Source organism: Mixophyes fleayi, chromosome 3, assembly GCF_038048845.1.
Source record: "Mixophyes fleayi isolate aMixFle1 chromosome 3, aMixFle1.hap1, whole genome shotgun sequence".
Lineage (NCBI taxonomy): Eukaryota > Metazoa > Chordata > Amphibia > Anura > Limnodynastidae > Mixophyes > Mixophyes fleayi.
In genome coordinates this window covers 69,856,216-69,928,304 of record NC_134404.1, presented here as the reverse complement: position 1 = coordinate 69,928,304, position 72,089 = coordinate 69,856,216, and the positions used below count along the sequence as shown (strand labels likewise).

General features: G+C 42.4%; 1 protein-coding gene across 1 annotated transcript; it reads left to right on the top strand.

Annotated features, from left to right (window-relative positions):
- The first annotated feature begins 19,560 nt into the window (after positions 1–19,560).
- Positions 19,561–36,068, top strand: LOC142143665 (beta-galactoside alpha-2,6-sialyltransferase 1-like). The gene is made up of 6 exons (XM_075201688.1): positions 19,561–19,806; positions 22,091–22,773; positions 23,866–23,963; positions 30,772–30,873; positions 34,186–34,357; positions 35,455–36,068. Exons 2-6 carry the CDS (start codon positions 22,131–22,133, stop codon positions 35,694–35,696), a joined length of 1,257 nt encoding a protein of 418 aa, XP_075057789.1. The 5' UTR covers positions 19,561–19,806; positions 22,091–22,130; the 3' UTR covers positions 35,697–36,068.
- Positions 36,069–72,089: the final 36,021 nt, after the last annotated feature.

Genomic DNA, 72,089 nt, shown 5'->3' with positions numbered 1-72,089 from the left:
TCAAGTCAATAATCCTGTAAACCACATTTCACTCAAGTCAATAATCCTGTAAACCACATTTCACTCAAGTCAATAATCCTGTAAACCACATTTCACTCAAGTCAATAATCCTGTAAACCACATTAGAACTGTTGGGTTTTGGTTTACTCATGTAACCCTTTTAAAGAAAGAAGACTGGCTGTCCCTCTAAAATGAATGTAAAGGTAACACATTAATCAATTGCACTTAATATTTTTGAAAATAATTTAATTCATGTAGCCTAGTTTTCAATGTTCTAGAAATCTTCTGGGTGGTTTTATCATTCGGTTAACTCTTGATCTATTTTCTGGACTATCTGTCTGGCTAGCTACCATACATACAGATCCAGTAGCCACACTGGATCCTTCTATATCACTTTTGTGGTAGGGGGTAGCAGTAACTGATTTTGTTTCTGATATCGCAGAACTTCGAGCCATTTATGGTGTGTCTTGAGCTTATACTGTTGAGTATTGTTGACTTCTGTAAATGTTGCTGCCAATAGTTCAAATGAAGAAGCTATGTGATTGTTGGATAGTTGTTGATTGGTTTTTAAATCTTCTATCAAATGTATAATAGTTTGCAGATGGTTCTGAATACCACCCACCTCGACCTGAAAAAAGTCACGTACTAAACACAAGTTACACACATAACTTTTTTCCTTCTATCACTGATAGTGGAATTTCAACTTCTAACAGAGGAAAGACAACAGTTGCACAAATTCGATTGTTCCTGTGGAATAGATACAATTACAGCCCCAACATATTCAAAATAGTTAATCATGTATTTACCAGAACACCAACATATTTATGTTTATGGTTCAAACTATAATGTAGCTTAAATAAATTTATTTCGTTATTGTGGGCAGTTTAATTACTCTTAAAATGAACAATATCTAACATAAGTATACATAGTACTTAGAAACAAAGAAGAAGGAATATGTTTTAGACAGGATGCTCTGGGTTGTCTAAAGTTGTTAAAATATTTCAATCTTTATTATTAACTCATTAAAATATATGATTACTTGGACAGTAGCGAAACATTAAAACATCAATCAATTAATGTGTAATTATGCTGTAACTGCAAAAAAGTGAGTTAAAAGTTGCAGTAAAAAACTAAAAACTGCTACGCTTTACTGTTGAGTCAATATTTATATTAAATGAGAATTGACATTTGTGTGTATTTATTAGGCTCTTTGTAGTATATCACTACTGGGTTGATTGGACTGGTTTTAGATAATAATTACTCTCTCAGATCTAAAGTCTGTTTAATAATCTATCTGTCTAATTACCTTAGGCTATTTACACACTAGAGGTTTTTCAGTCAATCATCAGGACAACCACATGATAAATGACCTTTTAGCCCGATATCGCATTAGTGTGTATACTTACATGATGTCGTTACAAAGTATCAATAGATGTTTCATTTAATTGCTCGTTCTGTTTAAAAATCTTTTTCCAACCACCTTCCGATCCTGCCGTATATGCACTGACATGACTGTTGGCCAAGAGACAGAGTAGAAACCTGTGTCTGTGTTGTTAAATGTAGAGAGTTCTGAGACTGAATATTTTCGTTCAGATTCACAGAAGCTAATGAAATTTATAATGACATTGTATAAAAGTCAAAGTTTGTTTCATGTGTTATATAATCAGTGTGACAAGAATGACCGACTACACTGCTCATGGACCAGATGAAGAGCACATATCTGAAGGTAAATCGTGTATAGTGTGTACACATGAACCGTCAGACTGATTGTAACTTCAGTCGTTTGTAAAGTCGTTAGTGATAACAAATTTGGTTGAAAGTTTTTGCAGTGTGTATCTAGCCTTAGACAGTAATAATATAGCCTGCTATTATATCCTTAAGATATTATGAAGTGAATGTTGATTATGTTGTAATATACTACTTAGAGACAGTCAGACAGCATGTGTACATACTGATATCCTAGGTGATTCTTACTCTTTAAAGTCCACATTTTCATTAATTGCTGTGTATGTCTTTAAATTACATTAAAATTACCTCTTGCCTAAGTAATATAATTACTCTCTGAAAACAAACTCTGTACAATAATCTATCTGCCTGATTAACTAGGCGGGTAAGAGTAATAATAAAATCTGCTATTATATCCTAAAGGTATCATAAGAAGGATAGTAATCGTATTGTATTTTAAGGCTAGGTGCACACTTGCCCGATGATTGCATGTAAAATATCCAATCAGCTGACATACGACTGTACTGTCAGATATCATGTTAGTGTGTATACTTACACAATGATCGAAAGTCGTCCCAAAGTGCCGATCGTCGTTTCATCAATTCCTGACCATGGCCTTATCTGTGAGGAGTTTGTATGTTCTCCCCGTGTTTGCGTGGGTTTCCTCCGGGTGCTCCGGTTTCCTCCCACACTCCAAAAAACATACTGGTAGGTTAATTGGCTGCTAACAAATTGACCCTAGTCTGTGTGTGCCTCTCTCTGTCTGTCTGTCTGTCTGTCTGTCTGTGTGTGTGTATGTTAGGGAATTTAGACTGTAAGCTCCAATGGGGCAGGGACTGATGTGAGTGAGTTCTCTGTACAGCTCTGCGGAATTAGTGGCGCTATATAAATAAATGATGATGATGATGATGATGATTTGGTTGGTCGTACTGTTTGATGTTGTCTTCCAATCACCTTACGATGCTGCAGTGTGTATGCACTCATCCGACTGTCGGACTATAGTGGATCTCAATGTGACAGGTCTCATTAGAACAGCAAATCTCAATGTGACAGGTCTTGTTACAACAGCGGATCCCAATGTGACAGGTCTTGTTACAACAGCGGATCCCAGTGTGACAGGTCTCATTACAACAGTGGATCCCAGTGCCACAGGTCTCATTACTATAGCAGATCTCAGTGTGACAGGTCTCATTACAACAGCGGATCGCAGAGAGACAGGTCTCATTACAACATGTGTCTGCTGTCATCTCCCTGCAGCTGTTACGTCTGTCTGCACTGTTCCTACCCTAGACTCACGTTACAATCTTTTCATCATCAGTGCCAGGCTTTAGGTTATTGAGACATATACAAGCAGTCTAGCAATACATTGTAATCTCTGGTGGTCAGGCATACATGAACTGTACATAGTATATTTATGTGCCTATTGTGACAAGTGTCTTCAACAGCAAAGTGACAGTAGCTACACTGCCTCATACATAACCAAGTTGAAGCAAGTGGGGGGAGTTCTTATTGCAGGGACAAGAAATAAGAGTAGGATTAATTACCAGATTTAGTTTCCTAGAAAGCAGGGATTGCATTATGTTGGGACACAACGCTATGCTGGAAAGCGTTTGAGAGAGGTTGTTACAGCTATGAAACATTAAAGTCAGAGGAGAGCATTAGCACAGTGAGGGCACACCTGTGCTGTCTGTTACTGCAGTAAGACATTAAACCTAAGCACTACTCACAGGTGCAGCATAATTATTAGCATCAGTGGTTAAAACAAATATATGAGTACAGAGCTGGTGTCTGTGCAGTCAACCTTTGCTGAAACACTGTTATCTTATGTAGCAGTGTGGAAATTAACATCTTAGCTTCTGAAGTCTACAATATAATGTTCATTGAGCATTTTGATTTAGCCACTGTCACCCAAGACCCAGGACAGCTGTCACTAGCAGGTGATGGCCATGACACATGAAGAGCACAGATCTGAAGGTAACTGGGTATAGTGTATAGTGAATTGGCATATATGGGGTCTTCAGACGTTAATAAACTCGTTCAACATATCAAGTTGGGCTAAAGCTTTTCTGGTGTGTACCCAGCCTAATACTTATACATTGCAGACAGCCGGGGTACATACTGAGATCCTAAGTAACTATTATTAGTTGAGGTGCAGATTCTGGTGTAGGTACATGAATTAGACTAACCTTTCGGTCTGCTAACAGCAAATATTGTAATATTCATCTACTTTGCTTTCTGGATAACTGAATGGTTAACAGTAATAATAAATTATAATTTGTTTAACTTAGATGGATTCAACGGAAATATACATTCACAATGTAATTTGAACTTGTATGTTTCACAACAATGTGTGAGACATATTAAGCGGTTTGAATAATTTTTTGTAACCATAGTTTGCCAGTCCTACACATTCAGCCGTTTCTAAGCGCATTTATAAAAAAATGTCTCTTTAACTAAAACTCAACTTCTAAATGGATGGTTATAGCATTTACGTTACATCCACATGAAGATGCAGTAGGAATCACAATGGATGTAATATAAAGTAACAGTTATGGGGCTTGTGTAAAGTTGGACGCAAAAATTGCTTTTGGTTACTGCGCATGTGCCTAGAGAGACGGAACTGACGAGCCTAGCAGTGTAAAGGATGAGTTGGAAGCGGACGCACAATTTTTAGAAGCTGTATATATTGCTGGTGCTCTATCCTGGTGCAAAATCTGTGCTGATGATGAGGAGTATCTAGCAGAGACTTAGGTGTATTAAAAATGAAGAAAATAAATATTTATTTTTTTTAAAAAAAACGGCATGCCCCCCACCCAGACAGCTTAACCAACCCTAGTGCTTTTAGCATAATTAGCGGGACAAAAAGCAAAAATTACTATTAACAGCACTAGGCTTTGCCATCTGGGGCTAGTGGTAGGGAAACCTGCAGCATGGGGCCCCCCTACCATAATGCCATAACTGCCCCAAGCCGGTCAGCGTGGGGCAGAATTCACTAGAGAAATCGAGTCTGCCAAAAAATGCACGCCCTCCAGGTTTACCACACCCCGGGCTGTTAGCATTAGGGCTCTTCCCACACGCCTGAGGCGGTGGTATAAACATAACTAATTACATGTTAAAAACAATTTTGTCAATTTTGGTGCACTCAAGGTCCCAGCATGCCCAGGCTGCCATTAAGTGTTTGGGCATGCTGGTGCTTGCAGTACTATAAGCATCTGGATACCCGTGGCTGCCAGGGCGCGCTGGAACTTAGGGAACAACAAGTGGTTATCTTGCAATTACATACATATACCGCTCTCCGACACCTGCCAAAAGATGTCACCTCATTCGCATTCCTCCATATTGTCTCCTTTGCTTTGGTTCCATAACTATATCAGGTAGATCATCCATATAAGGCAGCGTAATGTCTCAATATTTTTGTGAACTACTTTCTTGGACAACAGTCATTTCCTAGATGGGACTAAACCCCCCTCACCACTACTGGTGTATGAAGGCATATCTTAAAAATTTTTTTAAAAAAAAAGCCTTTTTTTTAATACATTTTTAATAATGAACGATAATTTTAATAAAACTATTACAAAACTACAAAAGAAGATGCAAATAAATGTAATATAAGTATGTAATTGGACTACAAACACATTGTATATTAATTAAAAAATACTACAATTATATGGTATTTAAAAAATAATGATACACATGGTTATAAATGATTATTTGTTTTTAAAATAAAGGACATTTACTTGTTCAGAATTTTAAATACCTCACTGTTAGTTGAATGAAATACTAAAACTGCAAAAAAATACAACATTTTTTTTCAGTTAACAATGCTTGGTCGTATATTTAGCAGTTGCTGTTAAGTAATAAACAGTACGTTTATCAAAGACCATCTTCAAAACCAATAAAGCACTTTTTTCAGTTCAATGACAATATAATCACAAAACAGGGAATTCAACAGAACAATAGTGAGATTATCTTTTGTTTACATTTGGAATTCGGGTGTAATATCTGAGTTTTCAATACAAGGTCCCACTGATAACATTACATCCCCCCACTGACAACATTAACGTCTAAACTAAAACTAATTCATTTCAAATGTGTGTTTAGTTTGTATAAAATGTGCTACACAATATGTGTTAAGAGGCGTCTGCTAACTTATTTCTATATGTTGGAACTATTATAAAAATGTTCAAATGTCAATTAACATTATCATTGACTTAACTCTTACGGTAAATAAAAAAATGGAAATTCAGACAAAGCTTTTGTGGTGAAACGCATATGTTGGGTCACTGTGCTCAGCAGCCAAAAAATGATAAAATAGAAATACTTATTATATTATTTCAAGCTACAAATACTATAATATGTACTTACTGTCTTATAGGCATACTATTATGTTTTACAGATAACTTTCTATATATTAAAGATATAAATACTGAATTCATGATTGTTTTTCAATACATGCTAAACATACTGGCTCTAATAGTTATTATGCTATTTTAAGTCATCTTTTACTTACATCACAAATTTCACAATCTGGTGAAAATGGGGGGTTGGTGAAAACGGGGGAGAGGGGCTGGAGAAAAGATGCTGGGGGAGCTGGGAAAACAGGAGGAGAGGGGCTGGGGAAATGGTGCTGGGGGAGCTGGGAAAAACAGGAGGAGAGGGGTACGATTTGAATTTCTCATGAGTTCCATACACTACTAATTTTAAGGAACCACAGGGTTGAGCAACGATTTTTTTTTCTCCAGTATTTGGCTCTCCTCTGTGGCTGTCTAATAGTTGTTAATTTAGATCTGCTAACAACTTTAACACATGCAGATAAATATAGAAAGATCATCTAAATGACATAGATGGAGCATTAAGCAACAGGGCATGTGAGAAAAAAGCTGGTTGACAAGGGAGTATGTTTGAGAAAAGCAGGTGGGCAGGTGTGCAGGTGTGAAAAAAGCTGACTAAGGTACCTAGGGTGGGCAGTTGCATGTGTGACAAAAGCTAATGGGCAGGGGGTAACATATGTAAGAATAGCTGGTGAACAACAGTGGCGGATCCAGAAGGTGCGATCGGGGTGTTCTCCCCCTCTAGCAGGGGCTTGCTGTCGGCGGCTGCACACTATGTGCAGGTCCGTTCGGCAGAGAGAGTTAGGGAGAGAGTCCTGCCCGGCTGCTCTTATTGACACAATCAGAGCAGCCGGGTAGGACTCTCTCCCTAACGCTCTCTGCTGAACGGACCTGCACATAGTGTGCAGCCGCCGGCAGCCTTAGGTGGCAAAAAGGGGGCGGGGCTAAATCCACCCCCCCCTAAATCGCCCCTGGTATAATTAAGTTCTGGATCCGCCCTGGTGAACAACGGGGGACATGTTAGTGTATAACAAGTTTTTTTGCTTTGTTCTGAAATCTAACATTTGGAGCCTCTCCTGTTGAAATCATGTGTTTGCTTCTGGTCAGCAGTGGAGCCTGAACAGTATTTTGCATCAGTGCATCTGGACTGCAGCCTTGCCCACCAGCCAGCCAGAAGGAGGTAAGAGTTATTATTTTATTTACAAATGTCTAGTGTGTGAGGGGCTATAAAGTGGGCATTGGGGGAGGGGGAGGTAAGTTGAAGCTTTGCCTAAGGCGCTGAGCAGCCTTGCACCGGCCCTGGATAGGTGACGATAAGGAATGATAATAATCAGGCAAAAATGTGGATATTAATAAATAGGGTCCATAGTCTCATTGTACCAAATAATGAAAGGACAACAAACTAAATAACGGAAATGATATCAGAGTACACATGGAGGTCTATAGTCTGTCGAAAAACACTTTACAACTGGCAAGAACCAGCAAATTGATGTGTTACGTGCACACTTATTATACCTCTATGTGTATTTAATTTTCTTAACATAATGGCAGACTAGAATGTATTCAGTACACCTGTGCCCACTACACCTGTGTCCATCCTGTGTATGTATATGCAAAACTGGTTTTGCCTTTATTTCAGGCCTACTTGTCTAGTATGCACACCAGAAATGGGTCTCATACCCCTCCTGCCTTTAGGCCCAAACCAGCACTTTCACTGCATGCTGGCATACAGCGGAAGCGCATGTTTGCCCTCAGTTCATGTAAATATTCATCTCACTTTGCAATCTTTCCTGCCATACATGGGAAAATATGTCCCATACCCCTCCAAGCAGCACTTTTACTGTATGCTGGCATATAGTGCTTACTACTTGTAATATATATATATTTTATTTCTGTTGTTTTTAATATGTTAATATGTTCAGTTTCTATTTAAATATAAAAAGTTTGTTTAAAATCAAAGTTTTTTTTTCACCAACCTTCATACATTGTCCATCTAGAACACGTACGATAGCCTCACAGGTCTCAGGTATGTGAGGAGAGTGATGGTGGTCATGAGAGATAAGAGGAGGCAGGAAGAAAGTGATGGTGGAAGGAAGAGATGAGAGGAGGCAAGAGGAGAGTAATGGTGGTCAGAAGAGATGAGAGGAGACATGAGGAGATTGATGGTGATCAGAAGAGATAAGAGGAGGCAGAAGGAGAGTGATGTGGACAGAAAAGATAAGAGGAGGCAGAAGGAGAGTGATGGTGGTCAGAAGAGATGAGAGGAGACATGAGGAGAGTGATGGTGGTCAGAAGAGATAAGAGGAGGCAGAAGGAGAGTGATGGTGATCAGAAGAGATAAGAGGAGGCAGAAGGAGAGTGATGGTGGTCAGAAGAGATAAGAGGAGGCAGAAGGAGAGTGATGGTGATCAGAAGAGATAAGAGGAGGCAAAAGGAGAGTGATGTTGGTCAAAAGAGATTAGAGGAGGCAGGAGGAAAGTAATCGCGGTAAGAAGAGATGAGAGGAGACAGGAGGAGAGTGATGGTGGTCAGAAGGGATGAGAAGAGGCAGAAGGAGAGTGATGGTGGTAAGAAGAGATGGGAGGAGGCAGGAGAAGAGTGATGATGGTCAAAAGCGATGAGAGGAGGCAGGAGGAGAGTAATCACGGTAAGAAGAGATGAGAGGAGGCAGGAAGAGAGTGATGGTGGTCAAAAGAGATGAGAATAGGCAAGAAGAGAGTCATGGTGGTCAGAAGGGATGAGAGGAGACAGGAGGAGAGTCATTTTGGTCAGAAGAGATGAGAGGAGTCAGGAGGAGAGTGATGGTGGTGATAAGAGATGAGAGGAGTCAGGAGGAAAGTAATGGTGGTCAGAAGGGAAAAGAGGAGGCAGGAGGAGAGTGATGGTGGTCAGAAGGGATAAGAGGAGGCAGGAGGAGAGTGATGGTTTTGAGAAGAGATGAGAGGAGTCAGGAGGAGAGTGATGGTGGTCAGAAGAGATAAGAGGAGGCAGAAGGAGAGTGATGGTGGTCAGAAGAGATAAGAGGAGGCAGAAGGAGAGTGATGGTGGTCAGAAGAGATAAGAGAAGGCAGAAGGAGAGTGATGGTGATCAGAAGGGATGAGAAGAGGCAGAAGGAGAGTGATGGTGGTCAGAAGAGATAAGAGGAGGCAGAAGGAGAGTGATGGTGGTCAGAAGAGATAAGAGAAGGCAGAAGGAGAGTGATGGTGATCAGAAGGGATGAGAAGAGGCAGAAGGAGAGTGATGGTGGTCAGAAGAGATAAGAGGAGGCAGAAGGAGAGTGATGGTTCTCAGAAGAGATAAGAGGAGGCAGAAGGAGAGTGATGGTGATCAGAAGGGATGAGAAGAGGCAGAAGGAGAGTGATGGTGATCAGAAGAGATAAGAGGAGGCAGAAGGAGAGTGATAGTGGTCAGAAGAGATAAGAGGAGGCAGAAGGAGAGTGATGGTGGTCAGAAGAGATAAGAGGAGGCAGAAGGAGAGTGATGGTGGTCAGAAGAGATAAGAGGAGGCAGAAGGAGAGTGATGGTGATCAGAAGAGATGAGAGGAGACAGGAGGAGAGTGATGGTGGTCAGAAGGGATGAGAAGAGGCAGAAGGAGAGTGATGGTGGTAAGAAGAGATGGGAGGAGGCAGGAGAAGAGTGATGATGGTCAAAAGCGATGAGAGGAGGCAGGAGGAGAGTAATCACGGTAAGAAGAGATGAGAGGAGGCAGGAAGAGAGTGATGGTGGTCAAAAGAAATGAGAATAGGCAAGAAGAGAGTCATGGTGGTCAGAAGAGATGAGAGGAGGCAGGAAGAGAGTGATGGTGGTCAAAAGAAATGAGAATAGGCAAGAAGAGAGTCATGGTGGTCAGAAGAGATGAGAGGAGTCAGGAGGAAAGTAATGGTGGTCAGAAGGGAAAAGAGGAGGCAGGAGGAGAGTGATGGTGGTCAGAAGGGAAAAGAGGAGGCAGGAGGAGAGTGATGGTGGTCAGAAGGGATAAGAGGAGGCAGGAGGAGAGTGATGGTTTTGAGAAGAGATGAGAGGAGTCAGGAGGAGAGTGATGGTGGTCAGAAGGGATAAGAGGAGGCAGGAGAAGGGTGATGGTGTTCAGAATAGATGAGAGGAGGCAAGAGGAGAGTAATGGTGGTCACAAGAGATGAGAGGCAGCAGGAGGAGATGGATGGTGGTCAGAAGAGATCACAAGAGGCAGAAGGAGAGTGGTGGTCAGAAGAGTTGAGAAGAGGCAGGAGAAGAGTGATGGTGGTCAGAATAGATGAGAGGAGGCAGGAGGAGAGTAGTGGTGGTCACAGGAGATGAGAGGAGGCAGGAGGAGAGTGATGGTGGTCAGAAAGGATCAGAGGCAGCAGAAGGAAAGTGGTGGTGGTCAGAAGGGATGAGAGGAGAGAGGCGGAGAGAGATGGTGGTCAGAAGAGATGAAAAAAGGTAGGAGGACAGAGCTAGTGGTCAAAAGGCATGACATGAAGCAGGAGGAAAGAGATCGTGGTAAGAAGTTGAGAACAGGCAGGAGTAGAGTTAGAGGTTGGGGAACTAAGCATGGAGATCGGTGAGAGAGGGAGAGACAAATAACTGGTTACAAGAAAAGAGACCAGGGACTTATGATGAAAACAGCAGCTTACGAGGGTAGCACTGATGAGTAATTACTGAGGGAAATAATTACTGATGACAAGGGAGCACATTGGTGACAAATAAGTAAATCCAGTGGCAAACACAGGTCATCTATACAGGAATGTGTGACATACTTACATAAACATTTGAATAGATAAACTTCCTCCAGGTTTTGTAAAGAATAAATTCATGAGGCGGAGTAATATAAATTTGCCGAATAAAAAGTATATATGTTACAAAATAGAGTCAGTATATCAACAGCTAGAGAGACAATATTTGTTGAAATATTTATATGACTAATATATCAGTTCCCCTCTCACTAAGATAATAACCAAGCTGAAACATTAACATTATTCAAGGAACCATATATTTTGTTCATCGATTTCAGACATATTTAAGTGAAAGAGTAAATTCGAAAGAATTTACATATTATAGATTGCGTTGGACCATAGGTACAGAATTGAACACAGCTAGTGATAGCTGCAGAGGTTTCTTTGAAAAGGAAACTGTCATTTATTGACACCTCAGTAACTACAGCAGTCTGCTGGCGATGGAAAATACTGGCTGTTTTTTCATGTAGTACACAAATACTTTATATACTTTACTTTATTTGTAGACTAAAATTTAAAGTTGATCTAGGACATCCCCTGCCCCAAATATAAATCTGTTCCCGCATTTTAAATTTACCTCCCCTCCAATGCAACATGGTTTTGCCCAAGTGCTAAGTTACTCCTTTTCTTGGCTTTCCTTTCCTGAATGAATCAGGCCCGATATATGCACCACTGCAAGAATGAATTACAACTGTAAATAATATATTTTTTGTTGGGTAGCAGTGTTCTTAAACCTAAATGATAGATAAATTAGTAGAAAAGTGATCCAGGAACAAATGAACATGTTTATTCGCTGTTTTAAAATTGATAACTATTTTGAAATTTAGTAACATGTGATTTATTTGTGCCATTAGCAAAAACTTATATTAAGTTACTATAGGAATACATGACTAGTCATTTTTTACTTATAATAGATGGTTTTTGTATAGCGTTAAGTAACACAGTACACTGAGTAAATGTTCTATTAGTTGATCTCCGGTAAATTGTAAAAAACAAGGGGGGGAATTATAACTGTGTTAGTTTGTAGAAAGAAACATCCTTACACTGGGGCATTTAAACATAGCATAAAAGAAAATATAGTCCGGCGCTCTAAAACAAACAATATATAAATCACTGTGTCAGCATATACATAAATAGGAGAATTTTGTGCACAATATTATTATTATTATTGTTTATTTATGAGGCGCCACAAAGTGTCCGCAGCGCCGTACATAGAGCATGGGGAAAACAGAAACAAAAACAGGACACAGCCTACAGAGCATGACTATAACAAAGTGCATTAAAATATCAACCCAGTAGAGCATAGGACAAAACAGGACATGGCATATAGGGCAGTAGAAATAAAGTACAGTAAGTAATCAATCTACTAGTACTAAGGAGGCCTAATTAGATGGCAGGATACTAAGAAACTAGAGAGTGGAAGGGGGACAGAACTAAAGCAACCAAGAGAGGGGGAGAGAGGATTAATGTAAGATTTACCTGTGCCCTAGAGTGAGGGCGCAACTAACAGGATTAATGCCATTGAGGTGAAAAGACAAGGGAGAAGATGAGACCCTTAGATTGTACGCTCCTCTGAGCAGGGCCATCTCTCCTCCTGTTTCCACCACTTCTAACTCTGCTCTCCAGCTACTTCTCCTCAAAGGTCCTCCACCCCACGTCCACTTTCGCTCCCTCCTCCCCCCTGGGGGTCTCCCTGTCTTCCGCGCCCCCCTTCTTGGGCCCCGTCGTTTTCGGATCCTCCCTCCCCTTTCCCCACCCTCTCTAGCTGTGCATTGAGCGTACTGAGTTTCTGTGTTTACTGTACTGTGCTGTCTCCCATTGTATTGTGATTTTGTTTGTCTCTGTACGGCGCTGCGGATGCCTTGTAGCGCCTTATAAATAAATATTAATAATAATAATAATAATCAAGGGTAGGGGCTTAGAGATGAGGAAATCGAGTACGGTAGCCGAGGGGAAAGGAACAAAAGGAGGAGGACACAGGGATAAGAGGGCCCTACTCGTAAGAGCTAACAATATAGAGGGGAGGGGCAGACAAACAAGAGACACAAAGCAGGAAGTGGCGGTGGAGGAAGTGGAGGACTGGAGGATGAAAATGAGCAGGTGGACAGATGATCAGAGGGGGAAAGAGAAGGAGGGTGAGGAGTATTAAGATTGGTGAAGAGGAATCATGACGGGCAAGGGATAGGATAGACAGAGGAAGGGTAAGCTTCCCTGGACAGATAGATTTTAAGGAAGCGTTTGAAGGTGTGCAGGCTAGGAGATAGCCTGATAGAGCGAGGGAGATCATTCCAGAGAAGGGGGACAGAACGGAAGAAGTCTTGAATGTGAGTATGACATGAGGTATCCAGATGAGAGGTCAGGCAGTGGTCGTTAGCTGACCAAAGGGGTCGAGATGGAGCATGAATGGAGAGGATATCGGAGACATAAAAAGCAGTGTTGTTAGAGAGGGCTTTGTAGGTGAGAGTGAGGAGTTTCAAGAGGATCCTGCGGTGGAGGGGGAGCCAGTGCAGTACTTGCAGTAATCGAGGCAGGAAATAATCAAGGAGTGGATGAGAGTTTTGGTGGCATCGATGGAGAGGAAGGGTCTGATACAAGCTATATTGTGGAGGTGAAATCGGCAGGATTATAGTTAGATTGGGATAAGCTCACTTGCCAACGTCAAGGCATCTCCTGTAGGTGAGTCCCTAGTGGCCCTAGCATGTGTAAGAAATGTATATTCATGGTGTCACAATTAAAACTTTTCCTGAGCCTCCAATTTTAAAGCTTGCAGCACCTGATTGGAGTGGTCTGACTCCCAAAAAAGAAACTAGAAATTAATGAAAACAAGGTGCGCTTCTTTAAATGAATGAAATGTGTACAAATTAAAGAAATAATTTGAAAAGTTCAGGCAGGACAATTAAGACCGCTGTGAATCTTTTCCGGGATGCAATTTTCAAATGATTTTATTCACTTGTACACATTTAAACAGAAAATCCTTGTGCTCTCTTGGTGAGCTGATTAATTAACTGCTGCCATATATTACATTAAATTGCGCATTGGTCTTCAGTCAGTTTTTATTCAGCTTGGGGAACCACTGCCAACCTGCCCTGGGGGAGTACTTCATAGTAGATCCACAGAATGAGAGGTCTCTTTTCACATTGAAGGTTATATTGGTCTCAAGCTCAAGATACATACCTGTTAGACACCCCCCCCCCCCCCCCCCCACACACACACACACAACACCTGCTCGGGTATCACACAAATATCAGCAATTAAAGTTTTTTTAATGAATGCAATTTGCACCTACGATTTTGCGGCCAACACTGAAGCAGCCCCAGTTTCTTTAGAGTGAACTAAAAATTATTGTCATTATAAGACAATTGATTATTTCAGTGTGCAAAGTGACAATACTGAGCTGGCTACTAACATATAATATGCCTTTGGTCATCAAGGGGTTCACTAAAACTCATGCTCTTAGTTTAAACAGGTGATTTTTGGACAAAGTGGTCAAAGGTAAGGTTACATGATAATATGATAAAAATATTTTTTATTAACTCAGCACTTATCCTGCTATTTCCAATGTCATTCATTTACAGTATAGGATAGGATTGTCATTGTAAATTGTCATACCAGGACAATATACATTCAGTATATAAGTGCAATGCTATGAGCAGCTATTATTTGTTCAACTAAAGATCAGTGAATGATCCAATCCATAAACTTCAAAATCTGTCAAAGTGTTCAGCTATGGACATCATTTGTTCAGCTGGGGATGACTGTGGCTTTTGGCCCAGGGCAACCGGAACTATGGTTCCTATACACTGTATCACCCTACTTATTCTCCTGTGGTTGTCTTGCAATACCTTAGATTTTGCATAGGCCATTCAGTACTTCTTGTCCAGACACCTGTCCAAAGCAATTGCCTATGCTTTACTAGGTAATATAAACCCTCCTTGAGTGCTCGCAGTACATGTGGAGAAGGACACAGTAAGCAATACTATTTTGAAAAAAAATCCTTTTAGGTATGTAAAATGAAGAAATTCCCATATATAGCTTTTAAATGAACAGTTTATCAAAACAGTGGAATTAAACCTTACATATATATATATATATATATATATATATATATATATATATATATAAATAACATATTTCTTTTTTAGGAGTCTATTTAAGACCCTTTGCAAATTTTACCCACTACCTAAGATCTCTAATCGGTGCTATTTGCATATGTAGTAACAGGCAATTTATTAAGTGACTGAAGCTCGATAAGCAGCTGCCCCAGCGAATGGTAAAAAGCTACTTTCTAGCCACTGATCGCAGCTGCGAAAAATTGTATTTCCGGGTTCCAGATTTTCTCTCTGGCCATAAGGCTGCTCATACACACAAATGTTGGACTTGGGGGTGTGGTCAGAGGGCAAGGGAGGGCTGGCAAATATTAGCCCGGTGGACAAGTCCCAACTCAGCAGCCCATTAGGAACATTTTAAAGGAATAAAAATGTAGGTGGCTCAGTGACTCAGCCCAAGGTAGCCCACTATGGGACCGGTCTGGAAAGCAGATGCCCCCCTACCCCCCAGCCCAGCTTGCCCCTGTCAGAGGGGCAGGATCAGAAGATCCCTCTACAGCAAGGCTTCCATTATAGTGTGAGAGATAGCGTTAACAAAGCTAAGCTTTTCAGAGCTTGTTAAATTGGTTCCCATAGAGGATATGGAGAAAGACAATTCAGTGAATTCTGGAGATATCTGTGATATCTCCGGTGCTACACTATTGTTAGCTGGCCTATATACTAAAAAGTGCCTTAATCCTGTGGAAACAGACATTTCTGCAGGCTTTAAGGCACATACATATTTGGTAAATAGGAGCCTGATTCATTAAGGATCTTAACTTGAGAAACTTAAGTTAAATACTGACTGTTTTTTTCAGGTAGCACACAAATATCAACTTTAAATTTCACTGTACAAATAAGCTATCAGGTATTGGTGTGCTACATGAAAAAACAGTCAGTATTTAACTTATGTGCAAAACAGAATACTAATCAGGCCCTAGATCAGGCATGCGGCCCAGCACGCCTGTAAATGTGGCCCAGAAGGAGTTTTGGTTGTGGCAAGGGGGCAGCACTGTTAATGGAAAAAAAAATCCTGCAAAAAAAAAGAAAAGAAAATACTTACCTTGCGGTCACGCGGTCACGTCAGCTGGTACTCCGGCTCCCTCCCTTGTCTCCTCCTCCGTGCGGTGCTCGCAGTGAATGTTGAGCGTGATGTCATCGCGCCCAACATCCAGTGCGGAGCGCAGCACAGAGGAGACACCCGCGCGAGAAGAACAATCAGCAGCACAGAATTGGAGTAAAAAAGAGAAGAGGACAGGAGAACAAACCGATTAAAAGGTAAGTTAAGGGGGATTTTTTTTTATTATTTCAAGGGTCGCTGACCAGTGAATAAAAGTCACCTGGTCCTGGAGCATCATGGACCTTATCTCCCTGCTACATACTTCTACTTGTAATACTAATGGGGCATTATATATTATTCTCTTTGGCCCATTATTATAAGTTGTTATCCCTTAACTAACATAGTGGTGTAATTAGCAAAACAGGTCATAATTTGGGGTCACAGTGATGTATATGTCAGGTACCGCAGGCCTGGTCAGGGCACCCTGATATACAATGCCTGGCTTAAATGCACTTTATTGATATTGCATCGAAACAATACAAAAAGTGATTATAGTATAATAACTAGAGAGGATTTTTTGAACAGGGCGATTGAAATGTAAGTATAGGGGGATTTGAAAAAAAAAGTGATATATATATATATATATATATATATATATATATGTGTATATATATATATATATATATATATATATCACTTTTTTTCTCATATATATATATATGTTAACTATGTTTTCTATGGATTTTTGGATGATCAGCTATCGTTATTGTTAGTGTATCTTATGTGCAGCCCAAACCAACTCGTCGTCTTCCAATTAGGGAAGCTAAAAGGTTGGACACCCCTGCCCTAGATCCTTTAAACAGTTCCATTTTATTGAATGTTCAGTACTCATCCTGTAATAAGTAGACCCCTAATATGGCAGGCACCGAGTCACATGGTACATTAGATGCCTAAAGCAATGGACATGTATATTGGAAGAATACAGACACTGTACTGCAAGGCATAAAGTATGGCATTGTACACATTTTATTGCACTGTTTGTGTCTCTGCATCATGTGAATAAAACTAATCATAGATGGACACGTTACTGAAATGCAGACTGAAAGAGGAAGAAACCAGTTTTATTTTTAAATTGCACCACAGACAAAAAAAAACTATGCATGATGCATATTGCTCAGGATTCTCTATTTCCCTCTATTCTTATTATAGTTCATATACACAGCGCAGGACAGTGAGGTTAAGAGGACGCACATATAACAGGGACATAAAATGTACACAATAAAAGCAGATGTGAAAACATGCATAGTACTTTCAAAAAGGTGCTAATGGTCCAAATGCTGACTAAGCTGCATTGACAATTTAAAACAAGTGAGTAGATGCAGAATTTCTCTGCCACTGCTGCATATACCTAATAAAGGTCAAAATTGCAAATACAAGGCTCACAGTGCAAATTAGTGTCATGTCCACAAAACCTTTGTTATATACTGTAGGTGCACACATGTATTAACATGTCAACATGTCATCAACTGCAAACAATTTGATCTTTCTAATTCAACGTTCTGGGTGGTTCTTTCCATTGAGGAATGTGGGCTAGCTGCAGTAATGCACCTCGTATTGCATTCACATGCAAAAACAAGATTTTGTGTTGCTGAACAACGTATTTAAATATGCTTCAGATGTTTGCAGACATTATTTATAATGCTGTTATATGTTTTAGACAATTCCTATACTATTTTGTTATTTAAATAATGAAACAAAGTGAATGAATGTACTTCAGTCATATCTTCCCTATTTCCCTGCTCTCTCTCTTCCCCATCTTCCATATGTTAACCACTTCATCCTTCTCCTTTATCAATCACCCCTCTTCCTCATTCCTCCCCCTTCATCATTCCTACCCCTTTATCATTCCTCCTCCTTAAACATTGCTACCCCTTCATCATTCCTCCTTCAGCATGCTCCCACCTTTATCATTCCTCCTTCAGCATACTCCCACTTTCATCATTCCTCCCCCTTAAGCATTCTCCCACCTTCATCATTCCCCCCCCCCCCCCTTTAGCATACTCCCCCTCTTCATAATTTCTCACCCCTTCAGCATACTTCCCCCTTCATCATTCCTCTCCCTTCAGCATACGCCTTCCTTAATTATTCCTTCTCCCTTCAGCATACTCATCATCTATTTATATAGCGCCACTAATTCCGCAGTGCAGCACAGAGAACTCATACACATCAATCCCTGCCCCTCTGGAGTTTACAATCTAACATACACACTCACAGACCAAGAAGAGACTAAGGGCAATTTAATAGGAGCCAATTAACCTACCAGTATGTTTTTGGAGTGTGGGAGGCAACATACTCCCCCCTTTGTCATTCCTCCCCGTCAGCATACTAACCCCTTCATCATTTCTTCCCCTTCAGCATACTTCCCCCTTCATCATTCCTCCCCCTTCAGCATACTTCCCCCTTCATCATTCCTCCCCCTTCAGCATACTCCCCCCTTCATCATTTCTCCCCCTTCAGCATACTTCCCCTTCATCATTCCTCCCCCTTCAGCATACTCCCCCCTTCATCATTACTCCCCCCTTCAGTATACTTCCCCATTTATCATTCCTCCCCCCTCCACATACTCCCCCTTCATCATTCCCCCCCCCCCCTTCAGCATACTCCCCCCTTCATCATTCCCCCCCCCCCCTCAGCATACTTCCCCCTTCATCATTCTTCCCCCTTCAGCATTCTCCCCTCTTCATCACCCCCCCCCCCCCCCCTTTAGTATTCCTTCCCTTACACTCTCCTGTAGTCATAGGGCAGCACAGTGGGCTAGTGGTTAGCATGTCTGCCTCACAGCACTGGTTTCATGAGTTAGATTCCTGACCATGGCCTTATCTGTGTGGAGTTTGTATGTTCTCCCTGTGTTTGTGTGGGTTTCCTCCGGGTGCTCTGGTTTCCTCCCACACTCCAAAAACATACTGGTAGGTTAATTGGCTGCAATCAAAAATTGACAGTAGTCTCTCCCTGTGTGTGTGTGTCTATAGTAGGGAATTTAGACTGCAAGCTCCAATGGGGCAGGGACTGATGTGAATGAGTTCTCTGTACAGCGCTGCGGAATTAGTGGCGCTATATAAATAAATGATGATGATGATGATGATTTATCGTTCCCCCAATATACAGAGTGCAGCACAGTATGACATCGTGTACAGTCAATGGGCAGGATGTATTCACTGCAAAGCGGAGCTGAGCTCAGTATTGAAAGCGGCTGCTGATCACACATCTATCCCCTGTAAGTGCAGAGCTCAGCTCAGCGGAGCAGGACCAGCAACACAGTTCTCAGAAGGGAATTTACCAAACTTCACTTGTAATTTTCACAAGATGTACACTATGAAATCCTCATTCTGTATGCGTGATTCGCAGATGTCTTTATAGCAAGACAGAAGCAGATCTCTAACCCAGGCGTCAACTTGAAATAAAATCAGTAAGAACGTATAAAAAAAACTCCTCTATTCTCCTTTCATTTCTTTTTTTTTTAGCAAAGTAAATAGTTTTTAAATCGAAGTGAGAGTTTGGTTGTTCCTCTCAGTTCCTTCCTGCACCGGATCTATTTTTACACCCCCACCTGACTGTTTATCTGTCACAGGTTTTATAGGTCATTCCCACCAATGTACAAAGTTTCACACCAAACTTTAAATACACTGCTCGCTCTCAATTGATTAGAAACAGAGATTGTCCTTTTGGTACGGGCACAGTTTGATCTTCTCTAATGATAGCTGCTGGTTATAGCACGTAAATGAGAGGTGTGCTAATGTGACTGGATCTGAAGGGGGAGCAGATATGTCCAAGTTTTAGGATTTAAACATCACTTCATCAATTAAGACGTGGTGACTAGGCGGATCTCTGGTGAGTCCACTTGTGTTCACGTTGTCATTTCTTTTTTTTTATCAAGCTAATGTTACACGTGGAATTTGGTACAAAACAGATTCTGATTCTGTCAGCGCTATAACAGGAGAAAATCTAGAACACGTGAAAGCAACCAAATGTTTTCATTAATTTGAATTAATTTTTTTATAATGATTTAATGGCACACGTGTTGTAATGTATACATTTGTACAGATATAGTAATAAACAGGTTTTATTAGTTTTTGTGGTGGTGTCGAATATCTGATTTATATTATAGCACATTTTGAACTGTTTGGATAAGTACAAGCATCCAAGAAATATTGCACATCTTCACCTGCATGAAAGCAACATATCAATTGCATCAGCCTATTAGCAATTACCAAAAATGTTTTAAAACTCTTATAATGTTCATTGTTCATCCTGCGTTACTATTTTTTTACGGCAAGGGGAGATCTACTGTCCTAGCCATAGGGAAATTTCTAATGATGTCACTTTTATGATGTGTTGTGGACAGCAATCCGGTGGCCAGTAACTGTAAGGCTGAGTACACACTATACAAAATTTCTCCCAATGCAATATCTTTAATGGCTAAAAAAAAAGTCCTGATCAGCATGCCGATTCATGCGTAAACACTAAACACATTTACATTCAGATCGATTTACATTCAGATCTGTGCTCTTCATCTGTTATAGCCATAGGGTGAAAAGATGGTGACTTTTCACACTCCATAGAGATCTATGGACACTGCCAGTCACACACTGCAGAATTGGAACGGCATTGTTCCAGCGTTGAACGACATCTTAGTCCTGGTTTAAAAATCAAAAGAAATAATATGATGTGCTTTAGAACGATAATCGTTCATCATTGGCATGTACACACTAATGAGATATCGGCCCGAACGATCTTTTATCGTTTGATTGCACGATAATCTGCTGAAAAGACTGTAGTGTGTGCCCAGCTTTAGTAATAGTCTTTGCCACTTTACTGGAACCTGGAGTAGTCATTTATAGCTGCAGTAATTTGCAGCATGAACATAAAGGTACCAGTGGTGCACACAAAGTGGCTGATGTATGGACTATTCATTAGGCCAGTGGATTCCAAATTTTTGCAGTTCAAGGCACCCTTAGGGTCTCCAAAAAATTTTCAAGGCACCCCTAAGCCAAAATATTTACCAAGTAGTCCCCCACCTTGCTTACCACTGGCCCTGGCACCTTCCCTATTGCAATAGCACACTATATAAATTCTTTAGTACATGTCATTAATGTTTACACAATGTCATTAATGTTTACACACAGCAAAACTTTCTGTAGTTTACAATATTACTCCATTTGAAGATGATTTATAAAGTGAAATATAAAATTGCCATAAGGGGGGATCACTATTGTACATTTCCTAGGCAAAAAATGCACACTATGTAGCATCCCACAAATCTCAGTTTTACCAGGACAATCTTGCTTTTTTACAAGTATTAAATTGCTAATCTTCAACTCACAGTGCTTATTTGGCTAGAATTCAGATACCTAATGCCCCCTGAATATAAGGATTAGTACAAACAAGACTTTTTTTATGAATTTTTACAGCTTTTGACATAACATGCATTATATCATACTGTTGGCCCTTTTTGTGCTTACTTTAAAATGATGGGACCCACAGCAATAGGACTCAATTAGATACCATAGACAAATACAAATGGAGCACATTTTCACACAGTGAATGGAGCGCTCTAGATAAGGATTAAGTGGAGAATCTACAATATCTTTAGTGCTGGTGTAAACTACAGTATAACGGGAGAACATCTTGGAGCACCTGGTTTTATGGGGATCCATAATAGGGTCTGTGACCTCTTGCATTTGTAGTGTGCTACACTTCTGCAATGTTGCATGCTTAACAGAGTGAATTAAAAAGCAATATACTTGTTAAACATTCCCTTGTGGTGTCATGTGAGTTATTTGTCTAACAACATGTCTGTGGTGCAGAAGTGAGAGAGTGCAAGTGACAAGTGATGACGATTGAAGAGGCTGTGTGTAGTAGTAGTGAGGTTGAATTTAACCAGAGAGGGGAGGGTACATTGACATTAGCCTGAAAGACATCTAGGTGAACTCCAGTTTAACAGCCTCACAGAACACAGCTAGGACCTGTTACCACATGTGAACAAAGTGAGTACAGCTTCCAGGGCAAACGATCCATATGGTAGTCTGGAATTATTTCCAATAATGCTTCTGATTGATTAATATAATGACTACATTTCATTTCTGATATTACTCTTTGGTTGTTTTTTTTCTAGGTCTTATACAACAATATATTCCCTCTCCTCCTGTGTGATTATGATTCGCTGCAATGGTAAAATACGTTTGATCACCACTGTAATGTTTTTCCTTTTATGGTTACTCATCCTGAACATGTTCATACATTTAAAAAATGTTGACATAAAGGGTGGACTCAAAGTTGTCTCAGACTGGAACTATGAGGTCTACTCACAAAGGGATACAATTGAGAGGTTGAAGACTTCATTGGATAGAAATATTACAGAGAAGGAGGCAATTGTGCCAAGAATACTGCAGAAAATCAAGCCGCCAGCAGTCACCATGAAAAACATATTGAACCGAATTGAGAACAATATCTTACATAGGAGAAATGGGGCCAAGTTCTGGCCTAAGCAGATGACATCCAAGGACCTTATCTTGCGACTACAGAAGGTGCGGAGAAATTTCCAAGCATTTAACAACTATAGTGTGAGCTTCAAGGGGAAAATTAATCTGGATCTCAGTCCACATGAACTTATGTGTCAGCTTAAATTCAAAGTAAACATGACAACCATTATGAGCTCTGACTTTCCTGCCAGTGCCAAGTCTTGGAGCCAATATTTACCCAAGAAGAGGATTGAGGAGGTAGTGGGCAAACTTGGACGATGTGCTGTAGTAAGTTCAGCAGGATCCATGACAGCCTCAGGACTTGGACAGGAGATCGGTGAGTAAAAATGTGTAAATAATCCCTGTATACCCATAACAGGACACACTTGAAGTGCCTGTATTTACAGAGTTTGATTAAGTTTTTCTAACAAAAGTACTACTTTTACAATACTACAGTTTGCATGCAATCTACCAACTTTCTAATGTAATATATTAAATGTTGAAAGAAAGTTGATAAAGTTTCACTTGTTCTGGAGATCTTCAATTGTTACGCAGACACAGTGGCTAAGTGGTTAGCAGTTCTGCCTCACAGCACTGGGGCTATGAGTTCAATTCCTGACCATGGCCTGTGACCATCTGTGTGGAGATTGTATGCTCTCCCTGTGTTTGCGTGGGTTCCTCCCACACTCCAAAAACATACTGGTAGGTTAATTGGCTGCTATCAAATTGACCCTAGTCTTTCTGTGTGTGTGTTAGGGAATTTAGACTGTATGCTCCAATGGGGCAGGGACTAATGTGAGTGAGTTCTCTGTGATGATGACATAAGTATTTCTATGATATGCTGTAGTTTTATAACACAATCCATTTTTCAAAGTGCTCTTCCAAGATTTATTTTTGCTGTCCTTGGATTTGATATGTGCATAGAATGCAGTTGAATCTACACAGCAAACCTGTTGTCTTGTCTTAGGCTGGTTACCCACTGGTTTTAGAAAAAAGCCAGTGACACAACATATGGAGGTTACCAGTGCTTGCAGTTGTGGAAGGATACAAGTAAATAGAACAAGCTCACAAATATTGCATATTTGCACCATGTGCAGCCAGAAGAGCAAGTGCTATGGGTTCTTTGGAACCAATAGGTTCCATTTTTAAACCTTTTACAAGCTTTTACTAACAATAGCAGATTTTGATGCCAATGAGTAAGGGGCTGTAGGCTAAGGACAAGACACATGAGCCAGTCCTACTGTTTGTGGGAGCTGAACTGTACAAGTTTCAGCTATTAAGTGTTTGGGCTAGTAGGAGTTAAGCTTAAGTATAGAGGTACAAACCTACATTTAAAAATGCATAATATTAATCATGCAATTGAAAAAAACATCCCTCCAAAGTACAAACACAAATTATGGATTCAGATCTTATCTTTTTATGTCTGAAGACTCCCATGATGCTGTTCTAAGATTCAACGCAGCTCCTACTGATGGATTTCAGACTGATGTGGGATCAAAAACAACATTTCGTGTGTTAAATTCCCAGGTAAGAATGAAAGTAACCTCCACGGCATGTACACATAGGACCTAATTTACGATACACAAAATGGTGAATTCATAGAACAAAATTCTTAATAGAGATGCTTCCTGCCTCAATTTACGCAAGTGCGTCTAGATTTGTACCAAACTACATAACTGTATGGAGCAATATGGCAGCAAGAGAGAGGCAATGGGAGGGGTTGGGTGGAATGATGGTGTTCCGTGAAAAGAACAGAGTAGGCGAGGTTTCATTTTAAAATGAGATCTTGAGGCATATATATGATAAATGGTTGGTAAAGTCACATTTTAGAGACTTGACTTGCAGTGTGGGGGGGAGGGGGGGGTGACCATTTCCACTACACAAAATGATTTTTTTCACAAGATTTTTCCTTACAATGTTGTTTTTCTTGTACAATGTGTGGCAATAATCTGTCATTGGAAAATGATAAGGAAACCTTGGAGTGATTGGGAACATGAATGCAAATTCAACATTTGGTTTAGATAAAGTTTTGATTGAAATTGCAACATAGCATCCATAAAGCTATTGAGAGCACAAACATGAATAGTATCTGATAAGATTACCAGAAGAAAGCAAATATACAAGACTCATGGTTGTCCTCTTAATGCATCTTGTTTTCCTAAAATCAATGTGGCTTAGGTGGGGATGAGAGAAATGGCGTAATTATGTCCCACTCTGTCCAGGTGACCTACAGCACTATGCTTGGATGTTTCTCACCTTTTTACCAGCGCATTTTAGATCCCAAGTATTGGCAGCAGTTGGGGCCATAATACTTTACTCTCCAGGAACAAGTCTTATCTGGGTGAAGGGTGTTGGTCCCTTTCGATATTATGTGTAGATCTAGGGTTACTCTTTAGAGTCTAGAGTTTAGAGTTAGAATTCTGCCCCAGCTCTAGAAAAGACTTTCTTTTGATGTAGTTTGTTAGACTCATTTTTTAGGTCTATGGAATGATATGGTTGATCATGTTCCTTCACGGATCTGAGAGTTAAAGGTTTGACACATTTTAATTAAGGACTTACAACATCCCAGAATAAATTAATCAGTCTGTTGCAGGCCAAGTTAATCAGTCTGTTGCAGGTACTCATGCTCATTAACACTATAGGTAATATATCAGGGCAGTTAACTCTGTTTCTGAATTTATTTTATAAACTTTATTTACTCTTTACATTTAGTCTTTCTACTTGTGAAATGTCTTCATAGTTTCATAATCAGGTATTTATAAGAGACAGATCTCTTATAAATACCTCTATTTAAATGTATCCTTTACAGTATTCCAAAGATAGGTATACACAATTAAGTGATTTATTTATTTATTTTACTTACTGTATTAGAGTCTACATTGGCACATGGGTACAATTTGAATATATATACATAATTATAAAAACATAGTTATTATTATTATTATTATATTTTATTTATAAGCCACCACAAAAGGTCCACTCTGCCTTACACGACATATGGAGAACGTAATGATCCATAACACATTACATGATACATGGAAAACAAAATACAAAGTCTAGACATAATGAATAAAGAAATAATATACAGATAACATGATAATGCAGATCAAATTTTTTACAGGACAGTGGGTGAGAGTGATGCCAATGACCAGAGTGAAGTAGGCTTGAGTTCAAGAAAACAGAGGTACAGAGAGTGATGGAATAGTAGAAGGAGAACAGAAAGAATGAGGGCCCTGCTCGTGAGAACTTACATCCTAAAGGAAAGGGGAAGACACAAATAGGGTGGCATCCACTGGATGAGTGGGGGTGAAGGTCGAGACAAGGGAGTTAGGGGGAAGGCTGATAGGCTTGAATAAAGAAATAAGTCTTAAGGGCATGCTTGAAGCCTTTGAGAGTAGAAACGAACCTAATAAGCCATGGGAGATCATTCCACACCTAGGGAGCAGGCTGTGCCAGGTCCTGGAGGTGGACTTGGGAAGAGGTAATCAGTAAAGTAGTGAAGCGCTGGTCATTGGCAGAGAAGAGTGGATGGCAAGGAGTGTAGGTAGAGATGAGGATGGAGATATGGGGGGGTGATGATTGAGACCTCTGAAGGTGAAGAGTTTCTGAAGGCCATGGGGAGCCAATGTAGGGATTGGCAGAGAGGCATGGCAGAGATAGAGCAATGGGAGAGAAACATATAGCGGGCATAAACATTTAGGATAGACTTAAGGAGGGCAAGGTGGAAGTTAGGTAAGCCAGAGAGAAGGCGGTTACCGTAATCAAGACAAGAGATTGCAAGGGAGTGAATAAGGGTTTTGGTGGCTTCCGTGGTGAGAAAGGGACATATCTTAGATATATCCTGGAGGTGAAAGTAGCTGGATTTTGAGAGGGACTGAAGGTGAGGTTTTTAGGAGAGGGAGGAGTTGAGGATGACCCCAAGGCATTGGACTTGAGGGACAGAAAGGAGGCTAGTGTTATTAACAGAAAGTGTGAAGGGGGGGGAGGGGGTGAGGGAACCCTGGAAGGGGGAAAGATGATTAGTTCAGTCTTAGAAATATTGAGTTTAAGAAAGTGCTGGGATATTCAAGATGAGTTGGCCGACAGACAGCAGGAGACACCAGACATAAGGGAAGGGGAAAGGTCAGGAATGAAAGATAGATTTGGGTATCATCAGCATAGAGGTGGTGCTAGAGGCCAAAGGAGGGAGGAGGAATAGAGGGAGAAGAGCAGGAGGCCAAGAACGGATTCTTGGGGAACTCAAACAAGTAAGGGAAGAGGGGGGATGTGGTGTCAGATGTGGAGACTGAAAAGGATTAGTTGGTGAGGTAAAAGGAAAACCAGAAGAGGACAGTGTAAAAAAGCCTATAAGTTTGAGAGTTTGCAAAAGAAGGTAGTGGTCATGGTATGAAAGGCAGCAGAGAGATTGAGAAAGATAAGAAAGGAGAAGTTTCCTTTACAGTCAGACCTCCATGGCCTCCATCCGACAGGCAGTAGTCAGCAGACTTATATTCAGTTTGGTATGGCATACATACCAAATGGAATATATGGTTCTATTATTGTATTATCAACAATGCTTCTTTTTGCAAAGGTGCATAGCCTGGAGTAGCACATTCAGGGGCGGATTGGTCATAGACTCACCAGGAGTTATCCCAGTAGGCCGATGGCCACCCCATGACATTATGTGGGTGGCAGGGGTAGGCCTGGCTGGTCACAAATTCAATTATTTGGTGTAGCATCTTTGTAGGCTGAGCCACATGCTACCTGTTGCCTTAGAGAGGCAGTGCATGGCCATCTACTTAGTCAGGCACTGCCTACTGCTGTGCACTTGTGCATCCCCACCTCTACTTCCACTTCCTTTTCCTTGTCGCCCCCCGGTTTCATCCATTGGACCTTTTACTGTGTTCTGTGTGGTCATGGCAGAAGGCAATCTGAATAGCTTTGGCTCTTCTCCACTGCTCACCCCTGGCTCTATTCCCCACCCCATGTTTGTCTCACCCTCTGTTTGTGTCTGGGGCTCTCTCCTGCCTCTCTGTGTGTTTGTCTCTGTCACCCCCTGTCTTTGTTTCACCCTTTGTGTGTGTGTATGTTCTGGCCCCCCTATGTGTTATTCTCTCTATATGTATCTGTCTCCCCATGTGTGTCACTGTCCCTTCCTTTGTGTGTGTGCCTTTGTCCCCCCTCCCATCTGTTCCACCTCCTTTTTCTCTTATCTGCCCGCACAACCCACTGTCCTCTTATGCCACAACTTCTGCCCCTTCGTCTTCCACTTCAATCCACTTCACGCCTTCCCTTCCTCCACCTCTGGTAGATTTTACGGTGTGGTAGACAGAACTAGTGCTAGTGGCTGCCAACTAGAAGTGATGTGAATGAACAGAGAACATAATTGACCTTAAGGATGGCAGGAAAGCACAATTGTTGGACTTAAATCATTTTTGAGTGTATCAATAGTAAACTTTTGTTACATATGATTCATTATGCTGAATACTCCATAAGTGCACACACTAGTGGGCTTATGAGACAATGTTGGTCATGGATCCTTCATTTATGATTTTGCATGCACTAAGGGACATGCACTAAGGCTAGATACACACTGGAGAATTTTCGAATCAATGTGTTATCTATGATTGTACCTACGACCAAAGGTCCAACCAGTCGGGCAATTCATGCTTACACACTACACTCGATTTACCTTCAGATCTGTGCTCTTCATCTGTTCCTATAGTCGTTTTAACAAATTACAGCACAATAGTCATTCATTCATTCCTGTCACACTAATTAACCGCCTTGTTATAACCTTTCACATGTCATTATGAATTTCGTTAGCATCTGGGACACTGAAATAAAATATTCAGTCTCAGAACGAATGAACAAATTATTACATCTACAGTATTCTCTACATTTAGTCACCAGGACATGCTCATTGACGGCATCGACTTAAAAGACCATGGGGGAAATTTATCAAGCTGCGGGTTTGACAAAATGGAAATGTTGCCTACGGCAACCGATCAGATTCAAGTTATTATTAATTTAGTACATTCTACAAAATGACAGCTAGAATCTGATTGGTAGCTATAGGCAACATCTCCACATTTTCAAACCTTCAGCTTGATTCATTTATTCCCATGACTCTGTAAATTCTATGGAGATCATGATCTTGAGTCCATACACACTACATGATCGGAAAGTGTTTGGAAGGAGATTTTTAAACAATGTGACCAACCAAAGGAAACGACAATTGGCACTTTGGAACGATTGTCGTTCATCGTGTAAGTATACACATTAACGCAATATGTGGCCGAGTGGTCATTTATCGGGTAATTGGCCCATAGTTGGCTGAAAAACTCCAGTGTGTACCTAGCCTTAGGGGCTGATTTATTAAAGGGTGAAAATGTGGTCTTTCCTGAATGGTCACTGAATGTGCAAAAGAGTAGGCCCAATTTACCCAGATAAAGCATAGATTCAGAGAACTGCAATTTCCATACACTATGCTCCATCCAGCAAGATTGTAGGTAGTGGCTGATGGCAGGTCATACATAAAGCTATGGAGTGTCAGGAGGAAACTGGAGCACATGGAGGAAACCCACACAGACACGGGGAGAACATACAAACTCCACACAGATAAGGTCATGGTCGGGAATCGAACTCATGACCCCAAAGATGTGAGGCAAAAGTGCTAACCACTAAGCCACCGTGCTGCCCAGTCACAATCAGTTCATGTGATGGTAATGACAGATGAAGAGCACAGATCTAAATGTTAGTTGTGTAAAACGTGTTTAGTGTATAGACATGAATCGCCATGATGATTGGGCCTTTTTTTGTCTGTCTTTGGTAAAATCGTTAAAGATGTTACATCGGGAGAAATTTTCTGTAGTGTGTACCAGCCTAAAGTCTGGTTTTGAAGCAATGTAACCCTGTCCACAGAGTCATCGTGGTTTTCACATGGGCAATGTTTTGGGTTAGTTCCTAATTTTATTAGCTGGATTATAGTATTATACTGCAAGGATTTCTGTAAATGGCTATATCTCTACTAGTTCATTTGGGGAGAGGCACTCACCAGGGCTGCCCATTGTCCCTAATCTTATTTGCTGTAGTAATAGAGCCTCTGGCATGTCTGGTTAAAAGCAGTTTAGATATATAAGGCTTAGAGACAGGAGAACAGAGGGGAGTTATTGCATTGTATGCTGACGATATGCAAATAATTCCTTAAATATCCTTCTTCAAGTGGTTGATAGGTTTGGGCAATTCTCAGGCCTAGAGATCAATTGGTTAAAGTCCAATATCTTTCCAATCTGGGGAAGCTTACCTCAGTAAACAGCACAGCAGTATTCACAGTGCACAATTAAATTTAAGGTTTTGGATAACTGGCTTTCCAATAATCTTATGTACTACATTTTGGATAAAATTCAACCCTGATGAAGTATCTTAGGCACAAATGAAGAAATTTACCCTTGACTATGCCTGGAAGGGCTAATCTTGTTAAAATGATTAGACATCCCGAATTAGATGCACTATAGCTGTGCTGGCTTAACCTGTGACTCTCCAGGTGTTGTGAAACTACAAGTCCCAGCATACCCTTCCAGCAATAAGCTGCTATATATTGGCAAAGCATGCTGGGACTTGTAGTTTCACAACACCTAGAGTGTCACAGGTTAGCCAACACTGCACTACAGCATTCTCCAATATTTATACCAGGGTATATTTTTTGCAAAATAGATCACTATATCTTCACTCTGGTCTCGATAGAAAAGAGAGTCAGAATCAAATTAAAAAAATTTGAATAGACCCAGGCTGTATGAAGAACTTGCTCAAACAATAAACAATAAAGTGAAAATAAATATACTTCAGCGCACAACAGCTATCATTATATGCACAAAAAGCTATAGATCTATGGATAAATAAAACAACACATTTATTAAAGCATAAGTTTACAACAAATAATTATACAAAACAAAATTTGAGCTCACATAGCACTAATAATAAATGCAATCAAGCACTAAGTTGTCTAACAATGGTAATGTTATCAGAAAAAAACATATATTAAATATTACACAAGTCACTCTTCACTATAGGATAAAATTAGGCAATAGCAATGTTGGAAATAGCCTATAAAAACCCTTGGGGATGACAATTTAATCTTGAGACCTTGTATCACAATATAACACTACAGATGTGATTTGTTCAAGAGCTGGTTATAAATCGCACAGTCGGCTCTAATACTAGCGCTCCATGCTTTTTTATAAATGAACATGAATCAGGCTCGTAATGTTGGTGAGGTCTAAAATAACCTTAACATTACTGACTTATCAGAGGCATGAATTTAATGTATCCTTTTTATTGTTCCTCATGTTTTCAGATTGTTACTCTGCCTCAGTATAATTTCCTGGACAACCCGATGTATAAGAAGGGAATATTGGTAATGTGGGATCCAGCACCATATGAAGCAGATATACACCAGGTAAGGAGACATCTGAGTTTGCAATCACCCAGGATGCCTTGCTGGAGGTAACATATCTGACATCACACATCAATAGTGGTACACACAGTCAGGATACCAGATCTTGCTGTATGGTCATTTTGTCCACCTCCTTTCTTCAAGAATTATAGATAGCTTAAATATGTACTGTTTTTTTTATTTTTTAGTGACAAGCCCAGTATTTTACAGAATGGGTCGCATGACAGACTCCTTTTTTTCCGGCAAATACTGCCAATCACATAATTTACATAACTACTAAACACACATTCAGTATCAATTATAGTGCTCTAAAATAGTGTACAAGCCTATGCACAGCCAATGAAAGAAGAGAACAATTCTGTAATTCTGACGTATAATACATATTTTTTTTTGTAAATTATTTTGTTTACGAAATGTTTCAAATAAACATTATTATTATATTACTATAGCACAAAGAATCATGCGCATAAACGCAAAACTTAAAGGTTGTCCGGTCTTGGGCAACCTAAAGGCTAGGTACAGACTGGAGAATTTTCTAACCAATGTGTTATCCACAACGATAGTAACTACAACTGAAGGTCCGACCTGTAGGGCGATTCATGCATAAACACTACACACGATTTAGCTTCAGATCTGTGCTCTTCATCTGGTCCTATAGTCATTTAGAGAATGACAGCACAATATGCTTCATTCATTACTGTCACACTGATTAATCGCCTTGTTATAGCATGTCATAACCAATGTCGTTAACTTCTGTGACTCTGAAACAAAATATTCAGTCTCAGAATGAACAAACGAATGACTGCATCTACAGCACTCTCTACAATTAGTCACCAGGACATGGTCATTGCCGGCATTGGCTGAAAAGACCATGGGGTACGTTTACTAAACTGCGGGTTTGAAAAAGTGGAGATGTTGCCTATAGCAACCAATCAGATTCTAGTTATCATTTATTTAGTACATTCTACAAAATGACAGTTAGAATCTGATTGGTTGCTATAGGCAACATCTCTACTTCCATAAGTGCGACTCTGGAGCCTGCACACTACTAAGTCCAGGCATCTTCAGTTCTGCAAAGGAACATTGGAGGATCTGCTGTGGATGGGTATGCGCAGCAGTTCCATTTCTGTCAGTTTAAACTATTGCAGCCTTCTGAAAACAGAGAGAAGCAGCCGTGGCACTTCTCTATAGTGTGGTCAGTGCTACATGGATTAAATGGACACCCCGTGTGTGCGCCTATTCCTGCACGTTTAGCTACATTGAGGACAGGTCATAAGAATGAGAGAAGGTCCAAGAGTTGGCACCACTTTAATACACCAATGTGCATAACAGTCCAATCCACTCCATTGCATTTATCCAATGCCTACACTACAGACAGGGAGAAGTGAGCATTGCAGATGCTGGTAGAGTTGAATATTTGCAGAACTTTGTAGGTGACTCTTATGGTTCTACTAGTAGCGAGAAAGGAAGGTTACTTAAAAAATATTCTCCTAGAAGACATTTTTATATAACAATATATTTGACCTAATCAATCTGAATTCTAATTTTGATATTATGAAAATAGGAGGAGTGACTAAGATGATCAAATGCGCCCTGTAACTGACTGTAACAGGCGCAAGGGAATTATTTTAACGCTACCTGTTAACTAAATCAGGATTTGAACTGCATCTTCTTGTCGTAACCTAATTCCAATATTGCAAAACTATTGCATGGAAAGTAATTTAAGAACAAAAAAGAAATGTGTTCCACAGTTAATGCACCTACTTGTCCATCTAGCACATACATAGGTGCCCAACCCATTACACTTTTTGGAACTGCCAGTCTAAAACCTCTCTGTGCGTCCTTTTGTGGGATCAAAGTCTTACCCTTCATTAATTTCAATAAAATACTGCTCATTTATGTCTTCAATAGCTCATAATAAAAGATGTGAGCATGCACAAGTAAATAAAGTGTCTGTGTTCTCCTCCTATAACCTGTGAAAATCAATTCCTTTTGTGGGTAGAAGACTCTGCAGCTTCAGACTAAGGCTAGGTACACACTGGCCCGAAGATTGCATGAAAAACCTCCAATCAGCCAACATCCGACCGTTTTGTCAGATATCGTGTGATTGTGTATAGTGACACAATGAGCTAAAGTCGTCTCAACGTGCTGATCATCATTTCATTTGGTTGGTTGTGCTGTTTAATATTTTCCGACCAAACACCGACCGATCATCTAGTTATGCTCACAATCTCCATAGAGTTTACAGAGTCGTGTTCTTTTCAGCCGATGCTAGCGATGAATGTCCCGGTGAATAAATGTAGAGAGTGCTGTAGAAAGAATAATTCATTTGTTCGTTCTGAGACAGAATGTTTTGTTTCAGAGTCACAGAAGCTAACGAAATTTGTCAGGACATGTGGATAGCTATAACAAGGTGGTTTTAATCAGTGTGACAATGTGACAATAATGAATGAATGAATATTGTGCGGTCATTCTCCGAAAAATAGAGGACCAGATGAAGAGCACAGATCTGAAGGTAAATCGTGTCAGTGTGTGTGCATGAATCGTCAGACTGATCGGACTTTCAGTTGTAGGTACAATCGTTTGAGATAACACGTTGGTCGGAAAATTCTTCAGTGTGTACCTAGCCTAACTCAGAAACACAATGTGCATGAGTTTTGCCCACTGATTGAAGCTCATGTATAAATCTTGTTTCACAAAGGGAAATCTTATTTTTTCATGTGACCCCAACACGACGAGCATGAGCAGATTGTAAACAAAATATTTGGCACTAGGTATTTTGCTGGTATTGCACCAGCAGACTAGTGGAACTTGATACCACATGCCAATAGGAAGCCTATTGTGTTACATCCCCCTCTGGCAGACATGTTGGGCTAGTTAACAATATAAAAGAGTTGAATCTGCATGGGGCTGTAGTTCTGGAATATTGAAATCCCTATAAAACTGCTGCAGTCCCCAGGTTACTCAGTACAAGCCCCGATATCCCAGTATGACAATCCGCCTCTGCCTATGAGAGCTCAACCTTTTACATTGATTAATAGCAGATATTAATAGACTATTATAGGAGTCTACACAAACAGACAAGCTGGCAAAGGTATGTGCTAAGTTTCTTCTTATATTATCAAATATACAGTCATTTGATTGCATTAGGTGAATAATTTATAAAACAGCAGTGCAATTTTACAATAGATCTTTGCAGGTGTTAAGCAAACATGGTTCAAATACCTTTTTATATATAATGGTGTTAATTGTGCTTACTCTGTTTATTGTTCTACTACATTGTGCATTGTCAACACGTCTCATAATACTTCTCAGGTTTATAAACAGGAATATCAGTTCCTTGAAAGATACAGTAAATATAGAAAGCAGAACCCACAGCAGCCTTTTTACATCCTGAACCCAAAGAGCTCCTGGCAACTGTGGAACATAATTCAGGAGAACTCACCAGAGTTAATCCAGCCAAACCCTCCATCATCAGGGTCACTTGGTGAGTACACAGGAAGTCATAAACAAAGCAGAAAATGTCCATGGTGCAGCACAAATGCAGTTGTTGTCCTAGGGAAAGCCTCAGGGCTAGATTTACTAAGCTGCGGGTTTGAAAAAGTGGGGATGTTGCCTATAGCAACCAATCAGATTCTAGCTATCATCTTGTAGAAGGTACTAAATAAATGAAAGCTAAAATCTGATTGGTTGCTATAGGCAACATCCCCACTTTTTCAAACCCGCAGCTTAGTAAATCCAGTCCTCAGTGTCTGTGAAGGGCATAGGTTGGCAGAGTAAGACGGTGTTCCCAGTGGAACGTATGTTCAGTAATTTATTAAGTGACTATAAACAACTTAACGGCAATAAAAACAAACAACAATCAAGTGATTAAATAGTATATAGGGCATATAAGCACGGTGACTTAGGGGTTAGCAATTCTGACTCACAGCCCTGGAGTTTGATTCCTGACCATGGCCTTATCTGTGTGGAGTTTGTATGTTCTCCTCATGTGTTTGTGGGTTTCCTCAGGGTGCTCCGGTTTCCTCCCACACTCCAAAAACATACTAGTGGTCTCTCTCAGTCTATGTATGTTAGGAAATTTTAGACTGTAAGCTCCAATGGGGCAGGGACTGATGTGAGTGAGTTGTCAAAAAATGACGTCAAAACGCCGTGCTGTGATTTGTTGTGTTCTGAATCTAGGTGAACACTGTCGGATACTTGAGTTGTCATTATTATAGTGAGTCTATATTTATTTATTGTTGGACATGTCAGTATCCAACATGTAATGTCGTTACACTAACTGTCAGTATTATCAGTACTGATAAGATGACTATCACCGGCTTGTATACAAAAGAAGCAGTGTGTATCCGGAATGTCTGTTGTTCATAAATCCTAATGTAGTAAAAGTGGAGTAAGCTCTTATTTTCTGTCTTTAGCACATACTAAACTTGCAAATCATCTCTTGATCATACATAGGTGTACATAGTGACATTGATTGAACATTTAATAGATTAAATGCAGCAGAATACAGTACAGACAGCTTCCCACAATCATGTTACAGGAGTACGACTGATTTTTTTCTCTCTCTGCATCTCTACACAGGGATCCTGTTGATGATGAATCTCTGTGATGAAGTGAATGTTTACGAGTTTCTGCCATCCTTCCGTCAAACTGACCGGTGTTATTATTACCAACGTTTCTATGACCAAGCATGCACTTTTGGTGCCTACCACCCTCTAATTTATGAGAAGAATTTAGTAAGAAAACTTAACCGGGGAGATGAGAACAGTATTTTCATGTATGGAAAAGTGACACTACCTGGAATTAGGAATTTACAGTGCTAGATCCAAGTTGAAAATAAAGGACAATGAAACAGACCTGGTGAAAGGATATTTTACTATGTCACGTGTATAAAGGACATCTATCACATTCAAGCTTAATTAATATTAATATAATTCCATAAAGTATTGTGAAAAGCAAGGGACAGAATATCTTGCTGAACTTATCACAAATGTTTGTGATTTTAGAATGTTGACATAAAATAGATTGTGTAACACAAGGTATGTGTGTAACACAAAAGGCACAATCATGTCATGTATTCAATGTACGTAATGCTGTACCTGGAAAAAAACACTGATCATGTCTACAAATGCTGAGTGACAGATTTCCATAATGTGTGATCAATGTGATATAGTATATGGCTGTGTACAGTGGCATACATTTGTTGTGTTATTATTTATTATCCTTTATTTATAGGCCACCACAAAGGTCCCGCTGCACTGTACAGAGAGCATACAATAGTACATAACATTACAGGACAATAAGAAATGTTCTCCATGTGTTTGCGTGGGTTTCCTCCGGGTGCTTCAGGTTTCCTCCCACACTCCAAAAACATACTGGTAGGTTAATTGGCTGCTAACAAATTGACCTTAGTCTGTGTTTCTGTGTGTGTGTGTGTGTGTGTGTGTGTGTTAGGGAATTTAGACTGTAAGCCCCAATGGGGCAGGGACTGATGTGAGTGAGTTCTCTGTACAGCGCTGCAGAATTAGTGGCGCTATATATATAAATGGTGATGATGATGACGATGATGATGAATGAGGTGCAAAGACAAGGGAGGTATGGGGTCCAGGGGCAGAGAGCCCAGGTAGGAGTTGCAAAACATAGCTGGCTCATAGAAAGCATAGATAATGAAAAGAGGAGGTCAGGAGGGAAGAGGGCCCTACTCGCAGGAGCTTACCATCTATAAGGGAGAGTCAGACAAACACATAACACAAAAGGGTGAGTTATTGTAAGGGAATCTAAAAACAGATGGATGCGGTTGAAGAAATGGGTGAGAGGAAGAAATGAGTGTGAAATAGGTATACTTCATATAAGTGAGAGGCATATGAAGAGGGGAGAGGTTAAATGGTGGAATGGTAGGCCTTAATGAACAGGTGGGTCCTTAAGTAGAATTTCAAGCTTTACCAGCTAGAAGATAGTCTGATATAATGAGGGAGATCATTCCAGAGGTGAGGGGGGCAGCAAGGGAGAAATCTTGGATCTGGGAATGAGAGTTGGTTACCAGAGGGGGGTGAGGCGACGGTTGTTGGCTGACCAGAGATGGCGGAAAGCAGTATGTATGAAGATGAGGTTGGAGAAGTAAGTAGTAGTGGAGCTGGAGAGAACTTTGTATATGGCGGTGAAGAGTTTGAAGAGGATTCTGTAAGGGAATGGGAGCTAGTGTGAGGTTTGGCAGAGAGAGTCCTGGTGAATGCTCCAAAGACACTACACCTCTCCAAAATCTCAAAATCACATGATCATAATACAATTCTATTACACTCTATAAATACATAAGCATAGATTCCCCGAAATGAAAGTGCTGTGGATTGGGCGCTAGTAAGACCTTAAAAAATGTGTATATCAGCTGCACCACTTGTAGGCATCCAACCTACAAAAATTCAATAGATACACATAATAAAAATAGTGGGCGCTAGATATCACATTTAAAAATTTATTAACACAAATAAAATCATAATATGCTTTATGCTCACTAGCGGGACGAGTGGGACATTGCCTCACATGAGGTAGTTTCCAGCATATACGGAAATCTTCTCACCACAAAGCACCTACGAGCAGTACTAGTACAGCTATCCGTGAGAACCACAAGCTCAAGCGGCTAAAGGGTGACGGTAATATACTGATCCTTGTGAAGTTATTACTATGAATGCCTGAATAACATAATAATATTTAACATCGTGCTACTGTTAATCCCAAACAAAAGGAGTTCTAAGAAACACATTTGAACTAAATATCAACTTGACCATAGCTGGATCTGTTTGAGGAATTGGCTTAATTAACCCCCGCTCTATGGGTGGAGCTGTGAGAGACTGTGATACATAAACCAGCTCCGGATAATTAGCTTTTTCCGATGTTATAATTATGTTTATTGTGCAATTTCACACAGCGGAATAGCCAACACTGAAATTATTATTATTATTAATTTTTATTTATAAGGCGCCACTAGGTGTTCGTAGCGCCGTACAGGGACAAACGATATTACAATACAAGGAGAGAAATATCTGTTCATTGAATATGCTGACAATTGATTTTTAAAAATTTTGTTGCTAAATCTAGTGCGGATTCACATACAAGTTATATTTACACTGTGCTGCCTGTTTAATCAATACGGCCAAGTGAATAATCTGTTATAATGTTTTTATTTGTGTTAATAAATTTTTAAATGTGATATCTAGCGCCCACTATTTTTATTATGTGTATTCCCCGAAATGACATGACATGATCATTGGACATCATCATAAAATAATTCACCTAAGGCATGCTGTTGTATTATACTAGCAGTGCCCATGTCTATATGGCATCAGATGTAGTGACCATGTGCTGGCTGTATTGCATTAATGGTGGTATGCTAATGTACCAGCAGCAGTATTATGCATGACTATAGAATGTGACGGCAGATGACAACCCATCTAGTCTGCCCATATTTTATCTATGGTAATCTGAAACCCTATTTGATACTTAATTCTTTGTAAGGGTGTCATCATATATGCACTGCCTGGGATGGATCAGGAATGAGATAATCTCTCTATCACTCTGAAGTGCATCACTGACTAATAAATTATAAAAATCCAGTACTGAAGTAAATGAAGAAATAAATTAAATGGGTATCTGGGGCCCCATACATACTGGGTATGCATGTTGCTTAGTGGGTAATCCACTAATGTCCCTTTGTTTCCTCCATGTTTCTTAAACCAATTGCCCACCAGCCTCATTTCTGCATTTCTAGTTTCCAATGCCACTTTAACTCATGTCTACTCACACTGATTCCCCATGATCATCTGCTCCTTGCCTCATCAGTTACTGTGTTTCCTGCTCTGGTCCCTTTCCTCAGTTGTCTACTCCATATCTTTTATGTCTGATGACTCTTTGGGCTAGATTTACTAAACTGCGAGTTTGAAAAAGTGGGGATGTTGCCTATTGCAACCAATCAGATACTAGCTTTCATTTATTTAGTACTTTCTACAAAATGACAGCTAGAATCTGATTGGTTGCTATAGGCAACATCCACACTTTTTCAAACCCGCAGCTTAGTAAATCTAGCTCTTTGTCTTATCTCTAAATTGCCTCATATCTGCCAAGTGCTTCCTCCATGTTTTGTTTGCACAATTCTTGTCTCTGCTGTATTCTATTGGCACCTAGTGTCAAAACCATGGGGTAAATGTATTATACTCCGATTTTTTTCAAGTCGCCGGAAATCAGCGAGTTTACAGCTAAAATTTAAAGCGGCGCTGGTTTGTAAAAAAAAAAATACAGATCCAAAACCAAAACACGCGTTGGCCATTTTGCCAAAACCGAAACAAAAACATGAAGTTAACCCAGATCTAAAACCAAAACCAAAACACGGGGGTTAGTGAGCATCTCTAGCTTTGAGGGAGTGCTTGAAAGATTTGAGGTTGGAGGTGAGTCTGAATGGACAGGGCAAGGAGTTCAAAATATGGGGAGCAGCGCGGGCAAAGTTCTGAAGGCAGGTGTGTCAGGTGGTGATGGGTGAAGAGACGTGAAAGTCATTGTCAGAATGTAGTGGGCGAATAGTGGATTATGTGTTGATAAGGTTAGAGATGTAGGAAAGGGAGGCATTAAAGAGGGTTTTATAAGTGAGGGTAAGCAACTTGAATTGTGCTATGGAGGGAATAGGGTGCCAGTAGAGGGCTTTACAGAGAGGTACAGTGGAAGAGAAATGCGTGAGACAGATTTAAGGATGGACTGAGAGGAGAATATTTCAAATGCCTTCATAATTGCTGCCCCATATGGAATGCACAAAAGCAGTCAGTGGCTATCATATTATTTCTTTTCCTGTGCATGCCATGCAATGACATCAGTACTACCGTGAGAAGATATCCTCCTATTTTCCTTCTATTTTTGGCACATGCTGTGCTTCCTCGGTTCATGGAGGCAGACCATAGGTAAAACAGGGAAACTGAGTTACCACTAAAAATAGGCAGCTGGGGATATTTGATGAAGGAACATGTGGCAAAATGGGAACAGCCTGATAAAAAGAAAGAAAAATGAACAAGTAGTGCCCCCCTCACCACTCCACTAGTGCCTCGAACATCTGCTTGGGCTGCCACCCCAAGATGTTCAGCAAATGATTATGGCTCATAATGGAGCCCTCCAATTGACAATATTACATTAGCAAGATATCTCACTCTAAGGATCACTCTGAGTCCCCCTGTGCTGCCACTTATTACCATTAGGGAAAGAGCTGGCTTCCCTATATAGATTAGAAGTGACTTGCTCACTAATTGATAAATAGCAAAATGCTTCTTCTAAAACAACCTTCTAAAGAAAAGGACACATAGCATCATCTTTCTCCACAAAATGTGCAGGACCTCTCCATTCCCTGGTGAAAGCTCTAGTGCATTAGTGTTGGCATCTTCACAAAGTAGGGTAAGATACTGCAAAGGTGGTCCAGCTGTCTGCCCATATTGTGACTGAAGAGATGCACATTTTTGGGTAGATAAATAATAGCCTCTTTGGTCAGGTAAGCTGATTGGCTGCCATCATTTTTTGTCTCCCAGTCAGTGGCCAATTAAAAGATCCTGTGGCTCTCTGCACCAGCATCTCTTCATTGATCCAATACTCAAATTTCCAAACAAGAACTGAAAGACCCACACATTTCAAAGCCAGTATCTCCTAGACACTATTATGTGCCATAATTATACTGATAGAAGAAAAAATGTCAATATTTTAAATTGTATTAACTAAACTGTATTAACTGTTTACTGCACAGTTGTTAGTAATTGATACCAGCATTGGCTGGGGTAAGTAAATTTTAATTGCTATTGGCAGAAGTTATTTTCCTGCAGCTTCCCTTTATAATAAATAGTTATAGCTGTAGCTCTTTTAAGAAGATAAGTAAATGTTGCCTGACCAGCGACTGAGCTGCTTGTTTAACCAAGTTTCTCTTGAAAACAGACATCTTTGTAACAGGCTTTCCGTTGCCAGCTCTCCATCGTCCACTGTGTCATTTGGCCAGGATCTAAAATCCTGGTGAGACATTACCTGCCAGGGGACAAGGGGTAATGGTTGCAGCACATAGTTGCAGCATATTTTTTGGTGCAAAATAGAACCTTGAAGTCTATTTCACATTTAACACAAAGGGTACATAAAGTTTGATAACTAATTTGATAACCAGTGAAGTGGTTTTGGTATGTGAGCATTTTTTTATGTTATCAATAGAAATGTGGTAATTATTATAATTTTGTTTCATATGTTTGTAATATGTCAGCGAAAACCTGTACCTACTAATTTTTTTTTACACTGATACATATGTAGAGTGACAAAGTCACTGGATTAGTGGTGAATGGCAGAGGGATATGTCCCAGGCTTTCTGCCTTGTGTACATTAAAACACTAGGGAGATTGTATGTATGTGTGGGAAAAGCTTCCCAAAGAGTTTCCCATCTATAGGAAAATATGATATGTGTCCCTGGTGTTATGAATGGAGAGAGAGGGCGGGCTCCATTCATCAGGCCCATTCCGGGTCTTCTGGGCCTCCAGCCTAAATGTAGACCATTTGCACTACACATGTGCAGGAGTGTTTAAAAATCAGTCAGGCTGGTCATCCAGGCTCTCAGTGCCTGGGGACTGAGGTGGCAGAGTCTCAGTGAGACCAAGCCTGATATCTGCCTGTAAGCAAACCATGCTGATTCTTCTCATGTTTTGTTTAGATTTGTTAGTCAGGAATGACATATGTTTAGTGAGTGCCGGATAGGCAATGTGTTTGTTTTGAAGTTTTATTTTATTTCTGTGCTTAATAAAACTAGCCGTGTTCACTTGCACCAAATGCTCGGTCTTGTGTGACTTATCTGCTGCTAAATATTACCGTCTACCCCAGGAGACAGCACCTGTCTCCTTACTTGCTTACAGTAGCTATGGATGTCTATGTCATAGCTGATTTTCATTATATATAAGGTCAAATTGCAAAATAATAAATGGGTTGTGAGGTTAGCCTGGAATGTGTGGAGGTTTCAATGTTACTTAGCTTTGCATTGGTAATTACAACTGTATAAAAGTAAAATGTCTGTTTTCACTCTACAGTATATATATATGTATATAATGTGTATAGGAAATACATGACACATGCAGCTGCTACTGTACGTGTTTCCAACACACACAACCACAAGATACATCTGTCTTTCTGATTCAATGATTGCCTCCTACTCTTTCCTGTTTTCAACTTGCAGCTCGCTGTCTTCAGTGCTAGTCTCATTTCTGGTTTATGAATGCACACGAACACATACATATATATTGTAGTATTATATATTGTTAGTAAGTTAGTGCTTATTAAAGAGGAGAATTTAAAGAGGCCCTGTAGCAGCCCATTGTTACATTTGAACATTCAAGTATATTTTAATGTTTAGAATACGGTTTCTAGGATGTGCACAGCAGAATATGTGTGGATATCTGAAAGGTGCCTCTATGACTCAACAGCTTAAAAATAGGGGAGTCCAGTGCCCATAAATAGGATAGTTGACAAATTTCAGCGCTTGAGTCTACACATTGATGGGTGCTCTACAGGTGAAGTGGCTAACAGATGGTGGGTAAAAACGATGTGTTTATTCAATTCACATAGATTACATGCATTTTCAACAATAAAGTACCAAATCAAATGCAGATAATAACTGTTATGGCCACCAGTGCATCATAAACTTGTAGAACTAGTGGAAGAGGTCTTCACCTATAGCAGCCGCCTTTCCCGTAGAGACTGGGTTTGCTCACAGGTTCTCGGATGCCCCCAGGCCTTACACTCAGTGTAGTACAAGTTTATGGTCACACAGCAGCACTCAGGAGTGGGAGATAATACACAGAGTAGGGGACAGGCCAGAAGTCTGCGGACTGGAACAGAAATGATAATGTCTGACTGGCCTAGCAGAGCACAGGCAGAGAAGTCAGGTACAAGCAGGGTCAGGGCCACATGCAATGATGCAAATCCGGAACAGGCAGAAGGTCAGGGCAACAAGCAATGGTTCAAGTCCAGGTACAGGCAAAAGGTCAGGGCAACTAGCGATGGCTCAGAGTCCAAGTAACAGGCAAAGTTTATACACAGAAATCCAATCCAAAGGTATTCACCAACACAGCACAGGAGCAGGTAAGTAAACAGGGTATTAGAACGTTATAACCGGCAGTGAGGCTCAGTCCTCACTGCCTTAAATAGTACCGAGAGCCAGTCAGGGCAAAACCCTGAAACTATCCCCAGGACCTGCCTAATTAATTTAATAGTAATTAATTAGCCCACAGGCTGTTTCTTTAACTTTGCACACGCGTCCAGCTGTCAGTGTTGCTGGGACGCGGCACTGACATAGAAAATGTCCTGACCCTCTTCATGGAACGAGGGGAACCGGAAATGACGTCCCAGCTGTTGCCATAGCAGCCTGGACGCTGGAGGAGAAAGCGAGCCGCGTATCGCCGCGGCTCGTGATAATAACATAAGCAGTGATAATAGAGAAAAGTCCTTTTGGTATAAAGCAGTCCACTATTGTCCAATGAGAAGGGATCACTATTCCAGTTGAAAACTCTTGTTAAAATTCGGGGGAAAAGATGTGTCGATGGATGGAAATAAGTAAGTAAATAGTCTCAGGTACTTGCGATTAATCCTTCCGTTGGGTGCCAGTGGTCAGCATAGTGTGGATGAATTTGCTCCAGAGCAGTAAGGAGCAGATATGTTCCAATGTTGATACTGTAGTGGAGCGAGTTGGCGTGTGTTCCAGCTTGGAGTGCAAGCTGCTATTTCCGGAAGTGAGCGTAATTGTTCAACGTCCTGGATTGGTGACTTTCTCAAGGCTTGTGCTATGATTGGATAATGTTCTGGTCGCATAGATATATAGTGCATGCCTGGCTGTGGTTGGTTGAGGTTGAATGATTGAAGTTTTGGCGTGTTTGCTAGAAACAAAGGTGTATTCATCCATCATATGCTGTGTTTAATTTTTTGCAAATGTGCCTACATTTAGAAGAAAGACTATTTTGCCGGACAGAGTGCTTTTTCCATTCCAAAATTGGAATGTGGGCTTTCTCCTCAAGGCTGACACTACCACTAGTGCAGAGAAAGGAAAAGACAGCACAGTAAAGAAGTCTCAGTGTTAGGAGTGGGTAGGGAATTACAGGTATTATGGTAATAGTGCGCATAATTACCGTTAATACGGTAATTTCAAAGCCGGCTTTTTGCTTGCGACTTCCTGAGCCGTGAACAGAAATCTATGTTAAAATTACCGTATTATCTGTAATACACTTAGCGCGGCGTTATTCTTGGGGTAATAGAATCCCCCTTAGAGTGACAAGTGATCCTTATACCATGAATTATTAATGTATATTACTAAGTGGGGTATTTTTTCTAGATACAGGGAGTAAAAATACTAATTGCTACTCTGTGAGTCTGATGCTGAGTTGGTCCTACACCTATTTTTTTAGTGAAATATGTGTCATATGTGTGTCAGGTGCAGTGCAAGTGTGAAATGCGTGTATGCAAATGTAACGCCCCCTGCGGGGAAAGACAGGGACAGACGCAACACAAAAGAACTCACCTTGAAAACGATGGTCACCTCCAGTCCGCTTCCAATTTCCCAGCTGCGATCCAATCCCAGCAGATCCGCAGCCGCAGTCACCTCCAATCACGTTCCTCTAAGATAGAGACAGGGATTACGGCCGTGCCTACCAGGTAAGGGCTGTCCGAGACCACGGCAAAGAACGAGGACACGGTCAGTCCAAGCTCACTTGCCGCCTCCTCACTTTGTTCTTGCCAAGACGCGGGGGATTACAGGCACTGAAGGCCAAGACTAGTCCGAGGACTAATCCCGCCTCAAGTACCTCACACACCTGCCGGTGAGGGCCTAACCGAAAGGAGGAATCGAGCGTGATACTCACCGGGACACTCCCACTTCCGATCCGGTTCTCCTGCACCTTCCCGACTCCTGCGGATGACAAGAACACACAGCCTCCCTCTACGCTCTCCGTGAGACTAAGATGGCACCCACAAAACTGGACTGACTACAACAGCGACCCGACCCTAACAACGTTCTAATGGTCGGCAACGCAACTAAGTCAAACCACTATGACTAACTAGGTGTGGTGCACTAACGGAACTGCTCACTTACACGCTACGGGGAACACCAGCCGGTGTTCACAGACTAAACCGGAGGGCGGTTCCTAACCCCCTCACCCAGGTCGTACCAAGAAGCTGCCTTCTTGCTATGGGGTCACCCACGGACCCTAAGGACCGGTTCTTTAAGCCCGGCTGAGGCTCAGTAGAACAGCACACTAACCCGCGGGCCGACTGCCGCACGGAACAGCCGATCGAACTGAACCGCCCGACTGCCTGTTCTCGGGTATCTCACACGTGTCCCTACGTCCGGAACCACAGGTCCACCTGCACGGAACCGGCCTTGAGGACCCTTGATCAGAACCACGGCCGCCCCTGGAACTGCCTCAAGGTGTGCTGCACTGCCACCAACTCACTCAGCCACCCCCTCTGGGTACCAGTGTGACCCCGGGGACCTAAGGGACAGGAAAACTACGTGTGTTCTTCCCTGACTATGTGTATGCTGGTAACTACACTTGTCCCCACAGCACGGGTTAGCACAGGAAACCACAGGAACAAGAGCCTACCTTTAATGGGGGCCTGACGTCTTGCCCCTGACACAATTACATAGCACACCCAAAATACTGTAATTCAACAATACCCGCCTCACAGACAGAATACAATATACAGTACTTTGTAAGCTACTTACCAGAGCACACCGCTGTTAGCCAACCAGCAGGTTGCTACAGCACCACAGGAGCCTCCGCTCTACTGTACCTCCTAACCACGTGTGCTCACCTCACACAGGACCGCGCCTACACTCACGAGGCTCCCACGCCTCTACCTCATCACCACCAGGGCCTTCTGCCCTTCACACCATGGGCCTCTGCCCAGCTACAAACAGAGCCTTGTGCTCTGATTAATGGGCCTCAGCCCCCTCTCTACCTCAGGGCTCTGAGCCCACTAACTAGGGCCTTGTGCCCTGCTACCTAGGGGTCCTAGCCCCTGCCTACCGAGGCCTGTGGCCTCCCTAGCTATCTACTAGGGACTTGTGCCCTTAATAGCCTACGGGCTACCAGCCCCTAACCAGGCCCTGTGGCCTTCCTATGGCCTCTAGGCCACTCACTACCTAAGGGCCTTGTGCCCTTGTACACCTGGGGCTCCGCGCCCCCTGTCTAACTAACAGGGGCTTGTCCCCTTTATCACAGTAATAAGGCCTACTGGCCCACTAACTTTATTGGGGCCTAGTGCCCAGGTCCCTGGGCCTTGTGCCCCTAATTTACCGTGCCCAGGGGCCTTGTGCCCGACCGTGGCCCCGGGCCTAGTACCCGAATTTAACGTTGAATATACTTACCTGCTCTGCGCAGGATACTCAACTTGCCACGCCGTCTTCTGCTTCTTTCTCCGGGTCTTCCAGACCCTCCAGCCGGCGGCGCCTCTTCTCCGGTTCGGCGCTGGATCTCCTGTTGCTGCTGGGCGGGGGCGCTCTCAGCCCTGACAAGGGCTCCCCGCCGGCGATCACTGCTTGATTGTAGTCTTCGGGCAGCAGGGTAGCTCACGGCCCTTACAAGGGCCCCCTGCCGCCGCTGCCGCTGGTCCTGTTGCTGGACGTCGTGAAGAGACGTCCTTCCTCTTCTCCGCCGACGGACTTTTGGCAAAATGGCGCCACCCGGCGACTTATATAGTCGCCGGCGTGACGTCATCAGCCGGCGCGAGCGCTGATTGGCTCGCGTCAGCGCCAATCTTTTGAATGGCCGGGCGCGAGCCGCGATTGGCCAGCGGGGAAAGATGAGCCCTGATTGGCTCATCCTTCCCCCACGCACGGGACCTGCAGGAAGAAAGTCATACTCACCGCCGCTGGATCGATGGACGGGTAAGTTCTTCTCCTCTTCTTTCTTCACCCACTTGCAGGGCTCAGCTACCAGGGGACTCTTCACCCCCTTCCCGGGCACCAGGCACATCTTCAGCCCCTCCAGGGGCATAGCGATGGCGGGCACCTTCTCCACATTTCCGCCGCTTTTTTCCATTGTGGTCCCCACAATCGACGTCTTCTCCTCTACGTCCACCTCCAAGGGTCGCTTACCGGCATCCCTGACTTGCGTCCACCAGATCCTTCGCGGTAAGGCCTTCTCGCGCAGGATCCACACCATCCTGGCAACTTCCTCGCCCGAAGTCGGTATCCAGGGAGTCTCTTCCTCGGCGCCTGCCGGAACCTCCCATCCGTCCGATACCTCCTCGGTTGTGCGGGAAGCTTCTTCAGAAGGTGACAACATCCACCACTCTCCAGCTGCGCTCTCTAAAGTACAGTCTTCTTCAGGCAGTACTTCTTCAGCAGCTCTCTCTTCCGGGGTACTGATGGCTTCCATCCTCTCAGGTACCACCGGGCAGACATCTTCACATGTCTCCGGACACAACGTTGCCCCGTGGAGGGTCTGCTCAGTTCTCCCTTCGTCTTCAGGGACCAACTCTTCCACAGCCACGGACAAGTCGTCTGACGTATCCGACGTCTCCAATACCCCGGCTCCAGCATCCGGCTGACGCGGGTATCCCTGTCGCGAATCTTGCTTGGACGGGACGATCACCTGCTATCCACCAGTCAGCAGGCTCTGCCGATCCTTCCCTCCAGACTCCGACTTCTGTTGAGACCATTGATGGAAGGCTTCCTCGTCCTTCCACTCGAAGACTTCTTCGTCTTCCCATTCATCGGAGACTTCTTCGTCCTCCCATTCACCAAAGAGCTCCTCGGCAACTGGGCAGTGGTATGCGAAGTGTCCAGGCAACCCACACTTCCAGCACAGCATTTCTTCCACCGGTTGCCGTTTAGTACCTCTGTTCTTCTTCTTCCTTGTCTCACAACGTTCCAGGATTTGCTTCGTGAACGCTGCCACTTCGTCACGAGAGATGACACAGCTGTATCCCTCGTACAGCGGAATGATCCCCCGATGAGCCATCGTTGATCCTGCCGACTACGCCAAAATGTAACGCCCCCTGCGGGGAAAGACAGGGACAGACGCAACACAAAAGAACTCACCTTGAAAACGATGGTCACCTCCAGTCCGCTTCCAATTTCCCAGCTGCGATCCAATCCCAGCAGATCCGCAGCCGCAGTCACCTCCAATCACGTCCCTCTAAGATAGAGACAGGGATTACGGCTGTGCCTACCAGGTAAGGGCTGTCCGAGACCACGGCAAAGAACGAGGACACGGTCAGTCCAAGCTCACTTGCCGCCTCCTCACTTTGTTCTTGCCAAGACGCGGGGGACTACAGGCACTGAAGGCCAAGACTAGTCCGAGGACTAATCCCGCCTCAAGTACCTCACACACCTGCCGGTGAGGGCCTAACCGAAAGGAGGAATCGAGCGTGATACTCACCGGGACACTCCCACTTCCGATCCGGTTCTCCTGCACCTTCCCGACTCCTGCGGATGACAAGAACACACAGCCTCCCTCTACGCTCTCCGTGAGACTAAGATGGCACCCACAAAACTGGACTGACTACAACAGCGACCCGACCCTAACAACGTTCTAATGGTCGGCAACGCAACTAAGTCAAACCACTATGACTAACTAGGTGTGGTGCACTAACGGAACTGCTCACTTACACGCTACGGGGAACACCAGCCGGTGTTCACAGACTAAACCGGAGGGCGGTTCCTAACCCCCTCACCCAGGTCGTACCAAGAAGCTGCCTTCTTGCTATGGGGTCACCCACGGACCCTAAGGACCGGTTCTTTAAGCCCGGCTGAGGCTCAGTAGAACAGCACACTAACCCGCGGGCCGACTGCCGCACGGAACAGCCGATCGAACTGAACCGCCCGACTGCCTGTACTCGGGTATCTCACACGTGTCCCTACGTCCGGAACCACAGGTCCACCTGCACGGAACCGGCCTTGAGGACCCTTGATCAGAACCACGGCCGCCCCTGGAACTGCCTCAAGGTGTGCTGCACTGCCACCAACTCACTCAGCCACCCCCTCTGGGTACCAGTGTGACCCCGGGGACCTAAGGGACAGGAAAACTACGTGTGTTCTTCCCTGACTATGTGTATGCTGGTAACTACACTTGTCCCCACAGCACGGGTTAGCACAGGAAACCACAGGAACAAGAGCCTACCTTTAATGGGGGCCTGACGTCTTGCCCCTGACACAATTACATAGCACACCCAAAATACTGTAATTCAACAATACCCGCCTCACAGACAGAATACAATATACAGTACTTTGTAAGCTACTTACCAGAGCACACCGCTGTTAGCCAACCAGCAGGTTGCTACAGCACCACAGGAGCCTCCGCTCTACTGTACCTCCTAACCACGTGTGCTCACCTCACACAGGACCGCGCCTACACTCACGAGGCTCCCACGCCTCTACCTCATCACCACCAGGGCCTTCTGCCCTTCACACCATGGGCCTCTGCCCAGCTACAAACAGAGCCTTGTGCTCTGATTAATGGGCCTCAGGCCCCTCTCTACCTCAGGGCTCTGAGCCCACTAACTAGGGCCTTGTGCCCTGCTACCTAGGGGTCCTAGCCCCTGCCTACCGAGGCCTGTGGCCTCCCTAGCTATCTACTAGGGACTTGTGCCCTTAATAGCCTACGGGCTACCAGCCCCTAACCAGGCCCTGTGGCCTTCCTATGGCCTCTAGGCCACTCACTACCTAAGGGCCTTGTGCCCTTGTACACCTGGGGCTCCGCGCCCCCTGTCTAACTAACAGGGGCTTGTCCCCTTTATCACAGTAATAAGGCCTACTGGCCCACTAACTTTATTGGGGCCTAGTGCCCAGGTCCCTGGGCCTTGTGCCCCTAATTTACCGTGCCCAGGGGCCTTGTGCCCGACCGTGGCCCCGGGCCTAGTACCCGAATTTAACGTTGAATATACTTACCTGCTCTGCGCAGGATACTCAACTTGCCACGCCGTCTTCTGCTTCTTTCTCCGGGTCTTCCAGACCCTCCAGCCGGCGGCGCCTCTTCTCCGGTTCGGCGCTGGATCTCCTGTTGCTGCTGGGCGGGGGCGCTCTCAGCCCTGACAAGGGCTCCCCGCCGGCGATCACTGCTTGATTGTAGTCTTCGGGCAGCAGGGTAGCTCACGGCCCTTACAAGGGCCCCCTGCCGCCGCTGCCGCTGGTCCTGTTGCTGGACGTCGTGAAGAGACGTCCTTCCTCTTCTCCGCCGACGGACTTTTGGCAAAATGGCGCCACCCGGCGACTTATATAGTCGCCGGCGTGACGTCATCAGCCGGCGCGAGCGCTGATTGGCTCGCGTCGGCGCCAATCTTTTGAATGGCCGGGCGAGAGCCGCGATTGGCTCGCGCATCCGGCCGCTGATTGGCCAGCGGGGAAAGATGAGCCCTGATTGGCTCATCCTTCCCCCGAGCACGGGACCTGCAGGAAGAAAGTCATACTCACCGCCGCTGGATCGATGGACGGGTAAGTTCTTCTCCTCTTCTTTCTTCACCCACTTGCAGGGCTCAGCTACCAGGGGACTCTTCACCCCCTTCCCGGGCACCAGGCACATCTTCAGCCCCTCCAGGGGCATAGCGATGGCGGGCACCTTCTCCACACAGAATGCAGAGACACTTGCACCTCCTTACGACAGGGGAAGCCACATACACACAGATCAGGTACAGTAGGGGCGTGTACACACAAATAAGACTGAGCCAGACAAGAACATATACTCTTGTCACGAGCCTTATCTTTTGCACCAGCTACAGAGCAGGTACCCCCATGATGGCGGCCCTATATATATGCCCAACATAAAACTGACGTAAATGTCAGGCGTCAGACCCGCTGACCATCAGGGTACAGCGCTCCTATCTGTTCACTTGCAGCTGCCCCCTCTCCTCTACGGGTGCCGCGGCTGGACGCCATCTTGTCCACAGTTCTGCGCATGTGTGGACCCAGCGTTTTTGAAAACTACCTTCATTCATCCTATTGGCTAATTGCCTTACCTGCTCTTCCATTTAAAGCACCTGCTGCAATGCATAGGTGGCAGATCTTCAGGTCTCATCACCTGTCAGGACGTGTTCTCCTCTGGCTCCTCATGTTAACCTTGTTGCAGTCTACCTATCCCCGTGCTGCTTACTGTTCTTTTGGTTCTCTGTGTATCGTTCTACTATGGATCAATTCTCCACTGCATATTTCAGGCAATTACTGGTCTGCATACCAAGACTTCGGTATTCAGTCCACCTACAGATCGTTGCACATTCAAGTGATCCTGACCCAGGGCTCCCAGCTCTCCACGACCTCATTGCTGTTTATTCCTGTAGACCATCGCACCTCTGAGTGTTCCCAACTATACTTACATGCATACCTAGATTTGGGTATTCTGTCCATTTGCAGATCATTGCACCTCCCAGTGATCCTGACCCAGGGCATCCCTGCTTTCCAGAACCCCAGTGCATTATTCCTCTGCACACTATTTCACCTCCATTTTTTTCTTTTCAAAACGCATGCTGTATATATATATATATATATATATATATATATATATATATATATATATATATAGTCATACCTCATCTTCTTCATTTCCATTTTTAGAAGAGACAGAGTATAGGGGGGAGGTTAGCTGCAGTGCTCTGCTGATAAAGTAGCGTTGAGGGTGAACCAGGGACATAGGAAAGCAGTAAAATCCTGTCATTATTGTAAAGCAGTTCTGTAGAGAATAGTCAGTTACAATAGTTTGCTGATCAATTGCTTTTAATTTCAATCTTAAATACACTTTACACAAACTAGCGGCTACTGGTTGTTGCATTCCATTGCATATATCTAATAGTAATAGATGTTATATACAGACTGAGTTAGATAATTCTGAACTAACTAGTATATTCTTTGAGAAAAACAGTGCTTTTGCTGTCAGACTATTAGAAGCAGAATCCAAAAAACAAACAGATTTCTTTCTCTTAAAAGTGAAATCATTTTGAAAAAAAATGGGTGTTTGCGTGTGAGATTCAGCAGCAGCTGCACATCCCAAAAATAGCTATGTATTGTAATATATTCTATTTTCAAAACTTTAATATTTTAGAAGGGTCATTCAGGGAAATTTGTATTTAAAGAAGACTTTTAGTGAGGGTCAGCAAGCAGCTAGACTCCCCAAAAGGTTATATATTATAATCTTTTATATTTTTCAATACATTTATATTTTGGAAGGGTCATTCAGTGAAATCTATATTTAAAGAAGGCTGTTAGTCAGGGTCAGCACGCGGCTAGACTCCCTAAAAAAAGCTATATATTGTAATATTTTCTATTTTTCATTACATTTATGCACTATTCATGGACAAAAGTATTTGGCCACACCTGTTAATGATTGAATTGAGTCCTCAGACCTGTTACTAGAGGTGAATGAAATGAAGCACTTAGCCATGCAGTCTCCCTTTGCAAAAAATTGTGATACAAAGTGGGTCATTCTTAATAGCTCAGTGACTTCAAGCGTGGTACTGTGATAGGATGCCATCTTTACAATAAGACGGTTCGTGAAATTTTATCCCTGCTAGATATTCAACTGTAAGTGATATTTTTAGAAAGTGGAAGCATTTAGGAACAACAACAACTCAGCCATGAAGCTGAAGACCATGTAAAATAAGAGCGGGGTCAACGACTGCTAAGGCGCATGGTGCGTAAAAGTTGCCAACGCTTTGCTAATTCCATAGCTGAAGAATTCCGAATATCCACTGGCATTAATGTAAGCACAAAAACTGTGCGGCAGGAGCTTAATGGAATGGAATTCCTTGGCCAAAGAGCTGCATGAAAGTCTCACATCATCAAGACCAATGCCAAGCGCTGGATGGATTGGTCTAAAGCACACTGACACTGGACTGTGGAGCAGTGGAAACGCTTCTCTGTTTGGCAGTCAGTTGGGCCAGTCTGGGTTTGGCGGATGCTGAGAGAACGTTACCTGCCTGACTGCATTATACCGACTGTGTAGTTTGGTTGAGGAGGGGTAATGGTAAGGGGCTGTTTATCAGGGCCCTTATCTCCACTGAAGGGCAATCTTAATGCTTCAGCATACCAAGTCATTTTAGACAATGCTATGCTTCCAAATCTGTGGCAACAGTTTGGGGAAGGCCCTTTTGTATTCCAACATGACTGTGCCCCAGTGCACAAAGCAAGGACTACAAAGACATGGTTAAATGAGTTCGGTGTGGAAGAACTTGACTGGCCCGCACAGAGCCCTGACCTTAACCCCATAAAACTTTGGGTTGAACTGTAATGGATATTGTGAGCCAGGCCTTCTCATCCAACATCAGTGCCTGACCTCATAAATGTTCTACAGAATGAATGGGCACAAATTCCCACAGAAACACTCCAACATCTTGTGGAAAGCCTTCCAAGAAGAGTGGAGGCTGTAATCGCTGCAAAAGGGGGACCAACTCCATATTAAACTATATGTATTTGAAGCCAATGTTATTACAGTCCTGTTGGTGTAACGGTCAAGCGTCCGAATACTATTGTCAATATTGTGTGTGTGTATATATATATGTATATATATATATATATCTATATATATCTACTATATAAATGCCTAGTGGCGTGTGTGAAAAAAAAAACCAAGCTGCAGCGCCACCTGCTGGACAGAGTTATACACTGACCTATATATTTCTTGAAGGAGAAGTGACAGTTGGGAGGGGTTGGTGGTTGCCAGGGGTGACAGTGGGGAGTTTTTAACACCTTAAGTAGCTTGATGAAGGATGTGGCGATGAAGATGAAGGATGAGGTGATGGAGAAAAATGATGAGGTGGTGACATGTGGACAAAACCACGTTAAAAAAGTGCGCTTGCGTCGGGAAGTAACGCTCTTCCCCTGAGGAGGCCTTGGCTAGGCCCAAATGCATGACAAGAACCTTTTTAACACCTTAAGTAGCTTGATTTGACTAGAATGCATGAGTATCATGCACGGGTTAACTTGTATATATATATATGTATATGTATATATGTATGTATATATGTATGTATATATATATATATATATATATATATATATATATATTGTAGCATAGACACTAAACAGTGTTGTTCATAAGTTATATATGACCGAGGTCCATGCCTCACTAATAAAAGTGCAGGTGTAGCTTCTAAAGATCAATTTGGTGTGATAATATTTCCTTTGTGTGTGCGAGAACACTACCCCACGAAGAGCTTCAAGTACTTAGACCAATGTGGAGGCCCTGCAAAAAACTGAATACAAGATAAAAAGTCCATTTGCAGAAAGTACACACAAAGACTAGTACACACATCCTAGCCGAGGAAAAGGGATGTTGCATACATCTGCACTGCAGCTAATCTAAAAATCACGTACCTGAGAGATGGCCAGAGCTTGATTTGGAAGGATGTGTGTGCGTTCAACCTTGGCACGTCATTACTGTAAATTGACTATGTGCATACGCCCTTCCCCTCCCCTGTTCCGCACCTGAAATCATAAGTGTCCTTTGTGTTAAAAGATGAATTGCATATTCTTGCATTCACTGGTGTATAGCCTATTTCTGGGCAAGCACAGAGCAATTTTACACAAAATACGGCATGTACTAGCATATTTACATTGCTTAAGGAATTAGAACAAAATGCCTCCACATGCCACCCCAAAATGTCCTTAAATGTTCCCATATGGCCTTCATGCCCCCATATGCTCTCTGACCCACATGTGCTGCTCAGACCATCAAATACCCTCAGATGCGCACATGACACAAATTGCCCCCAAATGTCACACATAACCCATATGCCACAAAATACCCCCACATGCCCTCAAATGTCTCCTCATGCCATCAAAAGCCCTCAGAAAAAGTCCCCCCACATGCTACACATACCCCCAGATGCCCTTAGATCCCACAAATACTCCAAAAACTCCTGTTATGTCACTCACACATGCCCCCCAGTTAATTAACAACTAAATACTAGTAATTAGCTAATGGCCACTAACAAAATAAATACACGGACACAGATATGAATTTTGGCAAAAAGTTCCCAGTTTTAATTAGAATTGAAAGGGTGGTGGAGAAAGTCAGTTTAGCTAAACAGACTAATACTAAATCAAAATGAGTGGATGGACAACTGCCCGGAATCCACTAAAACCAAGGATATCTTCCCGGTGCTTAACCTGGTGTCAGAGGATCAACTCCACATCTGAACTTACAATGAAGTGTCCAAACAAACAGGTCAAGAGTTCTTCCACAAAGGACCATGAGCCTTGTATTAACTGCTGACCTTAGAACAGCCGGATAACGGATTCGATTTGGGGCTAAGCTGCAGGTCACAGGAATTACAGCAGGGAGCCTCCCTGCTGTCGTTGAGCAAGCTCTTGAAGCAAAAGATGTTTATCGGCTCAAGTGTCCTTATAAGGACAGTTCACACTAGTGTATGTTACTAGTGATCAGAAAATCAGATGGAACAATAATACATTTCAGTGTAAAACAGGCCTCTTTTTATACAGTTTTGGAGACTAGCTTGGCGGCCTCCTGCCTGTCAGGCGCCGTCCTGCTTCGGCCTCCAGACGGGCGCCTGCCTCCACGCGATGTCTGCGTCCCGTTGCTTAGGTACGCTCATCCCCATTCTATTCGCATGCGTATGCTGAGCTTGGCAACCGTTTCATAGCAAGTTGACGCTGTTCCTGTTTACCATCCGTACGCATGCGCAAGGTACCACGGTCCGTCGCACTGCGAGAAGTCCGTGATTGGTTGCAATTTTTCCGCCGATTGTGGCAGCACCTATCAGGGATCTCTTTTCTCTATTTAAGGAGCACACTGACGCCATTTGCTTGTCAGAGTATTTGGTCTTCAGCCTTGCTCCAGCGTTTGTTCCCGTGTTATTACCTATTTGGATTCTGACCCTGGCTTGTTCCTAACTTCTTCTTTGGTTCCTGATTTTGGCTTAGAGTGATTCTTGGTTCTGAACCAGCTTCCTGACCATTCTCCTGCTTCTGATTTGGCTATGTTCGTCTATCTGGTTTTGACCCGGCTTGCTGACTATTCTGCTGCATCCAAACTTCCATCCTGCATCCTGGTATTCCGTCACCGCTGCCACATTTGTTACCTCGCCAGCTAACTGATACTGAGGCCCGCGACCTGCATGACCCTTGCAGCAAAGTCCATACCTTGGTGCACCTCCTGGGTCCCCCAGGAGATGCACCACCTCCTGGAACTATTTGCATTCAGGAGGCTGCACTACAAGACCCTCCAGCAGCTTCTGAAGCTGGCTGCCGGGGGACCAACACTGAACCTGGGCTGCTCTTACAGCCCATACTGGATCACCAGGGATCCTCTGCACTCTGGTCACTATGAATGAGAACCAGAGAGGAGAAAAAAACACCGCCAGCGGAGCCCAGATCCCTGCTGGACCACAAGGGAGGTAGGAACATTTTCTTTTATTAAATATCATACACAATTTAAGGCACAGATTTAATATACATATTTTTACACTCCTGGGGCCTGAGTCATTAAGGCAAAAAAGGAGTAAATGTTCTCTGGGACAAACCATATTACAATGCAAGGGGTGCAAATTAGTTTATTATTTTGCACATAAGTAAATACTAGCTGTTTTTTCATCTAGCACACAAATACTTGCTAGCTTTACTATTACACTGAAATTTTAAGTTGATCTAGGACATGTCCTATCCCAACTATAAATCTGCCCCCACATTTTAAATTTACCTCCCCTTCCAATGCAACATGGTTTTGCCCAGGTGCAAATGTTACTCCTTTTTTATGCTCTGCTCTCCTTAATGACTCAGGCCCCTGGCGTCTAGCGCTGGGAATAAATCTCTTTAGCGCTGCACGCCAGTTAACTACCAATGATGCAAGGCATACACATTAACATTTAAATACTATATATTTTAATTCAAACACTTAAACTGTAACTGACTTTAATCATATACATTTTTACACTATGCTGCACAATTGCACTCCCGGCGCCTACACTTAGAGTTAACTCTTACGGTGCTGCATGCTGGTTACTTACTGGCAATGCAGTGTTTGTACACATATATATACAATTAACCCTTAAATATACATTAACACTCGCCCCGGTGCCTAGCGCCGGAGTTTAACTCATAACTGCCGTGGTGCCAGGTATTACACTCCCGGCGCCGCAGCTCACCTTTTAAAATACATTTTTCTTCATAAATGATGCATTTTAATTAATGACATTTCACGCTGTGCCTATCGCCGGTGATGTAGCCCCTCTGGTGCCGGGTTTTAACCCTCCCGGCTGTGGAGTCTGTTTCAAGTTGACTGCTGCACATGTACGACGGCCAGACAGTACGAGGACCTGGCCACAGTCCTCAAAAAAGAAATCAGTGTAGGTTAATGATACTGCGATAAGGGCCTGGGTAATCCCTGAGTAAAGGTGCTGCTGTTAGTTTTGCTCTTGAATCTTGCAATTGTTGGATAGTTGTGGGTTTTTATAATTGTTGACACAAATTTAATATTGGACAAATTAGTATCAAATTTGACTGAACCAACAGTGCATCATGAATTGTATAGCATCAATAGGGGAGCTATAGATTATGCTCACTTAGTTAAGTTTGCTATCTTTCCGCCTAATAGGTAAAAATAAGCCTAACCAATTTTTGAGGGCTCTGGTCAGAGTCTGAAGAGTCATCACTGGTACTATTATGACCTGTCGTGTGTTGTGTAAAGAAAATGCAGTGGGTGCGTCATACTCACCGGAGGTACAGGTAGTTGATCCTACTTTCAGAGGGTCCTTCTGCTCCTGTTCATTGCGCTGAAAGGCATTGTTGCTCAGGTACTGTGACACTTTATCTGCTGTGAAGCCCTGATACGTCAACTTAAAGTGTTCCTGACCCCGTGGAATATGCTATACTGCAGCAGAAACATGTTAGAACCTGCCAAAGAGTTCTCCCGGAAGTTGTAGGGGCATGATAGCAGAAACCAGGCAACCTGGAGACACCCAGGGGCAGGTTGTAAAAGTTTAAAATCCAGGGGTGGAGGAAAAACCAAACTCTGGATCTGGGGAGGAATGAAAGGGAAGTGGGGTGTTCCAGTGCTGTGGGTTACTAGTCTGGGAGTGGTGCGCTGTGGGGTAGGTGGAAGGGGTTATCCTTGTGTAAAGTGATTTAGAACCCCCAGCAAAATACACCAACACAGGAAAAGGCCACTGAGAACCAGATTGAGGGTTGGGGGCATGCAGCAATAAAGGGGGCTGGGGGGTGGTAGTTTGGTATGGGTGGGCTGCCAAGGAGCGGGTATCAGGAAAGGGAGTTAGGACCCATGAGGGGGTCAGACAACACCCCCATGTGGGGTTTTGAAATAGGTGACATGCAAGAGGTGTGAGGTGATGCGGATAGTCCTCCGCTATTGCATTGAAGATGCTCCCTGAACTGACCCCAAGAGCTGATTAGAGAAACTGCTCTCTCTGAGGCGTGAGACTGTCGGCCACACACAGCTGGCGAGCAGTCCGTCTGATAGCAAAATAAGCAACGTGGCAGCAGCCTGAGTCTTGAGGGAAAAGGATGAATTGGTAGGGGGTGGTGGGAGAGGGTGGGGGGTTGAATGGGAAATGGGCAGACAAGGCCAGACACAGCGATCCTGGGGCGGGCATAGTGCTAGGCAACGTAGGACAGATATAGGAAGAAGCAAGAGAAAGGAAAGTAATAGGAAAAGGAGAGGAGAAAAATTGAAGTGAGAGGGTGGACACAGGAGAAGGATGAAGACCAAAGTAACTGAAGAAGAGAGAACAAGGTAAGACAGAAGACAAATATATACATATAATATGCAATTGACTGATACTGAGCCTTTCACTTTACAGGTCCTCAGGAGTTTGTGCAGCAAAAGAGGCACAGTTTACAAGTGAGAAGAACCTCTCTTACGGATCCCATTGGCTTCTAGAAAATGGCCTGTCGGCTATAGGGACCTCTCCTGTCAAGAGCTGGAGGGCCAGAGGTGAGAGGTTGCCATGCTGCCTCTTGCCCACCACTGGCATAAGCAAGATCACAACAGCCAAGTTACTGAAATTAATTTCAAATACCCCCAGCACTCACTGATCTATTAGCATCCATGGTGTTGAAATTGTTTGCTCTTAGTGGGAATGTATATAGGAATTTGAGGTAGTGAGGCTTTTGTTTTATAAAAATATCTTCCAAATTGTTGTAATAGAATTTAATAATTTGATATGATTAATTCTTGGGTTTAGTTTAAACTGTAATTGCTTACCGCTAATAGCATTTGTATCTCTGCATGTTATACAGATTCCTAGCATGTTATCAACTTTCTGTTCTCCTGTTTTCTCATTATACGGCATTGTATGCTGGTGCTTTATAAAATATGTATGAGAAAAAATATATAGTTGCAAAGTTCACAAAGTCTGCAGAAATAGGTATGTGCTGGATTTTTCTCTCAATATTCTCTGGAAAGCACTGTGTTAAATGGTGGTGCTACATATAATATATATGGTGCTATAAGTATAAAATAATAAATAAATATGCATAAATGCTGACTGGGTATGAACAAAGTTATTTCACAAAATATTTACTTTACTCTGAATTTGGCCACAAAATTTTGCAACTGTGGCCGGAAGAATTTGGTCTTAATTGTTCCCAGTCAATTCACAACTCCATCACACCACTGAATGATCACGCTGCTGCTGTCCCAGCTCTATTCATATTCAATAATATCTGTAAAATGTGTTTTTTCAAATAAAGTCCAGACTGAATTTCCACAGAATGGAGAAGTAAAAGAGGAACTAGAATATTTTGTCGCCAGAACTTCACACCTCTGCAAAACTGCCTAAATTTAATTTGTGTGAAATTGTGACATGAATCTGTTCAGCTCTACTGATGATCTATCTTTTCTAAACCTAATTATCGCTGAAGACCAAAGTTTTTGCACAAGAAAATGTTAAATATAAATGCATCGTATTCATCCGTCCCTATGTGTGCATATCTTATCCGGGAACAAGTAATAAGGATCAACATCTTTGTCACTCCCTGATACTAAAGCAGTGAACATTTATATCAACTTTTCAAATTGTACTGAATGTTTCACACAGAGCCGGGTACACACTACAGAAAGCTTTAACGATTTTACCGACGACTGAAACACCAATCAGCATGCAGATTCACTCATACACATTGACACGATTTTATACGATTACCTTCAGATCTGTGCTCTTCATCTGTCATAACCATCTGCTGAAAAAAGATTGTGACTCTGTAAACTCTATGGAGACCTGCCTACTCTGCTAGTCGTGAGTGCGTACACCCTGCAGAATTTGCCTGACCTTGTTCCATTGTTTATAGAGATTTTTAGTCCGGTTATAAAATCAAATGAAACGATACGTTGTTCATTGGTCCAATAAAACATGGTTGTTGGAGCGTTAACACTAATGCACTATCAGACCTAACAGTCATTTATCTTGTAATTGGCACAATAGTTGGCTGAATAACTTGTAGTGTGTACCCAGTTTAACAGTAATAGAAGACTTTGTCCATGTAAATTAGTAATATAACAATCAGTTGTTACATATCCCACTGATCTCCAGCTTCCATTGGCTGCATGGCTCCTCTCTGATAGCTGCATCCACTCCTCTCCAAACAGTATCTTTCTCCCTTTCTTTCTCTCACTCTCTGATCTGTTTCTCAGCATGTGCACAGCTATTTCAGGCAAGATACAGCACATAAAGGGACTTATGTCTGAGGATCATGTAATACCCTGCAAATCACATTTATATGAAAACCCACCTCTTCAGGCAAGCTTATAATATTCCTCAACCACCCTCTTAACCTCACCACATTACCCTATTACCATCCGTTACACAATTTCCCACTAGACAACATTTAGCTTATGAGTCACTTTTACCTTTACAATCTGGCTGGACCGAAAGGCAAAATGTAGACTTAACCTCATGTATCAAACTCACATTGCCCCATAGATTGTAAGCTTGCGAGCAGGGCCTTCTCACCTCTTTGTCTGTTTTACCCAGTTTGTTTTAGAGATGAGCGCACTCGGATTTATGAAATCCGAGCCCACCCGAACGTTGCCGATCCGAGTCGGATCCGAGACAGATCCGGGTATTGGCGCCAAATTCAAATCTGAAACTGAGGCTCTGACTCATAATCCCGTTGTCGGATCTCGCGATACTCGGATCCTATAAATTCCCCGCTAGTCGCCGCCATCTTCACTCGGGCATTGATCAGGGTAGAGGGAGGGTGTGTTAGGTGGTCCTCTGTCCTGCTATATCTCGTGCTGTTCAGTTAAGTTCTGTGCTGTTCAGTTAAGTTCTGTGCTGTGCTGTGCTGTGCTCAGTCCAGTGGTGCTGTGTCCTGTGCTCTGTCCTTCTGAGGTCAGTGGTGCTGCTGGGTCCTGTGCTGTGTCCTGTTCAGTCCAGTGGTGCTGTGTCCTGTGCTCTGTGCTTCTAAGGGCATAGTTATTTCCCCAATATTCCAAAGTGTTTAAAAAAATAAAAAAAGTTATTTAAAAAAAATACAAAAAACTAATTACATTTTTTTTTAATTACAACAAAATTTGCACAACCAATCCTGCAGTATAAGCCCATTGGTACTGCAATATTACCAAGTTCACACATTCAGCAGTAAAAGTCCAGTGGTTCTGCAATATTACAAAGTTCACACATTCTGCAGTATCAGTCCAGTGGTGCTGTGTCCTGTGCTCTGTCCTGCTGAGCTCAGTAGTGCTGCTGGGTCCTGCGCTGTGTCCTGTTCAGTCCAGTGGTGCTGTGTCCTGTGCTCTGTGCTTCTAAGGGCATAGTTATTTACCCATTATTCCCAAGTTTTTAAAAAATAAAAAAAAAGTTATAAAAAAAATAAAAATAAAAAATTAAAAAAATAAATAATTATAACCAAATTTGCAAAGCCAATCCAGCAGTATATAAGCCCATTGGTACTGCAATATTACCAAGTTCACACATTCAGCAGTAAAAGTCCAGTGGTACTGCTATTACAAAGTTCACTGATTCAGCAGTGTATAAGTCCAGTGGTACTGCTATTACAAAGTTCACTGATTCAGCAGTATAAGTCCAGTGCTACTCTCCTGTGCCGCATATAATTTTTAAAGGCTTTGCCGAGTGTGTGTGGCTTAGGGGTACGCTCTCTTGTGCTACATATAATGGAAAACCAAAATTTGGAGGATAAAGTAGGAAAAGATCAAGACCCACTTTCTCCTAATGCTGAAGCTGCTGCCACTAGTCATGACATAGACGATGAAATGCCATCAACGCCGTCTGGCAAGCCCGATGCCCAATCTCCTAGTACAGGGCATGTAAAATCCAAAAAGCCCAAGTTCTCAAAAAATAGCAAAAAGAGAAACTTAAAATCATCTGAGGAGAAACGTAAAGTTGGCAATATGCCATTTGCGACACGTAGTGGCAAGGAACGGCTTTGGCCCTGGCCAGTGTTCATGACTAGTGGTCCAGCTTCACCCAAGGATCTAAGCCCTCCTCCCCCCCCCTACAAAATATTTAAGAGAGTTATGCTGTCAGCAACAACAACAAAACAGCAAAGAACTCTGCCTTCTAAACAGATGACATCACAAATCCCCAAGGCGAGTCCAAGGGTGTTGTTGGTTGTGAACCCTGACCTTCCCATCACTGTACGGGAAGAGGTGACTCCATCCAGCATTTGCAGCACGCCCTCTGCATATGCTGGAAGGATCACCCACAGTCCAGTTACAGATTTGGCTAATGAAGGTGTGAATGTTGTACACTGGGAGGAGGATATTGATGTAGCTGGCGCTGAGGAGGATGTTGATGATTATGATGCAGACAGATACCAAATTGCCTTTCTCAATTTCTATTTATATTCTAGATTATATAACGGCTGAAAAGTTTTCTGTTTTACTCCAAGTGGAGAGGGGATCTGATGCAGACAGATACCAAACTGCCTTTGTCCATTTCTTTGTATATTTGAATTTCTAGTTCTACAGTCTATGCAGGCTGCTTTATTTATATTCAACTACAAGTGTAGGGTGGGGGGGGGGGCATAGATAGCCACCAAAGTAACGTGGTCCATTTAATTTCACTTTCTAGCTCCACAGTCTGTGCAGCCTGCTTTTTTTATCTTCAAAGTATTTATATTTACAAGCCTTGCAATCTAAATTAACTAGAGGTAGTGACGTGGTAGAACTCCAAAAGGCAGTTTGGAAGCCCCTGTACAAACTGGCTCTATTTTTTAACTGAGTTGTCCCCCCTCCAGTGTGTAGTCGGAAAGAGTTTTTAGTGCAGCGGGGAACCTGGTCAGTGAGCGGCGAAGGAGGTTGCTTCCTCACAACGTTGAAAAAATGATGTTTATAAAAATGAATAATCAATTCCTCAATGAAGTACAGCACTGCCCTCCAGACAGTACAGAGGGACTGTGGTTGTGGAGTCCAGCGGGGACGAATTGATAATGTGTGAGGAGGAGGAAGTACACACTGTAGGGGGAGAGGAATCAGAGGTTGAGGATCAGGACGACATCTTTCCTCAGTAGAGCCTGTTTAGTTTGTACAGGGAGAGATGAATTGTTTTATTGGTGTGGGGGCCCAAACAAACCAATCATTTCAGCCACAGTTGTTTGGTAGGCCCTGTCGCTGAAATGATTGGTTTGTTAAAGTGTGCATGTCCTATTTCAACAACATAAGGGTGGGTGGGAGGGCCCAAGGACAATTCCATCTTGCAACTTTTTTTTTGGCATTATGTGACCATTCAACAGTCGTTTGCCATGTTCAAAAAGTAAAAGAAAATGCCAACAAATTCAATAAATTAAATCAAAAGTTAAATGCCCTGTCATTATTTAAAACAAGAGGTTGTGACGTGCTAGAATTAGTGTAGTGTTAAGATGTTATAAACACTACACTTGGAAATTGGAGGAGGTATTATGGCCCCGGTATCAAATTGGGTACCGGGGCCACCCCACTACGCAGTCCAGATACTTGTTTGGTGGAATTCAGACCAGTTGAGGGTTTTATTATTATATTGTGGGGACCACTCTATCTATACCACACTACAACTCTATACCACTCTATTTAATACTTTAGTTCTATTTAATACTTTAATTCTATTACTAATTCCCATAAAGAGGAACTGCCGCTTCTATTTAATACTTTAATTCTATTAGTAGTTACCATAAAGAGGAACAAAATAAACCAATTTTACCAAAAGTATAATATGACTTACAAACACTACACTTGAAAGATGGTGCCTTTAAATGAAAAAGTCAGTCTTCATTGCACGACTATGTGCAACAGGGACAGTTTTTTGGTTTACAAAGTCAACCAATAACACTTCGACCCTGTCTGTCTTTAACATACTTGATGGGATCTCAATGACGAATGGTCTGTACCATGTTTGGAGGAGGTATTGTGGCCCCGGTACCAAATTGTGTATCAGATATTAAACAACGTTGACTGTTGCTGCAAAAATTTTAAATAATATTGTGGGGAACACTACACTACGCAGTCCATAAACTTTTTGGGTGGAATTCAGACCTGTGTAGGGTTTTTTAATAATATTGTGGTGACCCACTCCTCTACGCAGTCCAGGTACATTATTGGTGCGAATCATACAAGTTCAGGGTTTTTAATTTATATTGTGGTGACCCACTCCTCTACGCAGTCCAGGTACATTTATTGGTGCGAATCATACAAGTTGATGGTTTTCTTATTATATATATTGTGGTGACCCACTCCTCTACGCAGTCCAGATACATTTATTGCTGCGAATCATACAAGTTCAGGGTTTTTAATATATATTGTGGTGACCCACTCCTCTACGCAGTCCAGGTACATTATTGGTGCGAATCATACAAGTTCAGGGTTTTTAATTTATATTGTGATGACCCACTCCTCTACGCAGTCCAGGTACATTTATTGGTGCGAATCATACAAGTTGATGGTTTTCTTATTATATATATTGTGGTGACCCACTCCTCTACGCAGTCCAGGTACATTTATTGCTGCGAATCATACAAGTTGATGGTTTTATTATTATGTATATTGTGGTGACCCACTCCTCTACGCAGTCCAGATACATTTAATGGTGCGAATCATACAAGTTCAGGGTTTTTAATATATATTGTGGTGACCCACTCCTCTAAGCAGTCCAGGTACATTTATTGGTGCGAATCATACAAGTTCAGGGTTTTTAATATATATTGTGGTGACCCACTCCTCTACGCAGTCCAGGTATTTTATTCAGTGCGATTTATACCAGTTGATGGTTTTCTTATTATATTGTGGGGACCACTCCACTACGCAGTCCAGAAAGATACCCCGTTGCAACGTTTTGGACTAATAACTATATTTTGAGGTGTTCAGAATACACTGTAAATTAGTGGAAATGCTTGTTACTCGTCAAGTGTTTTGCGAGACAAATCCGAACCCCAAAAATAATGAAAATCCGGATCCAAAACACAAAACACGAGACCTCAAAAGTCGCCGGTGCACATCCCTAGTTTGTTTATTAGTTTACTGTGTTTGTCCCCAATTGTAAAGCGCAACGAAATATGTTGGCGCTATATAAATAAATGATGATGATGATGATGATATTACGGTATGCACTCATTCAGAAAACTATAGCTCCCCAGAGTGCTTCTGGGAAGTTAAATGCAAAGTGTGTCAGCCATTTTTGGGTGGACTGACTGCAAACTACAGTCCAGACTGCTCTCTAAAGCCCAATAATGTACTAGAAGGCTTCAGGGAGATTCCTGGGGAAAAGGGGAGGAGCCAAAATGGACTGGCTAGAGAGAGAAGTGATGTGTGTGGCTGCTGGCTGAAATAATAGAGCATCTTCCCATAAAGAGCCGCTGAATCTATGGCTGAATTGTTGTCCTTAGGGATGTCTGCAGCCAGCCCAGAAAGAAGCACCTTTGCAGTATAGGAAAAGACTTAACTTGCCATTGTCTATGAGATATCAGCAGGACTCGTATGACAACAGATATGTTTCTTTTGCTTTGCTATGTTCAAGTTTAAGTGTGACATCAAACTGTTTTATTAAAACCTCTGACCGGGACTGTAATATTACTATTGAGAGGTGTGATAGCACTGGCTAAAGGAAGAGTTTTTTTCCAGACAAATCTGCTGTATTTAAAGTTATCTACAAGCTGACTGAAACTGCCTAAAATGGATGCTGATGAGAGAATTGCAAGTTGTTTAACCCTACAGTTGCTGGGAGAGAGTTACTTATTCCATTAGACGGATTGCTAAGTGGACTACTGATTTAAACTTTTACAAGTAAATAAGCTTCATGTGTCAGCTGAAACTTCGATTACACCTGTGGATTATAATTTACCCCATTGGGTTCTGTATATCATTAGAGATGAGCGCACTCGGATTTCTGAAATCCAAGCCCACCCGAACGTTGCGGATCCGAGCCGGATCCGAGACAGATCCGGGTATTCCCGCCAATTGCAAAACTGAAACCGAGGCTCTGAGTCATAATCTCGCTGTTGGATCTCGCGATACTCGGATCCTATAAATTCCCCGCTAGTCGCCGCCATCCTCACTCGGGCATTGATCAGGGTAGAGGGAGGGTGTGTTAGGTGGTCCTCTGTCCTGCTATATCTCGTGCTGTTCAGTTCTGTGCTGTGCTGTGCTGTGCTCTGTGTTCTTCTCAGTCCAGTGGTGCTGTGTCCTGTGCTCTGTCCTTCTGAGTTCAGTGGTGCTGCTGGGTCCTGTGCTGTGTCCTGTTCAGTCCAGTGGTGCTGTGTCCTGTGCTCTGTCCTTCTGAGTTCAGTGGTGCTGCTGGGTCCTTTGCTGTGTCCTGTTCAGTCCAGTGGTGCTGTGTCCTGTGCTCTGTCCTTCTAAGGGCATTGTTATTTCCCCATTATTCCCAAATTATAAAAAATTTCAAAAAAAGTTATAAAAAAAATTACAAAAAAAGTAATTATAAAAAAAAAAAAAAAAATATCCCAAAACAATCCTGCAGTATAAGTCCATTGGTACTGCTATATTACAAAGTTCACTCATTCTGCAGTATAAGTCCATTGGTAATGCAATATTACAAAGTTCACTCATTCTGCAGTATAAGTCCAGTGGTACTGCAATATCACAAAGTTCACTCATTCTGCAGTATAAGTCCAGTGGTACTGCAATATTACAAAGTTCACTCATTCTGCAGTATAAGTCCATTGTTGTTACTGCCATATAACAAATTTCACTGATTCTGCAGTATAAGTCCAGTGGTACTGCAATATTACAAAGTTCACTCATTCTGCAGTATAAGTCCATTGTTGTTACTGCCATATAACAAATTTCACTGATTCTGCAGTATAAGTCCAGTGGTACTGCTCTATAACTCCAGTCCAGTGGTACTCTCCTGTGCCGCAGATAATTTGTAAAAGCTTTGCCGAGTGTGTGTAGTTATGTATCACAGGTTTTAAGAAGAGGCACAACACTGACAACCTGTTAGAGAAACTGAGGGAAATAATCTCTCTGTGGCTCACCCCACTTAGACTCTCCTGGGGATTCGAATAACTGCCATTTCTATTACTACCTTCTTCCTTTCTCTATTTGAAAAAAACCCAAAACCTGTCATTTCTATTACTGTATTCAAGCGGAACAAAAATACATCACATCAGTTCCTGTATGCTTGAATTGGATACTGCACTTCTTCTAGTGGAAACATCACCGGATATTCAGGTAGTTTAAGAACTTTGCATGGGTTTATTCCCAGCGCTGGACATTTTGGTGTGTTTTTTTCTGTATATTACAGGGCTCGATGAACCGTGGTCTAAGCTGCAGGGTTAACCAGAGAACCTTCCCCTAACAAGGGTTATCTGCCGACTACAAGCGCCGAGGCTGTTCCCTAGGGAACTGTATGTGTGTTATGGAACTGTATGTGTGTTATTTCTATTACTACGTTAATTGTTTGTGCAGTCACAAAAAAGAGGAACTGCGCCCTTAACTGCTACGTTGGTTTTAGACGTCCATCCGGTGTCCGCCATCTGTGCACTGGAATTCAGACCAGTTGAGGGTTTTATTATTATATTGTGGCCCCGGTATCAAATTGGGTACCGGGGCCACTCCACTACGCAGTCCAGATACTTGTTTGGTGGAATTCAGAACAATTGGTTTTTTTTTATTATAATGTGGGGACCACTCCACTACGCAGTCCAGATACTTTTTTGGTGGAATTCAGACCAGTTGAGGTTTTTTTTATTATATTGTGGGGACCACTCCACTACGCAGTCCAGATACTTTTTTGGTGGAATTCAGACCAGTTGAGTGTTTTTTTATATTGTGGGGACCACTCCACTACGCAGTCCAAATACTTTTTTGGTGGAATTGAGACCAGTTGAGGGTGATATATTGTGGCCCCGGTACCAAATTGGGTACCGGGACCACTCCACTATGCAGTCCAGAAAGCTACCTCGGTGAAACGTTTTGGACTAAGAACAATATTGTGAGGTGTGAGGGTGTTCAGAATAGACTGGAAATTAGTGGAAATGATTGTTATTGAATGTTATTGAGGTTAATAATGGCGTAGGAGTGAAAATAAGCCCAAAAACTTGATTTTGGAACTTTTTATGCCTTTTTCAAAATAAATCTGAATCTAAAACCTTAAATCCGAACCAAAACCTTTCGACAGGTGTTTTGCAAAACAAATCCGAACCCAAAACATCAAGCAAATCCGAACCCAAAACACAAAACACGAGACACCAAAAGTGGCCTGTGCACATCCCTATATATCATAGAGTGAACTAGAAAGCATCTAACCTGAACAAGCTGGATTAATCCTTGTTGCATCTCTGCTGATTTCTATCTGATAAGTTAAATCAGTAAAATTGCACTGAAGTATTGTGTTGATTTATGCTTGCATATTGTTGAACCAAGATTCCTAAAATGTGATTTATTTTGTGGCATGTTGAATAACATTGCATGTTGATGGTATTGTGCTATTATTTCTCTACAGCAATATATAAACCTGTCAAACGAACGATTGAAGAGATGAAGTCTTCTGGAGTAATAAGAAATAGTCAAAGTCCCTGGGCTGCACCTATGGTGTTAGGCTGGGTACACACTACAGAAATTTTCTCCCGATGTGTTATCTACAACGATTTTTACCAACAACTGTGAAAAAAAAAAGTCACGATCACCATGCCGATTCATGTGTACACACTATACATGTTTTACAAAATCTACCTTCAGATTTGAGCTCTTATTCTGTCATAACCATTGGCTGAAAAGATCATGACTCTGCACATTCCATAGAGATCTATGGACACTAGCGGTCAAGAGTGCATGCACACTGCAGGATTGGAGCTATATCGTTCCATCGTTGAACAAGATTTTTAGTATGGTTTAAAAATCAAAAGTAACGGTACGATGTGCTTTGGAACGATAATCGTTCATCGTTGCAGTGTACACACTAATGCAATATCTGGACGAACAGTCATTTATTGGGTATTTTACTCGATAATCGACTGAAAACCCTATAGTGTGTACCCAGCCTTAGTCAGAAAGAAAAATGGCAGTCTGTGTAGACTACAGAAATTTAAACCAAGTCACAAATAAGGATGCTTATCCACTCACAAGGACTGAGGAGTCCTTGAGATATGCTGCATTCTTCTCCACACTAGATTTGACCAGCGGTTACTGGCAAGCACCTGAAGAGTGAGAGAAGACAGCTTTCATCACCCTGATCGGTTTATTCGAATTTGACCGCATGCCGTTTGGACTATGTAATGCCCCTGGGACCGTACTTCATAATGTGGAACCCAGCACACGCTGTCAGTTCATACAAGTCGTGGTTCCTTAGCAAAAGGCCCATCTGTTGTTGAAGGCCTATCATGACTAGTCTGGTCACTTCAGTCATCACATGACTGAAGCCATCCTCCGCAAAGGATTCTTCTGGGTTGGCATGTCTTCTTCGCTGGAAGTTTAAACATGTAGCTCTTCCTTTGGCTGCTCCTCTGGAGAAACACACCTCCTTCATTCCCTAGACATCCTGTCTAATTGATCAAGTTAATAAAATTGCCACTGATACTGATACCTGTAAAGAAGATTGCTTTTAAAAGAGCAGTTGGGGTTTAATACAAGCCTGTTGCCTGTCACAATAACAAACAGAATAGGAAAACAATATTCGGAAGCTGTCAGGAACAGGGTGTGGAAAAGCCAGATTCACCACAACAACTAGCTGTCACGAAATCCAAAGATGTTTAAAGGATCCCCTGGATCTGCCAGGTCTGACATGGCTCACTCTGGAGTGCGGAGTCTAACGGGTAGGTGGTATTCACCAGGGTCCCCTGAGAGAGTATCGGACAGAGTGGTAGGAGGAGCCAGAAGCAGAGGAAACAGATGATAGCTGGACACTAGGAGTTAAGTCAGAATAGTGGTAATAGAGTCACTGGAGCAGCGGTAGTCCAAAATAGGCACTCCTAGATTGTGGTACGTTTGTAGAGTTTGTTGTTCATGTAATGGTAACTGTTTTATTGTTATTGGTACCTTTCCAAACACTTTATTGATTCTAAATGGGAATTTTGTATTCACTGATTCTTGCACATATTAGGAACAATATTTGCACAAATTTAAACTTTCGGCTAATTAATTTGCCTATATCTAATATTAGTCACACACACACACACACACACACACAACAACAACAGCACGCAGGAAAAAAATTCATATGACCTATCTAGTTCCCAGCCATTTCTGCCATGATGCCCAACTTTTTAGCATAATGGGGATCTCCAATTTTTGTCTTGGAACGTATGCTCCCTGTTCCAGCAAGTTGTCTCCATTGTTTATCCATTGTTTATCCATATATGTTTTCTCTTATTTTCCTTTTTATTTCAAGTTCGCACCCATTATCTTCCCTGACCTTTTTCCTCATGGCTCCTTTCTCCATTATGTCCGTCATGTCTGCTTTGCCCCTTTGTCTTATATCTGCCTTTGTTGACTGTTTGCTGTCTCACTGCCTCATGTTTGCCTCTCCTTTTTTAAAACATATCTCCCCTGCCTTTGTCTCCTCCTATCTGTACACACCCTGCTGCCGCTGATACCACCATGTGTTCATTGTCAGCTCTTCTGACCTGTAATATATACTGGGAGGGCTGACATACAAGAGTGAGGCTGGCCCTGGAGAGACTCAGCTCCACCTGTTCCACTTCCATGGCAATCAGTCACACTTGTATAACAATGTCTATCCAGTGAAAGCCTCACTACTATGTCAGTACTACCATTGTTTCTTATTGGTGCAAATAAAAAGGATGAGATGAATGAGGGAATTTAATTTATGGACTGGGCTTATACAGCTACTCGAAGCTGGTGAGAAAATACAAGAAGGCCAATGCAGCAAAAAAAAAAAGCCTTCTCCAAAACCAGAATAGGAAGGAGATTCCGTTAATGATAAATAGTAAAGGGCAGTTATGGTTGACAGCAGTTGACAGTTTTTAAAACAAAGACTCTGCCATGTCAGTCATTACTAACACCTGTCCTGTGGCTGGTGAAAATGATACGACTGAAACTAAGGATACTTACGAGAAATCCAGGACTTGAATCGTCTATTTTGCGTCAGAGCACCCTAGATATGCCCTTACTGTACATTGCCTATGTTAGTCTGCAGATCCAGGGGGGAGACAATCGCTCTAACTAGCACACTGCTGCCTCCAGTACGATGGGACAGTGCAGTACGATGGGACAGTGCCTAGTTCCTGGTCCCTTCCCCATTCTCACTGACTGTCGGTTGTGTGGTCTAGTTGCATCTTAGCCAGGTTATAGGTAGGTTTAAGGTCCTGGTCGGTCCTCCCTTTGGTGTACACTGGGCAGAACTTTGACCCGGGGAGCCTGTTTTGGGCCTTCCACTGGATGGATTTAAATGACTTTTAATATAAAAACTTAAACGACACTGGACAGCCACTTCATGAGTGTGTTGGAATAGCTGCTAAGCTGCTAGTTATTTTTAAAAGGTGGTCAGTTACATCCAACTCATTCATAGCTTAATAACTTGAAGATTTAAACCCAGGCAACGCCGGGTGCTTCAGCTATTTATAAATAATTATTGTTCAAATACAGCCTGGTGTCATTCTTTTAATAGATGTATTGTACCATTACTAAACAGTCCGGAACCTGCAAGCAATCTGGCATGGTATCTAGAAAACATTCGGTATTCTGTGAAACTCCGCTGAGGACACTCACATAGGGAATGATCAAAGTCTATGGCAATAAGTTCCTCCAGGATTCATACAATGCACATTGAAATTTTTATTATATATGGAATCATCAACACTTTTCTGTCAA

Bases quoted from the DNA above. Each gene is read 5' to 3' on its own strand.
- LOC142143665 (XM_075201688.1), top strand. From the start codon at position 22,131: ATGATTCGCTGCAATGGTAAAATACGTTTGATCACCACTGTAATGTTT. The intron at 22,774-23,865 runs GTGAGTAAAAAT...TTATGTCTGAAG, and splicing joins AGGACTTGGACAGGAGATCG to ACTCCCATGATGCTGTTCTA. The intron at 23,964-30,771 runs GTAAGAATGAAA...TCATGTTTTCAG, and splicing joins TTCGTGTGTTAAATTCCCAG to ATTGTTACTCTGCCTCAGTA.